General features: G+C 44.7%; 1 protein-coding gene across 1 annotated transcript; it reads left to right on the top strand.

Moving 5' to 3' along the window:
• Positions 1-25,448: 25,448 nt before the first annotated feature.
• LOC109943106 (zinc finger BED domain-containing protein RICESLEEPER 2-like) lies at positions 25,449-28,957 on the top strand. The gene is made up of 4 exons (XM_020545933.2): positions 25,449-25,778; positions 26,084-28,259; positions 28,341-28,477; positions 28,578-28,957. Exons 2-3 carry the CDS (start codon positions 26,084-26,086, stop codon positions 28,469-28,471), a joined length of 2,307 nt encoding a protein of 768 aa, XP_020401522.1. The 5' UTR covers positions 25,449-25,778; the 3' UTR covers positions 28,472-28,477; positions 28,578-28,957.
• Positions 28,958-72,089: the final 43,132 nt, after the last annotated feature.

Here is a 72,089-nt window from a genome sequence, read left to right on the forward strand (position 1 = left end):
TTGGTTCCCACCTCCGGTGAACTCACTTCCACAACCTTCGGCAAGCATTCACCTTCGTCATGCCGTCGAAGAAGGCAATAGCGTCAGGGGCTGTCCTACAGCCACTGGACACCATCCCAGAGACACTCTCGTTGAGAGAAGCTCGGAGCCAGAAAAGGAAGGCTACCAGCCCAACACCACAAGAAGAGGAGTTGGACTAGGAAATTAGAGACCTAGAAGCTATACATCAACAAGTACAGAGGAAGAGAGAGAAGATGCTTCGGCTAGCCGAACTTCAGAGGAAGATCGACGAAGCTACTGAAGAAATGTGCCACATCACCCAAGATGACCAAGGACTAAGGCTTCAACAGAGAGAGCTTCGTCAAGAAAGCCCAACCAACGATGAAGGATGGTATGATGACTTCTATCATGGTAACTTTGCTTTCGATGATGCTTCTCCTCTAGCAGCGGAGTTGTAGGCTACCCCATGGCCACAGTCTTATAAGCCACCGCAGCTTCCCATGTATGATGGGCACTCGGATCCGAAGCAGTTTCTCGTGAGCTATGAAGCAACCATATCCTCATATGGGGGCAACACGGCTGTCATCGCAATCCTTCGTCATGGCAGTCAGGAGTGCAGCTCAGACGTGGTATTCTTCCCTTTGTTTGGGAACGATCATGTCATGGAAAAAGCTGAAGAACATGCTAGTAACTAGCTTCCAGGGTTTCTAAACGAAGCCAGTGACTACCCAAGCATTGTTCTAATGTATGCAAGACCATGAAGAGTACTTGCAGGCATACGTCCGAAGATTCTTGCGACTCAGAGCCCAGGCGCCAACGATGCCTAATGAGATTGTCATCAAAGCTATGATCAAGGGGCTCTAGCTAGGACCGACAGCGCAATATTTTGCTAGGAAGCCACCAAAACTCTAGAGAAGCTCCTCCAGAAGATGGATGAATATATCTGAGCTGACAATGACTTTTGCTAGAGAAGGGAGGAAGCTTACAAGTATTCTGAGATGTATAGGGGCTTCAGAGGAAGATTCCACCCCAGGTATATCAGAACGATCCATAATCCCAACACAAATGATGATAGGGCAAACCACACCAAAGGCAGCCAGCAAAGCTCTCAATCAAAGGGAATGCAGCAAACCTCCTACAGGCCACCAGCTCCAAGAGGCAGAGGAGAAGAAGCTTTGGAGGAAGGTTTAGCACTCAACCTAAGAGATTGTTCCGCTTATTCTATGGGGAGGATAAGGGACACACAACAAAGACGTGCCAAGTCACGATCCAAAAGTAGAAGGAGATCGTCGAAGCACGGCAGAATCAGCCGAAGCAGGTCTTGCATACTGCCTCATGCTATTCACCATATATCCCTGAATATGTGGGCAACCAGCAACCCACGATATCCATTGCTTCGACAAGTCATTCTCAAGCTGCATGGGCTCAGTTACCACCACCACCATTAGCACCTACCTTGGCTCATAACCAGCAGCCAAAAGGGCCTCGCCAAGTGCAACAACAACATGACACTCGAGAGGAGTCCGAAGCTCGCACAGTCAACAGCATTGTGCCCGAATGGAGACACATTTACTAAAGCAACACAGGGGCTTGATCAGAAAGTTTCCTAGTTCAATGTATTTTTACTTCTCTACCTTTATATTTCCCTTTCAAAAGACAATATAAGGAGGTTTAACCTTCGACCTGATGTAATAAATATGTGGTTACACCATCGAATGTAACAAAAAAGGGTGAAGAAGCTCCAAAGTCGTTCCTAAGGGGATGCAGAGCTGAAATACTATCTAAGTAAAAGATGAAGAAGCTCCAAAGTCGTTCCTAAGGGGATGCAGAGCTAAAATACCACCTAAGTAAAAGGTGAAGAAGCTCCAAAGTCATTCCTAAGGGGATGCAGAGCTTAGCTCCAAAGTCGTTCCTAAGGGAATGCAGAGCTAAAATACCACCTAAGTAAAAGGTGAAGAGACTCCAAAGTCGTTCCTAAGGGAATGCAGGGTTTTATTTTTTATGTTTTGTGCATCAACATCATCTGCATCATACCATTGCATCATATTGCATAACATCACATCATACATCACTTTGCACTGATACATACATTGCAAAAACAAGGAAAATTGCCCCTTCAGCTTCGGCCAAGACTAATGAGAAGAGCGTATTACTAAGGCATGATTCATGCTTGTGACAGAGGTACTGTCATATGGACTTTATGCCTTCCACAATGGTATTCTTATGCAACGTCTACAAAAAGAACAACACAGTCGCTTCGATAAAGAAGGGGGATTTCTTTCTGAAGTGTGAAAAGAAGGGAAGGTGTTTTTTCGCCGTCGGCTCAAAAATGGTATGTATGAAGGTTCCACGCATCACAAAGAAATATATTACATCAACATACATGCAAATTGTTGATAATTGTTTCTTACAAAATCAAAAGCTACGTACAAGGACACTAAACTATCAAATATACACAACTTCAGTCTTCTTTTAGGACTTTGTCAGCAGCTTCGTTCAGCAGCTTGTTGACAGGTTCGTCAATAGCATCATTAGAAATTTTAATCATATCGAGCGCCTCCTTCACAGATAGATCAGTCTCAGGATCATATGGCTCTAGAGGGGGTGAAAGCTCAGCTGCGTTAAGACACAAATATGTGTTAGTACCGTAGCTACAAAAATTACAAAGCTAAGCTATAAAGGATATACCTATAAGTCTGGCTCGTTCAATAGCTTCTTCAACTCTTTTAGCCTCTTCTAAGGCGTCATGAGATTCTTTCTCATTTTTTCTAATGGCTCCATCAGCTATTTCTCGGCCACCCTTCAGCCATACTTCGGAATAAAATTTCCCACCTAGTGTAGTAGCTTCGACCGAAGGGTTTCTAACATCGTTGGTCGAAAAGACAAAATCTGGCTGAGCTACAGCCTTGGCATGATCACAATCAACCTTTTCCAAAATGGACACGGCCCCACGGGCACCAGCAAAAGCACAAAAATCCCATCTGTAACTAAGAATCTCCTTGGGGTAGCATCGATTCCCTCATATCCTGGCGATCCTCCTTGAACATCTACCCGACCCTGGCCGATGGCAGGGTCAGGATACAATGGTGGAGGCTCTTCACTCTACGCTCTCACTCCCCACGCCTGTCGTTGATTTCTTATCGCTGCCACATGCCGGATGAGGGATGGGGGGTTCTAATTATATAGCCTTGAGGTTAGCTGGCGGTCGAAAATCTAGGGAAATCACAACAACCGGAGAAGTTTATTGGGATTTTCCTCACAATTTGTTGCACCTGCTTTGGTGGGGAAGAAATGACTGACGATAGGGTCCCACACGACAGTGGTTCAAATGAGAGCCAAAGTGCATCGGTGGAGTCCTAGTGGAGGGGCTGACCTGGGGGCCTTATGTTAGTGACTCAGATTCATGGGAGTGGGCAACGCCCGCGAGACCGACATAGCGGCCCCACAAGGCAGCGACCCCAAAAATGGCCAGTGCGTCCCCTAGATTGTGGCCAAGAGGCCCCACGACAGCCACGGACACCAGCATAGAGGTGGGCTGAGTGCGGTAGGAGTAGCTGGCCTGGCTGAAGTGAATTGGGCCTAGGTGCGGGTATGCCTTTCTTTATTTCTTTTTTTTGTTTTCTTTTCTGTTTGTTTTCTTTTTAGTTTTCAAATTCACATAAAAATCCAAACTCCAAATTTATGTTCAAATGAAACAATCCAAAATATTGGCATGAATGGAAAGTATATATTCTTATATATTTATATTAATTATTTTATCCCTTCGTTTAAGCAAGGCTCAAAATATGCCATGCACACATTTTATTTCATTGTAGGAAAAATATTACTTTTGAGTATGTGGTCAAATTTCAAGTTTACTAATAAATAAATGAATATCCATTACCTTACTTATTTAGGGAAGTATAATCTTTACCAGGAATCATTTTAGCTAAAATACTTTTAAAGAGTGCTTGTTGGGGGCCTTCTTCTTCCGAAGGTCCTCAAAAACTTAACTAACATGTTTTCAGTATAACAGACTGTTACAGGAGGCTTCGGCTTTGAGATGAAGGTATGTGTGATATGAAGATGCGATCTGAAGGAAGGATGAGTAAGCGCCGAAGCTGTGGCTAAAGGACCTTCGGCTTAGCATGATAATGATGGTGAAAGATGAAACCGACCTAAAGGAGAAAAGACTACTTAGTCCTTGATAGTTTGCCTTATGGCTAACAGTAAATGTCAGGGACGTGAATGTAATTCTGGCCGGGCTGCGTCCCACGCCTATAAATAGATGAACAGTAACGTCGTACTCTTCACACTGCATTGTAATTGCTCCCACGTCTCTCACACTCTCACCTTCTGTCGAGCCAAAGGTATTAATGAAATATAAAGATTATGAGCATTTATTCATGTTTATAAAATGAAATGAGAATGTAAATAATCTATCTCTACATTGCCATTATTTACATTCTTATGTGTTATATGTTTCCTCGTTTATATTCATTTATCGAGATGATGAAGGTACGCCCTTGATGACCTTCGTCCGAGGATCATTATGTCTCAAGAGAGATAATGTCTCAAAGGACGAAGGTCCTTATCCATTAACAATTGTGTTGCTTTGTTCTTGGTGTATAGCATTCGAGAACAAGGACCAACATTGGCGCCCACCTCCGATGAACTCATTCGACCACCTTCGACAAGCATCGACCTTCGTCATGCTGCCGAAGAAGACAGCAGCGCTAGGGGCTGCACTGCAACCACTGGATACTAATCAGGAGACGATACGCGAAGCTAAGAGCCAGAAGAGGAAGGCTACCAGCCCAACGCCTCAGGAGGAGGAACTCGATCAAGAGATCAGGGACCTAGAAGCTATCCATCAACAGGTGCAGAAGAAGAGAAAAAAGATGCTTCGGCTCGCTGACCTCCAGAGGAAGATCGATGAAGCCACCGAAGAAATGCGTCACCTCACTCAGGATGACCAAGACCGAAGGCCCCATCACAGGGAGCTTCGCCAAGAAAATCCATACAATGATCATGAATGGTGCGGTGACTTTCACCATGGCAATTTTGCTTTTGATGATGCTTCTCCCTTGGCAGGAGAATTGCAGGCTACCCCATGGCCGCCATCATACAAGCCACCTCAGCTTCCTATGTATGATGGGCACTCAGACCCGAAGCAATTCCTGATGAGCTATGAAGCAACCATATCTTCATATGGGGGCAATACTGTAGTCATGGTGAAGTCCTTCATCATGGCAGTCAAAAGCGTAGCTCAAACTTGGTACTCTTCTCTTCGGCCAGGGACAGTTACGTCATGGCAAAAGCTAAAAGACATGCTGGTCACTAGCTTCCAGTGTTTTCAAACAAAGCCAGTCACTGCCCAAGCTCTGTTCTAGTGCACTCAGGACCAGGAAGAGTACCTCCAGGCGTATGTCCGAAGGTCCTGCAATTAAGAGCCCAGGCGCCTACAATGCCCAATGAGATTGTCATTGAGGCCATGATCAAGGGACTTAGACCAGTACTAACGGCGCAATATTTTGCAAGGAAGCTGTCGCAAACCTTGGAGATGCTTCTCCAGAAAATGGATGAATACATCAGAGCTGACAATGATTTTCGGCAAAGAAGGGAAGAAGCTTACAGATACTCTAAAATGGCTAGGGGCTCCGGAGGAAGATTCCACCCCAGGCATGTCAGGTCAATCCATAATGCCAACCCAAGTGATGACAGGGGAAGCCAAACCCAAAGGCAACAACATAGCTCATAATCATCAGGGGCGCAACAAAGTTCCTTTAGGCCACCAGCCCCAAGAGGCAGAGGGGGTAGAAGCTTCGGAGGAAGATATGGAGATTAGCCTAGGAGACTATTTTGTTTGTTCTGCGGCAAAGACAAAGGCCACACCACAAGAACGTGCCAAGTCATGATTCAGAAGCAGAAAGAGATTGCCAAAGCTAAAGCATGGTAGATTCAGCCGAAGCAGGTCCTACATACCGCTTCATGCTATTCTCCCTACGTCCCAGAGTATGTAGGCAATCAACAGCCTACAGCCTCTGTCGCTTCGGCAAGCCATTCTCAAGCTTCCTAGGCCCAGCTCCCACCACCACCACCGCTAGCACCTACCCTGGTCCGAAGCCAGTAGCCAGAAGGGCATCAGCACGCTCAGCAGCAGCGAGACTTTTAGGAGGAGTTCGAAGCTCGCACAGTCAATAGCACTGTGCCTGAGTCCAAACACATTTACTAAAGAATATACTACCCTGGCGCATCTTTGTTTTTCCGTCATTTTTATTTTCTTGTATGAAAAACAATGCACGAAGGATTAAATTCCACTTTGATGTAATAATATTGTAGTCACATCATCGAGTGGGATGCATCCCCTTAATAAGATTTCGAAGTTACAAAAGTTGTTCCTAAGGGAGCGCAGAGTAAGTTACGAAGTTACAAAAGTCGTTCCTAAGGGAGCGCAGAGTAAGTTTTGAAGCTATAAAAGTCATTCCTAAGGGAGCGCAGAGTAAGTTACGAAGCTATAAAAGTCATTCCTAAGGGAGCGCAGAGTAAGTTCCGAAGCTCAAAAGCCGTCCCTAAGGGGATGCAGAGCTTAAATGCCACCAAAATAGAAGGTGAAGAAGCTCCAAAGACGTTCCTAAGGGGATGTAGAGCTTAAATGCCACCAAAATATAAGGTGAAGAGACTCAAAAGACGTCCCTAAGGGGATGCAGAGTCCGAGTGTTTTCGTGTGGGTATGTGTCTTCGGCATAAGCATCATGCTGCATCATATCATTGCATCATTCCGCATAGCATTACATCATACATCATGTCGCATCAGCAACAAGACTGTGCAGAAGGAAAGCTGCTTCTTTCAAAATATACGATGAATGAAAGTGTGCTGGAGCACAAAGTACACCTTCGGCAATTATAATCTTACACGCCAGGAAAATTTTCGTCGAAACAGTATCATACAACAGCTGTGCTATAGAAGGGTTTTTTTCTTTACGAAGCATGAAAAGAAGGGAAGGTGTTTTTTCTCCGAAGGCTCAAAAATGGTATGTACGCAAATTTCATGCATCGCAAAGAAATACATTACATTATTACACATACAGATATACAATGTTTAACTCGTGCACGAATATTACATTTCCCAAATGTTACATTTTTCAACTACATGAAAATCTAGTCTTCCTTCAAAATTTTCTCGACAGCTGTCACACCCGGATTTAATAAACAAAGTCGGGTGCATCTCATACATGCGCTAAAGAAGACAACATATATAATAACAGAGTGTATAGAGATAAATGTCACAATAACATCAGAGTACTTATTACATAGCGGAAGTGTTGGGGACTTGTTCTCAAATGCTATGAATTAAGAACAAGGCAACACAAAAAATAGGTTAATGGTTAACGCCCTTCGTCCTTTGAAGCATTATTTCCCCAAGGATATAATGATCTTCGGACGAAGGTTATAAAGGATATACCTTCATCATTACAGTACATATCAATGATATGCGAAGCATATGGAACATGAAAAATAACATGGATAATTATATGACATTATAATATATACTTCTTATTATGTAATCATGAATGGATAAGAACTATATCGAATTACATTTGTACCTTCATCTTGACAGAAGATGAGAGTACAAACGTGACGCACAAGCAGGTACAAGTCAGTGTGTACAGTACGGGGGGTACTGTTCATCTATTTATAGGCACAGGGCACAGCCTGTGAAATATTACATTCATGCCCTTTACAAAAGATTACAACTGTGACACGGACTCTCATGGACTAATCGATCATTTCATCTTTAAGTCGGTGCAATCCTTCATCTTGAGACATGCCACTATGTCGAAGCTTCATGGATGATAGCTTCGGCGCTGCTTTTGAAAGGATCTGCCGAAGGTGTTTCTTCCTACAGAATCTTCGGCGACGAAGCATACCCCCAACAGTAGCCCCTTCGCGGTGCTAGATCGTTTTTCGTAACGAGCTTGATCTGTGAAAGAGTCTCCTAGGCTTCGGGAAGCCAAAGATTCGAAAAACACCTTCCCTGAGCTCGTTGCCGAGAAACGATTAAAATATTCCGAGCGCAAAATGGTCCCACCATGTAGTGGATACACGCGTCTTGGCGATTCACCTTCTTGGGTTCTGTGGCCCACCGTTCAGTGAGTGCGGGCTACTGTTCGTCCGGTGCGGAAGACTTGATGATTCACCTTCTTACCTATGGCACTATATAAACAGACGGGTAGGTTTGAAGTTACCACAACATTCATTGCTATTGCACTGTTTTGCTGCCAAAAATTTGACCATAGCCGAAGCTTGTTCATCGCATTCAATCGAAGCACCACTGTTGATTTTGCTTCGTCACAAGAGGAAAAGCTTCGGGAAATCAAAAAGTCAGCAATCTTCATTAAAAAATTGTAAGGAATTCATCATCAAATGGCAAGGGTACGTTCTACGGCCAGGGTTATACGTGACGGAGAGGAAGCCGAAGCTGCCAAAACCGCTTCGATTTCCGAAGTGATGAAACGGTCAGGGCTGGCAGTGCCGGAAGACGCTTCTGAAGGTACCCCTGCTACTGAAGCTGAGCAGATTGATGTTGAAGAAGGTGAAACTGAAGATGAGTACAACGCCATGCCATCTAAACCCAGCCACCTAGAGTTTGGGAAGTCTACTATTACCGAAGGTGATATGCCTAAGTTGATAAAGCTAGGTTATATCAGTGAAGCCAAGAAGAAGCTAGTTCGTTTTGGTGGAGAGGAAATTACTCCGAAGCCAGAAAAGGATGAGGTGGTAGTATTTAAAAGCTTCTTTAAAGCAGGATTGAGATTTCCTTTGCATGAGATGATTGCGGATGTGTTGGAGAAGTTTGGGATTTATCTTCATCAGTTAACTCCTAACGACATTGTTAGGCTTAGCGTTTACATTTGGGCTCTCCGAAGCCAGGGAGTGGAACCGCTTGCCGAAGGCTTCTACCGGGCGCATGAGCTTCATTATCAGACAAAAGCTAGAGAAGATGGGCTGCACGAGAATTTCGGCTGCTACAATTTTGCTTATCGCAAAGATGCGAAGTCTCCAGTTATTAGCTATCGTACCAAATGGCCCACCGGCTGGAAGACCGAGTGGTTTTATGTTAAGGTTGACGAGAAGAAGGAGAAGCTGGTTCAGAGCCCATTGGAGTTAATCTTTGGAGAAACTAGGCCCTAGTGCAACATGTTGCCGGAATCACCATGCCAAATTACCTTGGCTAAATTTCGAGTTGTTTCGGAGCACATTGGCACTAGGGATTTGGTGCAAGAATTCTTAGCTTTCAGAGTATTCACGACTTTGAAAGAATGGGACATGCCAAAGCCCAAAGGGGAGAAGAGAAGGAAAGAACTTGTTCGGCTACCCTATCATTATAAATTCAAAAAACACTTCAAAGAACCTTGCCAAGAATGGTTAGACACGATTGAAGTTATGTGCAATGAGATCCTTGGCAACTATTCTAAAAAAGAAGATCAACTAATGACTGCAGCCTTCGGCACTCGACCGAAGCGAAGGTTGAACCGGGTCTTGGATGCACTGAATTTTGAGTATCCTGACTATGAGCGATTGGACAGAGGGGCCGAAGGGCAAAAAAGAAAAAGAGTTGTTAGTGTTCTGAATAGAGAAGCTGCTAAATTGGTGAAGAAAGATGAAGAAATTTTGAAGAAAAGAAAATTGAGCCCTGAGCCAAAGATGGCTGCTCTGAAGAAAAGAAAGGCTGCTGCTCCGAAACCAAAAACGACTGATATAGAGGAAGAGGCTCCTTCAACGCCTTCTGCTGCCAACGTGGAAGAAATTTTATAGGTAATGACTGAATCTTTGCCTGTCAAGCTAAGTCCACTAGGGCCACATCTAACGAAGCTTTTTCAGAAGGAAAAGGAGCCTTCGACAGCGAAGAAGCCTACTGAGCCGAAGAAACGAAGAATCATTCATGTAGTTGAAGTTATCGAGCAGACACCGCCGGTGGCCTCGGCATCAAAGACACCAGCCGTGGAGAGCACTGCTGCTACTGAAGCCATAGCCATTAAAGCTGAAAGTGAAGCTGACACTGCCGAATCTGAGGCCGCCGAAGATACAAATCTAGAAACCACACTTGCTGATATTGATAACATGCTTCTGAATGAGCCCGCGGAAGAAGCTGTTAGAGTTGCTGAAGAAACTCTAGCAACAGCGCCTGGGAAAGGAAAAGAGAAAGCCGAAGATATCTCGGAAGAAGAGGACTTCAATTTTCAGGACATACTTGGGCAAGAATTGTCAAAGGCTGAAAAAGAAGAGTTGAAGGAATATGCCATATCTTGCGGGTACAGACCCGGGGCGCTGCTCTTCGAGGGAATTAACGAGGAAAGCTTAGGATGCCTTCGGGACCGCACTGGGGTGAAATTGTCGGCACTCTATCAAAGAGTATTGGCCTTCCGAAGGTTGAAGCAGACCTTAGCAGATACCGGCGGCAGCATATCGCTAGTAGTCTATTCTATGCTAACTTTAAGGTAAAATTCTCAACTCTCTTTTTTTATTGTTTCGTTATGAAGATGATATCTGATGAAAGTTATTTTGTCAGAGCATACTACTGAGCAAATTCCTGAGGATGCAACAAGACCTCGAGGACAAAAAGAATGAAATTATAATTGAGGGCCTGGAGAAGAAGATTAAAGACCACGAAACTGCCCTGGAGAAAAAGGACTTTGTACTCCAAACCATGGAAGGTTCACTGGCAGAGGCCCAGGCTGAAATTGCTAGATTGAATAGTGAACTTTCCATGGAAATTAAAAATTTTGAGACCAAACTCGAAGCTGAAGCCGAGAAAAATTCAAATTTGCAGAAATCACTGAAAGAGCTTCAAGAAAAATGTTTAAGCTTCCGCACCCAATGCCTGCAGCGGCTAAAGCAGATTTTCAACTTGGTTGGAGCCAATGCTGAGAAATTCAGTCCTTCGGTTGAGAACCTGCCGGAAACCTTCGAACATATTGAAGGCGAGGTTGATGTCCTTGACGAAGTTATAGCTGGTCACGCCGATTTCTGCGCTCTGCTAGCTTCTTGGGGCACGGCTGTTGCCTTCATGAAATCTGGCTGCACACATGGAAAAATTATCAACAGACCAAATTTTAATTTATCACCGGTAGATCTAATTGATATCCCCAGCCTAGCTCGGAGTATAGGAAATAGATTCATAACTCAAATTTGGGTAAAGGGCGGGCGAAAAATGGCTGGCGACGAATCTCGAAGCCACCATAAGCCGGTAAAAAATTTGTGCCTGTTACTTTACCTTCTCCTTGAACATTGCACTTCTCTCATACCACTTTAATATGTACAGGATGATGAAGCTGAGGAACAATGAGTCGAAGCTTGACAGATGACCCGAAGCTCAATAATGTCGACGCTGAAGACCTTGCTGTGAAAAATTCTTGAGAAAATTTTGTAATATCGTTGTAAAAATATTGTAATTTTAAGGATCAGATACCAACTTTGTAAATTTGTGCATACCTTGTGTTATATTTTTACCTTTCATTCATGTGTGAACTGCTTTGATGTGGACGAAACTTATATTTTTTTGTACACCTTCCCTTCTTTTCGTACACAACGAAGCATGAAACTGCTTCTTTTTCTTTTTGCTGAAGCTTTATCCTTATAGCTGAAGCATGTGCCCATGTCTGTATGGTATGATGATGATGATCCTGTGTATGTCTAAATGAATGTTTTATGAATGCAAATGTATGATGTAATGTGACGTGCAAATGAATGTCCAAACACACATACGAAGCCACAACCATAGCCTTCATTCCCTTAGGAATGACTGAAGTCTCTTTGCCGCTTATTTTTTGGCTTCACCTTTTATTTTTCGGTGTATCAGCGCTGACTTTTCACTGTAAGTTCTGCATCCCCTTAGGAACATCTTTTGAACTTCTTCGCCTTTTATTTCGGCGGTATTCGCGTTGACTTTTCGCGCTTTGCCTTATATTTCGGCGGTATTTGGCTCTGCATTCCCTTAGGAACGACTTTTGAGCAGAAAACTTACATTGCGCTCTCTTAGGAACAGCTTTTTGTAGCTTCGTCGTGCTCTGCATCCCCTTAGGGACGACTTTCGAGCTTCTCCCTGTTTTTTCTTTTTTCTCTGCACTCGATGGTGCATGCTCAGATTTTACATTTACATTTTTTGGGGATTTGCTCTCGTAGAGCTGAATAAGAAAAGAAAAATTACATGCTATGGCCCCATTAAAAACCTTTCTCCCCCTTTAGAAAGGAAAAGGGTGCCATAGGGAAAATAAAAAGATTACATCAAGTTATACATAATATCGCCGAAGCTCATCCGCATTCCAAGATCTAGGAATGTCATTGCCATCCATATCCTTCAATCTGTAAAAACCGGGTCTTGACGAAGATATTACCAGAAAAGGTCCTTCCCATTTCAGCTGTAGCTTGCCTACTGTATCTGGGTTGGCTATTCTCCGAAGTACCAAATGCCCTGGCTTAATATTCTTTAGCCCAACTTTTCTGTCACGCCATTTTATTGTTTCGGCTTGGTATTTATTGATATTTTCCACAGCATGAAGCCTGATCCCTTCTATAGCATCTTTTGCCACAGAATAATCAGCTTCGTCCTCTGCCGAAGCCATTGTTCTTATTGACCCTGCCTTAGCTTCTTCTGGGGTTATTGCTTCGTCACCAAACAATAATTTGAACGGTGTAAAGCCTGTTGACCTTGATATTGTTGTGTTGTGGCCCCAGACCACTTTGATCAATTCATCTAGCCATTTTCCTCTGGGCTGATTGAAGATTAACTTCATTATTCCCATCATTATGATGCCATTAGCTCTTTCGACAAGTCCATTTGACTCCGGATGTCTGACCGATGCAAAATGAATCTTCATGCCAATCTGTTCACAGAATTCCTTGAAAACTTCGGCATCAAATTGTGTTCCATTATCTACAGTAATAGCCTTCGACACTCCGAAGCGACAAACAATGTTCTGCCAGAAGAATTTTTGGACGGTGACTGAAGTTATTGTGGCCAGGGGCTTCGCCTCAATCCACTTAGAAAAATACTCTACCGCCACCACAACATATTTTAGATTTCCTTGTGCTGGTGGAAGTGGGCCTAGCAAATCGAGGCCCCAAGTGGGCTGTATTAATTGAGTTCCAAGGTAGGTTCCAAGGTAGGTTTTAACTGGTGGAAGTGGGCTGTATTTTAACATCACCAACCTGACCTTTGCGAATTTCTTATTCCAAGGTAGGTTCCACATCAATAGTAACTCTTTCAGTGTGAGGAACTATCCCCAGGTTAAGTCTCCTAAAATCCTCAACAATCTCATCAGGTAGCTGGGCCACAATAGTTGAATGAACGTGTTCCTTCCAACTCAAGGCATCTGCAACCAAATTTGCCTTGCCAGGGTGATAGTGAAGCTCCAAATCATAATCCTTAATAAGCTCCAACCAACGGTGTTGCCTAAGGTTGAGATCCTTCTGTGTGAATATATACTTCAAACTCTTATGATCCGTGTACACTTGGCACTTAGTTCCCATAATGTAATGTCTCCATATCTTAAGTGCGTGCACAACGGCTGCCAGTTCTAAGTCATGAGTGGGATAGTTCAACTCATGTTTCTGCAACTGACGAGACGCATATGCAATCACGTGTCCTTCTTGCATAAGTACACATCCCAAGCCTTGGCCACATGCATCATAATAAATGTCAAATCCCTTCTGTAGATCTAGCATAACCAACACTGGGGGCGACATCAACCTCTTCTTTAATTGATCAAAGCTATCTTGGCACTTCTCGTCCCACTTTGTAACACCCAGTTTGTAACGTATAATAAAAGAGGAGGAATTAATTCCTTCATCTATATGTGTGTGTTATTTCTACTTACCATCATATGTGAACACACCACTTACACAATTAAATAAATACCCCAAAGACACCTAAATAAATCCTGCATCATGCTGAGTTTTTATTTGATTGTGCATTTGTGCTTAATAAAATAAATGTATCATTAATCGCATATAATTGGATCCATAGAATTTAAAATTTAACTTGAAAATAAAACCATGAAAATAAAGGAGAGAAAGGAATATTATTCAATACAAATAAAATTATCATTAAAAGAACTTCATCACAGTTGGTATGATCAAAATAAATAATTAGCCAGTGTACAAAGTGCCACAAAGTTTGAATTTGAATTGAAGTTTGAATTTGGAAAAAAAAGGGAGAAAACAAAACAAAAAAAGAGAAGCTTGAGAACTCGACTGGGCCGAATCTGGCTCGCCCAACTCGGTTTCCCTCCCGCGCAGCCCATCTCCTTCCCTTCCCCTTTTCTTTATTCCTGGCACTTACATATGGGTCCCGCCTGTCATCATCCAGCGCCATCAGGGTAACAACCAGGCGGACCTCGCGGCGGCTTCTGTTCTTCTCCCCCAAAATCGGAACCGAAGTGGGTTGTTTGGACACGGAGTGATCCGCACGGAGATCACGCAGGTTTGGACAACTGCGTCCGCGATCTGACCTCCAACTCCCCCGGCCGAGATCCTCGTTGCCTGCCCTATTTAAACACCGGTCGAAGCGTTGCCCCGCTCCATCTTCAGCCGACCAAGATTCGTCGTCGTGCTAGGATAGCCAGCTCGTGCCGCCGCTGTAGACGTGCCCCACGGTCGACTTCCTGGTCGTGGCGGTCAACTCGGGACCTCTGGTGGTCGGCTGCTACTCGACCGGGCTGGTGGTGCGGTCGGCGCGGCGGAATTTCTCACCGGTGTGCGGTTGCCGCCGTGGAGCAGCTCCTCTCCGTGGACCGCGCGCTCCAGTACACTCATCTCCGGTAAGAGTCACTGTATTCGGCTCGCTCTGTTCCGTAGATCTCGTAGCACCCGTCAGCGTTGGGGTGGGAGCACTGGGGTGGAGCACTGATCGCGCGCCGATGAACCTCCACCGCGGGGAGCAGGGCAGCGTCGCTCTGCTCGACCGAAACGAGGAAGACAACGCTCTGCCGTAGATTACCAGATGAGCAACCGAGATTAGAGTTAAGAAAACAATTCGCCCCAATTGTTTGTGACCGTCGGATCCATATCGGACGAGTTAGATTATATCTGGACGTGTAACGCTTCGTGCCGTTGATCGCAAATCCGTCGATCACGATCGCGTACCGGTTCAGCGCATATGCACGTTTAATCTAAGCCCTCGATTGATGATCGGATGGCTCAGATCCTCCAGTACCCTTCACGATGTCTATTTTTTTCTAAAGAGCCCCTCCATTTCTGCGATAACAACCCGCAGTCCTGTCTGCAGGATTCTGAGTCTTAGAATATTATGCGCAGAAACCCCTTCTGTTCTCAGATATTGACGCCCAGTCCAGAGCCCGTTTAACAAATGTATAAATGAATTAGTAAATGTATTTTTAATACAAAAATAATTCCTAAAACTTAGTTAATTCATAGAAAACTCATATGAACTCCAAATTACTCCATTCCAGTTCCTAAAATTTTGTAATTTTATTCCCCATCATCTAGAGTCTCTGTTTGGACATGAAAACAGTAAGAAAATTAATTTATCATTTAATCCTATCTCGAGCACATAAAACCTTAGGAAATTCGTATCTCCTCCATTTTAACTCTGATTTGATCCGTTCAAGTTGTGTTAGTCTCGTAGCTTCGCGTAGATTATTTTTACGCAGTGTATTCTTATGTTTGGTGTGATGTTAATTTTATCTATACCATGTTTGTTTGCATTGCTACGACTAGCGCGAGGACACGTGTCATCTGAAAAGCAAGTTGGTACCTGGAATCTCAAGTGCCAGGCAAGTTGTGCCCTTGATCACTTCTTTTTACCCACTCATGTTCTAATTAATCATAATGATCTGCATAGGTTAATTTTGATGGGACCCAATAGGTTACCCTAGTTTGATTATCTTTATACCTTGTTACCACTGAACTTTTTTTGGGTAGTACTTGCTAGTGCTTTATGTGGTTTTGGGTATGAAGATACATTACTCATGATTATACTTTTGTTATCAGTTGTTATTTATTGTTCATGTTAAGATCATTATGTTAATTGGAACATGGAGAACCACCCGGGAAAACAGTGCTACCACAAGGGTTTAATGGGACGCCCTTGGCCGATTAATTAGGAAAGCTAGTGGAAGACTACCTTACCCGAAAGGGGCAAGGGCAGTAGGGGAGTGGTCAGTGTAGGGAGGCCCTCGGGAGGATTTTGCTGCGATGGCGGTCCTGCAAGGGATTCCTGCATTGGAGCTTCCTATAAACTGTAGCGGGTTTTCTGAAGCTAGTGGAACTTTGTAAAGGCCTCGTAGTGTTACCCTGCCTCGCCTCCTCGGTAGAGGTGTATGGGAAGTCGCGATCCCTTGGCAGATGGGTAACATGACTTGTGGGTAAAGATGTGCAACCTCTGCAGAGTGTAAAACTGGTATACTAGCCGTGCTCACGGTCATGAGCAGCTCGGACACTCACATGATTAAATTATGGAACTTAAACTCAATTTGTCATATGCATTGCATCGCAGGTGAGGTTGTTACTTTTGTTCTACTATTTAATTGGGCTGGTATTTACTTATACTTAGTAATTGCTAATAAAATTTTGACCAACTTTAAAAGCAATGCTCAGCTTCAACCATCCTCTTTGGTAAGCCTTACACTTCACATGAGCTCCCACCTTTGGCGAGTTCATGCACATTATTCCCCACAACTTGTTGAGCGATGAACGTATGTGAGCTCACTCTTGCTGTCTCACACCCCCCACAGGTCAAGAACAGGTACCACAGGATGAGGCGCATGGAGGATGCTGCGATGTGTTCGTGAGAGGTCTAGGTCGTCGTCTCCCAGTCAACTTTGGGTTGCTGGATCGTTTCCTCATATGATGTAATTATTTAATTATTTTGTATAGAACTCATGTTATATAGTAAAGATGTGACATTCGATCCTGTGCCACTATACATCATATGTGTGAGACTTGGTCCCAGCACACCTGGTGATTTTTGTTCGCGCCCGGGTCTTGGTGTCCCTAAAACCCGGGTGTGACACACTTGAACTCTCTTCCGTTCTCCAGAAGTGAGGTTATGGGCTTAGCAATCTTAGAAAATCCTTCAATAAATCTCCGATAGTATCCTGCAAGCCCCAAGAAACTCCGAATCTCCGTAACTGTAGTGGGTATGCTCCACGCCATTATCTCCTTGACTTTAGCAGGATCCACTGATATCCCTCCATTAGAAATGATATGTCCAAGGAATGGCACCTCATCAATCCAGAACTCGCATTTGCTATACTTGGCATAGAGTTGATTATCCCTTAGCTTTTGTAGCACCAATCTTAGATGTTCCTCATGATTACTATCACTCTTGGAATAAATAAGAATATCGTCGATGAATACCACGGCGAATCTGTCTAGATACTCCATAAACACCTTATTCATTAAATTCATAAAATAAGCTGGTGCATTAGTTAGTCCAAATGACATAACTGTGAACTCATATAAACCATATCGGTTTGAGAAAGCCGTCTTGGGGATATCCGATGGCCTAATCTTCATTTGATGATAACCCGATCGGAGATCAATCTTCGAGAATACCCTAGCACCTCTCATCTGATCAAATAAATCATCAATGCAGGGTAATGGATACTTGTTCTTTACAGTAACATCATCAAGGGATCTATAATCCACACACATCCGCTGTGATGCATCCTTCTTCTGTACAAACAGAACCGGCGCTCCCCAAGGTGAGGAACTCGGACGAATGTACCCAGCCTCTTGTAACTCTGTTAACTGCTTCTTAAGTTCTTTTAACTCTTCTACAGACATCCTATATGACCATTTAGAAATAGGAGCAGTCCTAGGTAAGAGATCCATAACAAACTCAACTTCCCTATCTGGTGGCATCCCTGGTAACTCCTCAGGAAAGACATCTGGAAAATCCCTAACCACACGGATGTTGTCTTGAACAAACTCCACATCTATGAAGAATGCCGCACGTCTGGTAGAGGTAGTTACTGTAATTTCAACATCAAATCTTTCTCCGTTAAGGCTAGTGAGTTCTATTGTATCCCTACCACAATGTATAATGGCCTTTGCCTTTCTTAACCATGACATACCAAGGATTAGATCTATGCTGCTTGCCTCTAATATTATAGTGGTAGCCCCAAATTCTCTTCCCATAATTGTCAATGTCAATTTATGTGTCATATGATTTGCCTCAACAGGCCCTTTGGGTGTAATTACTATCATTGGTATTTTCATAATTTTCAGTGGTAACTCATTTGTGTTGGCATATCGAGCAGACATAAATGAATGTGTAGCACCAGAATCAAATAATATTGTTGCAGGAATTGCATTAATGTAAAACATACCAAGTGCGATGTCATCCCCATCAGGAGTAGCATCAGTGTTGACTTGATTAACCCTAGCAATAGAGAATCCCTTGCCAGAGCCTAGAGTATGCTGCTTGTTCTGAACTGAGGTAGTAGCAATCCTCTGTGGGCAAACATTTGCATAATGTCCAGTCACTTGTAGCAAGTAGTGTCGGCACTCTATCTTGAAAATTTCGTCGGGTGCCAGTGGGGGTAGCCTGACGAGTCGGTGGAGTCCCCTGAGGTGAGTGCTGAGCTGGGGCTGGCCTCCTCTAGTGCGAACTGGTGTACCCTGGGGTGAACTGTAGTGAGGACGAACACTGCTGCTTCCCTGACCCTGGGATATAGCCTTCCTCTTCAAATCTCCTAGCTGAACACGCTTGTGTTCAATAGCTAGGGCCTTGTCAAGCAGCCTCTAGAATGATGGAAATGTGTGAGCCACTAGAGAATACTGCAGAGGTCCATTAAGACCTTCAATAAAGTGCTCTTGCTTCCTCTCATCTTCAGCTACTTCATCCGGAGCATATCTGGAGAGCTGAATGAACTTATCACGGTACTCGCTGACTGACATGCTCCCTTGCTTCAGTGACAGAAATTCTTTCTTCTTAATCTTCATCAGTCCAGCAGGAATATGGTAGTTTCTGAACTGAGTAGAGAATTCCGCCCATGTGATAGTATCAGCAGCATCATGGGTAGCAGTGTATGAATCCCACCAATCAGCAGCAGGACCTGTCAGACGACAAGAAGCATATAGAACCTTCTCCCGATCAAAGCATTGGGCAATATTCAACATCTTCTCTACAGATTTCAGCTAATCATCCACGTCCAGTGGATTAGGAGAGTTAGCAAATGTCGGTGGCTTATGGATCATGAACTCCCGGTGCTTGTCCCGGGGTGGAACTGGTGGTGGGGGTGGAGGCAGTGGCGCTTGCTGCTGTTGCTGTTGCTGATGTTGTTGCTGTTGCGCCCTTCTCTCCTGGCGTATCTCCTCTCGTTCTTGGCGCATCTCTTGTCGTATCTCCTCTCGCTCTTGGCGTTCCTGCTGCATCTGCGTGTGCATATCCGCCATGGTGTCTGCCATGGCGGATATGCACGCGTAGATGCAACTGCTGGGTCACTCCGGCTGGTGGAGGATTCGGAGGATTCATCTTGGCTTGCTATTGTTGTTGTCTAAGTACCCTCTGGTTGAATGGGTTGGTAGGTAAATCAATTCCTCCTCCCTTCCTGGTATTGACCATCTGAGTTAGAAACATATGGTAAGAGAGAAAGGATTGTAGACAAGGCAGGTAATTACGAGGCATGTTACTTTGGGGGATTTATTATCTAAGCAGATTAATGTTTTACCTAACAAAGCTAATTCATTACCTTATGGTGGTACATGCTAAGATGTCCATTTATAATATCTCAATCAATCAAAGAAGCAAATCTAGCATTTATCATCAGAACAATCAACCAACATTTTTAAATAGAGAAAATAGTTTTAATTTTGTCTTAGGTTCCCTATCTTTTAAGAATGTCCTAAATGTAGGATTCCAAGGTGTGAAATCCATCTTTTCTTAGAGTGGAAAAGATAAGAGTAATTAGAGTATGACAGCAAAAGGTGAGACATGATCAAGATAAGATAAGTATAGAATGAATCAGAGTAAGGTAAGTAGGTAAGGGTTTTCTCCATTTCTATCTAGGTTTCGTCCGATAGTCAACATTTCCTCTGATACCACTTCTGTCACACCCGGATTTAAGGAACAAAGCCGGGTGCATCTCATACATGCGCCAAAGAAGACAACATATATAATAATAGATTGTATAGAGATAAATGTCACAGTAACATCAGAGTACTTATTACATAGCGGAAGTCTTATAAAATAAAAGATAAATATAAAATGAACTAAGGATCATCCTTGGTGCCATTAAGTCAACTAGGATACGCCACCTAGATCAGATCAAACTCCTCGCTGTGTGGCTCCTCCTGAACCACCTGTTCTTCTCCTATGGGGGAATGTGAGACATCAAGGGTGAGCTCACACAAGATCATAGCTCAACAAGTTGTGGGGAAACCAGTGGGCATGAACTCACCAAAGGTGGGAGTTCTGTGAAGTGTAAGGCTGATCAACAATAAAGGTTAAAGTTGAGCGTTGTTTTTAATAAGTTGGTCAAGTTTTATTAGGAGTTACTAAATGTAAGTAAATACCAAACCATAATAAAAATAATAGAACAAAATTAATAAATAATCCCATGCAATGCAAATGACAAATTGAATTAAGTTCCATAAATTAATCATGCGAGAGTCCTAAGTTGCTCATGACCTTGAGCTCGGCTAGTATACCAGTTTTACACTCTACAGAGGTTGTACCCTTTAAGCACAAGTCATGTTACCCATCTGCTAAGGGATCGCGACTCCCATACACCTCTACCAAGGAAGCGAGGCAGGGCAACACTATGAAGCCTTTACAAAGTTCCACTAGCTTCCGAAAATCCGCTACAGTTTATGGGAAGAGCACTTGCAAGAATCCCCCGTCTGACCGCCAACGCAGCAAAATCAACCCGAGAACCTCCTTGCATGCAACTCCCCTACTGCCCTTGCCCCTTTTTGGTAAGGTAGTCTTCCACTAGCTTTCCTAATTAGTTAGCCAAGGGGTCCCATTCCTCCCTTGTGGTGGCACGTGTTTCTCAAGTTAAGCTCCATGTTCCTATTAACATTAATGATCTTGACATGAACATAAATAAAATAATAAAATAATTGGAACATGGATATAATGAAATGTTAACCCAAACCATGTAAAGCAATAGCATAACTACCCAAATGATTCAGGGGTAAACAAGGGAAAAATGATAAACAGACTAGGGTAACCTATTGGGTCCCATCAAAATTAAACCTATGCATGAATAAGTGACATTAAAGAACATTATTGGGTAACAAAAGTGGTCGAGGGCACAACTTGCCTTCAAAGAGCTCTTACTCAGCAACTTCTATCTGCTGGGCACCAGGATCCTCGGTCAGAGGCTCTTCTACTCGCCATAATACAAACAAGCACAGTATATAGAGAAAATTAACATCACACCAAACATGTAAACAAAATACATAATAATAATCTACACATTAAAATAAAATCCTAGGAATAGGAATCATTAATTTTGGAGTTATGGATATTAAATTATGAATTTCCAAAGGTTTTATGTGCTTGATATATGATTAAGTGGGAAATTAATTTTCTTGCTGTTTTCATGTCAAAACAAAGACTCTAGGTGATAAACAATGATACTACAAAATTTTAGAAACTAGAATGGATCAATTTGGACTAAAAATGAATTTCCTATGAATTAAATAAGTTCTAGGATTTATTTTTGTATTAAAAATCCATTTCTAAGTTATTTTCTCTTGTTTTATAATACTCTGGACTAGGCCTCAAATTCATAAAAAGCTAGGGGTCTCGGGGTAAACATCCTTAAGCCATAGGGCGCCCCACATATGGACGGCGGGTTGATACTCGATAAACTTAAGGACTCTTACGCAAAACAGATGCGGCTGAAGGTTTTCAGTGAATCTGAGCCGTCCGATCGACGATGGATGGCACAGATTAAATCCGTCGACACCTGAACCGGTACGCACATCTGACCCTCCGATCTATCTCCTACGACACCGATTTAAAATAAGTCGATTCATTCGTGGGCACCGATTTAAAATAAGCCGATATATCTCCTACTCGCAGAGCACCAGACCGAGGACGATTCGTCTACTAATTGGGGATTTACTTGTGGCGGTGCCGTGCGCTTGATTTCACTCGGTCTCCTGCGCGGTGCAACTAACGAAAACAGGGAGGAGAGGAGAGGAACGCGTCTACTTATCGTGCAGCGAGGCCAACGGCGCGACTATCTCGCCCAAGGGGTTACACCCGCGGATGTTGCGGTCAAGGCATCCATCACGCCGGGTGAAGCGGAGGCAGAGACCCAGTCGTGCGAGGGAGAACATGACGGGTGGGCCCCAAGCGCAGTGAGGTGAACGGGGTGTCGTGGGCATGACTCCACGGCTGACGACCAGGCTCCAATCGTCAGGGTGGAGTGTGCGGCGGAGAAGGAGATCCCGCGCATGCGCGCGGGGCTGGCCGGGCAGACCCACCTGGCAATCTCAGCGACGCGCAACACGTTGAAACCTAAAGATGACACGCTGACCCACGTGACAGCGACTCAAGCGAGAACGGCGGGAGTGGACTGTTGGGCTGCGCGGAGGGGTAAGTGGGCCAAAATGGCTTTCTTCGGCCCAAGTCGCCAATGCTCCCCTTTTCTTTTTCTTTTAGATTTTCTTTTCCCTTCTCTTGCAAATTAAAATTAAAATTTGAATTTATTTGTGTAAAGTTAGAACTTAGATCAACTGTACAATTTTCAAATACCAATATGAACCTAATTTAATTAATTCATATATTTATTGTATCCTATATGTATAGTACTTTCTTCTTCTTCTTGTCTTTAATTCTAGAATTTCCTTTAGGATTTAAATTCCACTTTGGACTTTAACATATTTCTTTTTATGTTATTTTTATATTGTCACAAATAATATTCTCACAATAAAAATTCCAGTATGATGCATAATTTAGTGGCATATATTTTATAATTATTTGTTTTTAAATATGGTGTTCACATGTGATGGTACAAAAAAGGTCAAACTCACACATAGATAAAGTGAAATTGTTTCTCCTTTTATATTATCTCTTACAAATTACAATTTGGATATTACAGCAGCTTCGTTCAGAAGTTTGTTGACAGCTTCGTCAACAGCTTCTTCGACAATTCTTATGGTTTCTAGCGCCGCCTTCATGGTTGGATCGGCTTCGGGATCATCGGGCTCGGGTGGCGGTGAAAGTTCAGCTACAATAAAAGTAATAAGTTGTTAATCTGAAGCCAAAAAAAATACTGAAGCTATAAAACAATTAAAATACTTATGCGCCTTGCGCGCTCAGCAGCCTCTTCGGCTCGCTTGGCTTCTTCTTGGGCCTCGTGGGATTCTTTCTCGTTCTTCTTTATAGCTTCGTTGGCTAATTCTCGACCGCATTTCGTCCAAACGTCGGAGTAGAATTTCCCGCCCATCAAAGTAGCCTCAGCCGAAGGATCCTTCATTTTTTCTACAGTGAAGGCGGCCTCCATCTAGGTTGTAGCTTTAACATGTTCACAGCCAGATTTTTCAAAAATTGCTACAACCCCTCTGGCACCGACGAAGGCGCAAAAATCGCCACGGTCGCTAAGTATTCCATTCACTTATTTCTTGTTTCGCTTTAGCCACTTCAAAATCCTCTTTCTTTTCCGCAAGTTTTTTCTTTAAGCTTTCAATCTCGGCTCTATGGGCTTCGGACTGCGCAACAAGATTGGCTTCACTAGCCCTAACTTTGTCTACCAAGGAAAGCAGGAGTTTATCCTTCTCTGTGGCTTCATTTCTCAGTTTAATAACCTCTGACCAAAGGTTACCAAGGGCTATTTGGCAGCTTTCGTCCTCAGCATTCTTCTATGCCCTTAAAGTGTTGCTCAGGATTAAGCCCTACAAAAAAAGGGGGAGGAAGAGCATCAGCACAATACTAATAGATACAAAAATAATCTGTTCACAAGTCAAAACATCTGTACCTTTAGACTATTCTAGGCGAGGCTGTCTGCGAGGTCATCCTTCGACATAGCAGAGAGGCCAACTTCGAGCTTCGGAAATTCTAAGTTTCTTGCCATTTCCCGGCAAACAGATATTTCCTTGTTGTCCGGGAGGCAATACAGAAAGTCATCTTCGTTGGTGCTGTTATACACTAAGGACCCTTTCGGGTACTTCAGTTCCCGGGCATAGTGTTTGGCTTCCGCAATTTCCTCTTCCGACAATTTTTTACCCAAAGCGTGTCGAATAATAAAGTCTAGCTCTTCAGTAGACGCTTCGGGAGTAGGAGATTCATCCTTCTCGGGCGCGTCTTCTTTCTCCAAAACCAGACCGACGTTCGAAGGTCCTTGTCCAATACTCTGTCCAGTTCTAACAGGCTCTGTTTCAATAGGCACTGATTGCCCAGCTTCGACTTCAACACGAGCTGTAGCAGCTTCGGCAGCCTCTTTTGTCGAGGCAGGAGTTGGGGCCCTTGTCGACTCCAAGACAGCGTCCAGTACGCTAGCCATCGTCCTCCTCTTGGGAGTTATTGCAGGAGCTCTGGGCACCTTCGGCAACTCGCTCTGGTGGCCGGCTCAGGATTTTTGGTAATCCTACCGATTCTCCTAGCTTTGGCTCTTCGGCCGCTTTTTCTTTGGCTTCAATAGGATGCTTCGACACTCTGGCCGACTCAGTTTTCTCCTACCCTATTACTTCCGGCACTTCAGCCGATTCCCCCTTGGAGCCGACAATAGTGAGGTACATTGGATCAGTGGTGGAAGATGTCCCCTCACCAAGCTTCGGCACCCTGGCCATTTCAATGTATCTAGGCCGGTGCGTCAAAACCTTAATTTTCTTACCCTTCGGCACAACAGAGATGGCCGAAGTAGCAGCTTTTCTTTTCTTTCTTTGCTTTCACGAGGGATAATTATAGTCTGGGTATACAAAACCAATAACATCGAAAACTCTATTTAACCTTTTCTTGCCTCATCCTCCAAAGGCTAAGGTCATGGCATCATCTTCAGCCCATGTGTAGGCCCCAAGCAACTCGTCGCTAGTTGCCTCAACACAGTTAGCCAGTCATCATTCGGCTCATCAAACTGATCTCTGTATCTGAAGGTATATTTCAGATAAACCAAGCCGCCTTGACTGGACCCGGCAGCATCTTCCTTCGACATCTCCCAGTTAAGACTGGGCATATTACCCGCTACCCGTTACCCGAACCCAAAAAACCCAGACCCGGACCCGAAATACCCGAACCCGCAGTACCCGAAGTCTAATCTGGATAGTAAATGCTATTACCCAAAATTACTTTGGGTATTTCGGGTAGTAGCACCCGGTACCCGAAGTACCCATATTAGTTTGCACAGTGTAGCTGGCTGGCTGCTGGCCTGCTACGCCTGAGGCTGCGACTGCACACCATGGACCGTGGTGGTCTGGACGTCTGTTGGAGTGGAGAAGTGGGCCTTGGACATCACGTGTAACACAAATGCCAATATGCCATGGCCCATGAGCGTGATTGTGTGAAGCGTCCAATGGTCCAAGCCAATTAGCCAAGGCGTGAGCGTGAGTGAGTGACGCTGCAACCTGCAAGACCTAGAAGAAGCCAGCGGCCAGCCGCCACCCGCCACCGCCAGGCACCTTTCTCCAATCTCCAGTATTCCAGTCCCCCTCGTCCTCGGTGGCGCGTGGTGGTGCCTGAGCCAGACGTCGGCCGCTTCTTCACCAATCATCAGGCCCCTGGCCGGTACCTCCATCATCAGATCACCTACTCACCTGTCACCAGCTGCCGGCGACTAGGAGATTGAAGGACGGCAGCCACATCGGAATCGTCGTGCAATGTATGTATTTCCTAGTCCCATGCTCGTATATTTATAGGCAGATTTTAGATATTTCTCCTGAAGAGCTTTGCGTAGCATAGGAACATCCGAGTTTCTAAAGCTTGGGTATCCCCTATTTGGCTGCTGAAAACTGATCAGAGAGGACGATGAACTCAAGCAAGCAATGACTTCTTATTTTATGATAGAACTTAATAATATGAAAAGATTGTAATTTGGCCTGTGTTCTGTATTTTATGATATGTTCTTATTGTATTTATATTAGTGAATGATTAATTGATTATAGTGTTCAATTTTGATTTATGTAGATGCCAGAACCAGAGGATAATATTGAGTCACTAGCTAACGGGGCTCAATTTGAAAGTCAGGAGACAACAATGGTGCAAGTAGAGACTCAGGTACAAGACAAAACTGACGACAATAAAAAAATGGTAATTAATGTGGAAGAGAAGGAGAAAGAGAAAGTCGAGAGGAGGGAGATGGCTTCAAGGTCTGAGATGTGGCAACATTTTATCAAGATCAAGGATGACAAAGGGTCTCTAAGGGCTGGAAGGTGCAAATATTGCCATCGTGAAATCAAGGCTGACACAAGGGGGCATGGAACATCTGCGTTGAAGAAACACTTTGGTACATGCAAACGCAATCCTCATGTTTTCAACAAGGACTCAAAGCAAGGCACCTTGCAAGCATGTCATGGGGAAGCTCCTGCCACTTGGAGGTTTGATCAAGAAGCACTTAGAGATGCCTTTGCTGAGATGGTAATAGAAGATGAGCAACCCTTTTGTTTTGGTGAGAAGCCTGGCTTTAGAAAATTTATGTCCAAAGCTTGTCCTCGTTTCCAAGTTCCATCTAGGAGAACTTGCACAAGGGATATTGTACGTCATTACTTTGAAGAGAAAGCCAAGCTCAAGAAGTTGTTCAAAGATTCTTGTCAGAGAGTGTGCCTGACAACAGATGCTTGGACTTCTCAGGTTCAAGATGGATATATGACTATTACAGCAACTTTCATTGATGAAAACTGGAACTTGCACAAGAAAGTGATAAGTTTTTTCATGGTAAAGGGTCACAAGGGGGAGGATATTGGGAAGAACTTGACAAGATGCTTAGCTGATTGGGGTTTGGATAGAGTAATGACTATAACCGTGGATAACGCAAGTGCGAATGACAGTGGTGTTGATTATTTGAGGAAGCAGTTGCAGAAAACCAACATTGCCAAGGGCAAGTACTTGCATATGAGGTGTGCAGCCCACATTGTGAATCTTATTGTAAGAGATGGATTGCAAGAAGTGGACCAATCTATTAAGCGTGTTAGGGCTGCTGTTAGATATATCAAAAATGGGACTTCAAGATTGGTCAAGTTCAAAGAAATCGCTCAGGAAGAGAATGTGGACAGCAAAGCATTTTTGAAACTTGATGTGCCAACAAGGTGGAATTACACATATTTGATGTTGAAGGCTGCAATTGTTTATGAGAAAGTGTTTTTAAAATTAGTTGAAGATGACACAAATTATGTCATTGATTTGTCTGAAGTAAGAGATGGTCCCGGGCATCCTGATGAAGATGATTGGGATAATGCAAAGAAGATGGCACAATTTCTACAACACTTCTATGACCTTACTGTTCGTATATCTTCTTCTCTCCAAGTCACCAGTAACGGTTTCTTTCATGAGATAGGAGAAATCCGTATGCTGATTCAAGAATGGCTGAGTAGTGAAGATAGTTTGCAAGTTTCAATGGGGAACAGAATGAAAGAGAAATTTGATAAGTATTGGGGACTTTGGCACACCAACAGCAAAGACAATGAGAAAGGACATCAACAAGAGCAAGAAAGGGATAAAGGGCGCAACAAATACAAGGGAAAGGAGAAGGAGAAAGAGAACATCAATTTGTTGATATTTGTGGCTGCCTTACTTGATCCAAGGTACAAGTTATCTTTGTACACAAAGATTAGTGTTGAAGAGATATTTGGTGAGGAATCAGGTAAATTGGTTTGGGAAGCAATTAATACTTCTGTGACAGAGCTTTTTGAAGAATATAAGACCATGTATGCTCCAAATGAAGAAGTTGTTCAAGTGGTTGATGTTGATAAATCTAAGAGAGTATCACGAGGAATGCTTAAAGAAAAAATTGCAAAGAAGATGAAATTAAACAATTGTTCTACTAGCACCAACAAATCTGAACTTGAGAAATATCTCTCTGAAGAAACAGAAGACCCAGAGTCAAAAATAGATATTCTTGCTTGGTGGAAAGTCAATTCAAATAGGTTTCCAGTTTTGGGTCACATGGCTCGTGACGTGCTTGCTATACCCATCACAACAGTAGCGTCGGAGTCAGCTTTTAGCACAGGTGGACGTATTTTGGATGACTTTCGTACCTCTCTTACTCCGTTCATGTTAGAGGCTTTAGTATGCACACAAGATTGGCTTCGAAGACCTACTGTTGACATAAAAGAGAGTACGGAGGAATTGGCAATAATAGAAAAGGGTATCATTTTTCCTTCCTTGATTGCATTTGTGAATCAAAGGAATGTAATATTAAGTATGTAACTATGCTATGCATTTGCAGAGTGGATAGAAGAATATGGTGGCAAAGGAAAAAAGAATGATCAGCCAACTGTGACAGTGGGCATATCCAAGTCACAAACACCAAGCAGTAATGTTCAGACCTCGACTATGGCTCCACAGTCCACACAGTAATTGAAGGTATGTGATGTCAACAAGTGTAATTGAATTTTTTAGCATGTTTTTCAATTATGCTGGTGTTGTTCTGCCCAAATTTGATCCATGAATCTTTATTGGACAGTTTAGAGTATGGCCGACTGAAGGTCTACAACTAGGTTGCTGCCAGTGTTAGCCAGTCAAAGTGCCAATGGAGCCCTGGAGAACAACTTGCGGATCTATGTTTTGTGACTGTTTCGGTCTTGTGGTTTGCATTTGCATGTCGCATGTAATGTGCTTAAGTATCTTCATTCACGTACTGTGTAATGTGCTTAAGTATCTTCATTCACGTACTGTGTAGGTTGCTGCCAGTATTTGCATGTCGCATGTAATGTGTTCACGGTCCTGTTAAGTACTCAAGTTATTATCACCTGAACTTGTAATGTGCTTTGGCGCCTTGGCGGTTTGACCTTTGGACGTCTGGAGTCTGGACTATAAATTCTAGTAGAAAAATTCAGACAACAAGAGACACATTGTGATTTTATATATTTCGGGTAAATTGGGTATACCCGAACCCGAACCCGAACTTGCGGGTACCCGAACTTGCGGGTAGCGTTTTTTCTTGGCTGCTATCGGGTAACAATTTCCATTACCCGAATTTAACAAAACCCGAACTACCCGACCCGAATTAAACGGGTAACCCGAACGCCCAGTCTTACTCCCAGTCACTTACAAGAGGCCATACTCTATAGGCAATGTGTTATTGGACCAAGTCTCTTGTGCCAATAAAAGTGCACACAGTGTTAAAAGTTCTCTGGCATGTTTCTATTTCATTCCCAAGGGCAATGGCTGGCCTTCTGATGCCGAAGCGATACCAAATAGGGCGTTGGATAATCCCCTTTGTATCTTCCTTCTCAACTAAGTTGTTCTTTACATAAAACCATTCTTCCATCCAGGCCCCTGGCCACCTCTTCCAAAACGTTGGAACTGGATAGCTTACATCAGAGCGGGGCACGAAGCCATAACAACCAAAATTATTATTATACTGCTCCTTGCCAGTAGCCTTCGTCTCATAGGACAGCTCGTGCATGTTGCAGAAGCATTTTGCACTAGGCTCTAGTCCCTGGCTCCTTACGGCCCAAATAAAAATCCCCATCCTGATTATGCCTTCGAGGGTAATCTGATGAAGAAAAATCTCAAAGGTCTTTAGCACTTCAACTAGAAATTTACTCAATGGAAACCAAAGCCTGCCTTCATGAAGCTCATGTAAACAACAACTTTGTCTACCTCGGGCACAGGGGCGGTGCTATCCCCTCCAGCTCTCACAATGGACATATCACGAAAATATCTCCCTTTCATATCATCAATCTGACTCTATTTGATGGATGACTTTCCGAAGATAGTTTGACTCGGCCACCAGGGCCGATCTTCAGCATCTTCGTTCCCCTTTCCACATCAAAGCTTTCGCTATTGTAACACCCTAATCTAGCAAATGCAAACAACCCTATTCGAATTATTAAATTTAAGTAGAAAGGAAAAATATTTATTTTTCAAATAAGGAAAACCTGGGTATATATAATCTAAAGAATTTCTTGAATAGATAAAATTTAATCAAGTGTTTGGAGCATTCATGCTGGAGTACAAATTTTGGTTGAATTGATTTGCAAATACAATCTTTGATTTAATCATATGAAGGAAATCTCGTTTTATCAAATGATAAAGAATTATTAATACATTATCGTTGTAATATGTATTTTATTTTGTTAATAACTTTTAAATAATAGTACTTGCAAAAGCTCCATTTTTATTAAACTTTATTTTCCTTTGGTGAAGATCTTTTATTTAAAAAGAGAGTTCTTTCTAAAACAATATTCTTCTACAAAACAAATATTTAATTGTGTTAATATTATTTTGGGAGATTTTTTCTCTGTAGTATATATATATATATTTATATATACATTCTGAATATTTAAAAAAAGAGAAAGTAATGAAACCCTAGAACTACCGCCAAATCGGCCCATTATGGCCCAACCGCGTGCCCACCTTCCTTCCTCCTCCCCTCCTCTCACTTGCAGGCGGGCCCTCCCTGGCCTTCTTCCCCAACCGCGCCGCCGCCTGGGCATCACGCGCGCCCCGCACCCAGGTCGCATCGCCCCGCGCCTGGCCGAACCGGCTACCCGCGCCACCCGCGCGCCTGCCCGCGCCAAGACCCTGGCCCCGTGCCCTGCCTCGCCTCCCCGACGCGCCAGGAGCCTGCGCCGAGCCGAAGCCTCATGCACCGACCGCGCGCACCGCGCCAAGGCGCAACCCCGCCGCCAACCCGACGCCCCACCGTGCGCGTCCCTGCACCCGAGCCGTCGTGCCTAGCCCAGCTGCTCGCTGCCCCGACCCGACGCCTCGAAGCCGACTTGGCCGCGCCCGGTGCCCGACCTGACGCCACCACTGCGCGACACCGAGCGCCGCGACGCCAGGAACCGCCCACGACTGTTTCATTTCTACGTTAATGGAGTTTACTGCGTCCGTTATTCACCGTTGCTACTCGCTTAGCAGTGTGCGATCGCTCGTCATTGTAGCTGTCCGACCCACCTCACCGGAGCCACACCCGTGCACAACCACGACATCACCGGTTCTCTGCCTGCTTTCGCTGCCTGTGCTAAGCCCAGCTCTTGCCGCTTGTGTACAGGCAGTGCCTCGTCGACGTCGCCAAAGCCATCGACTCCCCTTCGCCGCGTCATAGCTCGTCGTCGACATCGTTCTCAGTATCCACGTCGACCGTCGACTGTGCCGGCGTAGTTCGATCCTCAACGCCCCACTGTTTATTCACGCCGCCGAAAGCCGTGCAACCGTCGTCGTTCCTCTTGTCACGTCTGGTCTCATGGAGCAAGTTTGTCGTCGACAACCCCATTGAAGCTCGCCCAGCTCGTCACTCCAAATGATGTCATCATTCTCTATTTCGCGTCGTGACATCGCCCTGTTTCCATGCCCCGTCTTACGCCGAGCTCATTGACGTCATTCAACATCAAGCCTCCTACTTCCTTGCAATCCAAACCGCAACTCCCTGCTCTACGACGAACGTGATATTAAAGAAGGTGAAAATTACAAGCTAAAGTCTAGACATAATTTCATAAAGTTCTTACGATTATTTTATTTTGTGTACTTGAGATACAAATCAACTAGTAATTGTTTTATTAATTTCATAAATCAGTATCTGTAGCTGTTCATATGTTTTTTTGTAATTTTAATCTGAGTTGTGACTGTTATAATTGATCTATGCATAGTTTTATAAATAAGAGAGGAAAGAAATGTTAAATATTTTTAACCAAAAAAGGAGAGATTATTTATTCATAGTGTTGTTTGTACACAAAATGTAATTTCACTAGCTACCCCTGCTAGTCTACCTTTATTTACGTGTAGGTCCCTGTTACAGTTCATTATAGAGAGTATATTAGGTACCCAAATAAAATATAAATGGTCTTGTTAGTTTTATTAATTTTGCGCTAAACATTTTAATGAGTGTATATAACTGTTCACATAGTTTCATAGTTTAATTTGATTTACGATTGTTATAAAAAATATTAAAATGGCCTTTTCAATAGATATCATGTTTTTATAACTTAACAGTGTTTATTATAGATGTGTAAGTATAGCCTTCTTAAATAGAAATTTAAAAGAATAGGTAGACCATTTGTTCCTTATTAAAAATAGAAGATAAATATATGTCCAATTAATAGATTATTTCTTAATTAAAAGATAACAAGGGTCATTGCTTTTATAAACTAAAACGATAGTTTATACATAATTTCTTCCTAATGAATTAGATCATTTGTTCCTACAATAGAATTAAAGATAATTAATAGATCAATTATCTTTAATCATAATTTATTAATCAAACCGATAGTCAATTTGTTCTTAACTAGATTTATGTCATGATTAATGATTCCATAGAATTTAGTCCACATTATATACGAATCACTTAGCTTTTCCGAAAGGATAAAATAAAGTAACAAGAGTTTAAGTTCTTTTATAACTTAAAATGTTACTTATATATTGACTTCGAATATAATAATATAGGCCATGTACTTTCTAATAAAAATAAAATATAGTTGTTTGTTCATTGTCTTTTATATAAAAGTTCATTTAAGGCATATATCATAACTTTTCATAAAATAGGTGTTTAATAATAATGATCTTTTCACATAAAACCTATTTAGACTTATATCTTAATTTGTCATAAGTGATTGGTTAACAATATTTATAATATGTTCCATAATGCTTCTAAAATTAATAACGTGATTAGTAGCCCATTAACCTTAGATATGTAACATATATCTTTTCTAAAAGGTTTAATATTGTTATAACGTGTTTTAACATCCTATAAACCCTTAATCTTAGACATATCACATATGACGTTTTATAAAAGATTAAATTGGTGAACCTAATATTTGTATATTTTAATTAATATACTTTTAAGCTCATGTCTTGTTTTATAAAGTATAGATCACATATTTTTGAAAAGAATACCTTTTTTATAACCCTTGCGTGTAATGTTTTTGAAAAACGAATGCTCTTTTCGTTACGCTTTCTTTTCACTTTGCGTATGGTGAATGTTGTATGTTATTGAGTGGTGTTTGTTTCTTCTTGTTTGTTTATGTGATATTCAGTGGTTGATCTAGTAGTTAAGAATCAAGATCTATTTCTATCTGTGGAAGAACCTCAAGTTTTCAATAAGCAAGGCAAGTGGACTTCTCCCTCTGCATACTCTGTTTGATCCCAAACAATAGATTTAATAAAGTTTATTCTTGGATATATAAATGCATAATTTGATGAGTTACCTATTCAGACACACCTAACCTTTCCAACCTTATTCCTTGTTAACCTGGGTTTTGATCTAATCAAGTAGCTATGCTATTGCTACAACTTTAACTTTATGATGTTACTCCTACTGATGATATCAATGTTCCAAATGGTAAGTTACATTATTGTTGTTAATCCGATGATTAAGCAAGATCATACTGTGATAATTAGAACATGGAGTGACCACCCAGGAAAACAGTGCAACCGCGAGTGCTATCATGACTCTGGCTTTGGTAATTAGCTTTATATGCTTAGTACCTAGCAACCTTACCTAAAATATGGGCAAGAGGGGGAGCGGCAGTGGTGGCAGCTCACATTAACATGGGGAGTATTCTTGGCTAAGGTACCTCACCCAGAGGGTCACCACACCGACTTAGAAACCTTAGCGGGTTGCTTAGTATTAAGAGTATTCTATGAAAGCCTCATAGTGGATCCCTAGCCACTCACCTCGGAAGTGTTTATGGGTTTTGGCCGACCCAGGCTAGAGGGGATATACGGCTTGTGGGTAAAGTTGTACCACCTCTACAGAGTGTAATACTGATATATGAGCCGTGCTCACGGTTATGAGCAGCCTGGATCCTCACATGATAATTGAACTTGAAGATGAAAATAAATCATGGTCCTTTATGGTTCAAGTGCTTCTAAGCTTATGCTGGTGATTATTCATGTTGATGATATATATATGCTGAAGATTATCGCTTATGCTTAAATGGGTTTGGTATATACTTATACCTAATAATCAGGTGTTGATAATAAAATGTTGACCAACTAAAATGCCAATCGCATTAAACTTTAGCCTTACCTTGTTACCTTGCATTTTCCCCCACTTGCTGAGCCCCGACCATAAGTGAGCTCACCCTTGCTTAATTTTGATCAGAAGTTTGCAGATGAAGATTATGATGGTGAACTTGATGGATGCTAGTCTAGTGATACCCCCGGTCATCTTCCTTTGGAAGGATGTCCATGTTTCGCTGTACTTTGATGAATAAAGGTTAAGACATTACGTCTACTCGAAGTGTAATATGTTAATATAATCTTTATTTACGCTTTTATGCATTGTTCTTTTGATATATTACACTTGTGACGTCAACATATGTGTGGAAATAGATCCTAGCACACATATGCTATGCATCCAGCTCTGCCCCTTAGAACTGGGTGTGACAGCTATCACCAGAATCTTCAGACAACCCAGCTAACATTTCATTAGTAATCTTCTCTGTGTTTGTCTTTTCCATAGCCTTGTAAAACCCAGCTAGAGCAGGGTCAACAACCTTCTCTTTAGCCATCTAGTAGGCACTTGTGCAAATGCCGAAGCTCACAAATCAATCAAAATATAACAGAGCAGGAAAATCCAAGCTTGAGAAAATAGCGCAAGCAATTGAGATGGCACATCAAATGCTATCAATGCGAGTTCCTATTTATATGCCCAGCGCATTGCAACTTGGTGGGCCCTACATGTCATTGACTTTCGCTATTCTAGCGAAGGGAAGGTGTTTATTCGGACCTTCAGCTAAAGGCCTTCATTCACGTCGCAGTCTGAATTTGTCAAATACAAAAACAAATTAATACTATGAGGGGCTACTGTTGGGGGCCTTCTTCCAAAGGTCCTCAAAAACTTAACTAACATGTTTTTCAGTATAACAGACTGTTACAGGAGGCTTCGACTTTGAGATGAAGGTATGCGTGATATGAAGATGCGATCTGAAGCAAGGATGAGCGAGCGTCGAAGCTATGGCTAAAGAACCTTCGGCTTAGCATGATAATGATGGTGAAAGATGAAACCGACCTAAAGGAGAAAAGACTACTTAGTTCTTGATAGTTTGCCTTATGGCTAACAGTAAATGTCAGGGACATGAATGTAATTCTGCCCGGGCTGCGTCCCGCGCCTATAAATAGATGAACAGTAATGTCGTACTATTCACGCTGCATTGTAAATGCTCCCACGTCTCTCACACTCTCACCTTCTGTCGAGCCGAAGGTATCAATGAAATATAAAGATTATGAGCATTTATTCATGTTTATAAAATGAAATGAGAATGTAAATAATCTATCTCTACATTGCCATATTTATATTCTTATGTGTTATATGTTTCCTCGTTTATGTTCATTTATCAAGATGATGAAGGTACGCCCTTCATGACCTTCGTCCGAGGATCATTATGTCTCAAGGGAGATAATGTCTCAAAGGACGAAGGTCCTTATCCATTAACAATTGTGTTGCTTTGTTCTTGGTGTATAACATTCGAGAACAAGGACCAATAGTGTTATAGTTTACAAAGGAAATACTGGTTAAAATGAAAATCTTTCTTCTGCCTATTGTTTTCAACTTAAGCTTTAGTTTCTAGATATGAATCTAAGTTTTGAAATACACAACTTTTAACATTATTATTTACTTAATTTATGAAAATGTACTTTATAGAGAAAGGAATCTATCATTCAAAGCCATTTTTACTCAATCATTTGAAGAAACGTTTATAAATTCAAAAATAGAATTTTGGGTGTTACAAATCTCCAGCAAGGATCTATGTTCATGTCGTTCTTACGCAAAAATCAAAGTATTATTTTTCCCTTTCAATATGCACTCGTTAGATTGCATATAGATTTCTTCTTCACTTGGGAATTTCATTTTCGATTATTGATGTCGACTAAAATTGATATTCCGAAGTTTGATGGCAAAATCAGTTTGCTATTTGACAGATTCAGATGGAGGCTATTCTTACTCAGTTATGTGTGGGAAAGGCGTTGCAACTGTGATCTACTGATATGAATGAGGATAAATGGGAAGATCTTGATGAAAAAGCTTTGTCCGCCTTAAAACTCAGTTTATCTCCTATTGTTTTGCGTGAAGTAATGAATGCAAAATGCAACTGTGACCTACTGATATGGCTGATGATAAATGGGAAGATCTTGATAAAAAATCTTTGTCCGCCTTACAACTCAGTTTATCTCCTGATGTTCTGCGTGAAGTAATGAATGCAGAATGTAGAAGAAATTGGAGGAGCTATATATGACCAAGAGTCTTGCTAATAAGCTCTATCTCAAAGAGCGTCTTTATACTATTCATATGGCGGAAGGTACATCTATTTAATCACATCTCAATGAATTTAATTCTATTTATGTCGACTTTGAGAGTTTGGATGTGAATATAGATGATGATGAAGATAAGGCAATTTTGTTGGTAGTCTCGTTTCCCCCTCCTTTAGCATTTTGAAGAAATTATGCTTTATGGAAATCATATTTCATTGACATTTGAGAATGTTAAGTAAAATTTATTATCCAAGGTAAAATTTGATGTTGATTCTCGTTCTGAGTCTAAGGGTGAAGGTTTAATTGTTCGAGGTAGAACTCAACAAGCGGGCAGTTCTAATAAACCAAAATCAAGGTCTAAGTCAAGGGATCGTAAATCCAACACTTTTTGTCGTTATTGCAAAGCTGATAATCATGTGATCTTCCAGTGTCCTAAGTTCAAAAATAAGGAAGAAAGGCAAAAGAAAAATCTAATAAATCATCTGTTGAGGCTAGTATTGTTGAAAATGGTGATGATGGAGTAGCTCTTATGATCACTTATAATGATGATAAGTGTATGGTTTGGGTTCTTGATTCAGCTTGCTCTTTTCACATTTGCTCACATCTAGAGTGGTTTTCTGATTATTCTCATGTTCATAATGGTGATGTTATTATTGGCGATGAATCTCCACTTAAAATTTCTAGAATTGGTTCTATTCAGATTAAAGTTCATGATGGCACATTTAAGACCCTTACTAATGTTTGCTATGTTCCTAAGATGAAGAGGAAATTTATTTGTTTGGGCACCTTAGAAGCAATGGGATTCAAATTTTCTACTGATAATGGTGTTCTTAAGGTTTCTGAAGGCAACCGTGTTGTGTTAAAGGCTGAACGTATAAATAATCTCTATTATTTGCAAGGTTCCACAGTTATAGGTACTGTAGTTGTTTCTATTGCATCCAACACTTCAAATACCAAGTTTTGGCATATGCGCTTGGAACATATGAGTGAAAAAGGCATGCATCTCTTGCACAAGAGAGGTTATTTAAATGATATTGGCAAATTGAAATTTTGTGAACATTATGTATTTGGCAAACAAAAGAGAGTCAGTTTCTCTTTATTTACTCGCTACACCAAAGGTATTCTTGATTATATTCATTCTGATCTTTGGGGCCGGGCTCCTCATTCTTATATTGGAGGTTGTGATTACATGATCACTTTTATTGATGATTTCTCTAACAAAGTCTAGGTTTATTTCTGAAGGATAAAAATGGTGCTCTTACTGCATTCAAGCAATGGAAAGCTTTAATGGAAAATCAGACTGGTAGAAAAATCAAGAAATTGAGAACCGACAATGGATTGGAATTTTGCAATGGTGAGTTTGATTCTCTTTGTGCTGATCATGCTGTTGCAAGACACAAAACTATTACATGTACTCGCTAACAGAATGTTGTTGCTAAAAGGATGAATCGTACTTTTCTGAAGCGTGTTCGTTGTATGCTTTTAATGCTAGTTTGTGGGATAAGCATGGTTTATGGGTGGAAGCTGCTTTTGTCGCCTACTATGTGATTAATCTCTCTCCCAATTCAGCTATTGATTTTAAGATTCCAGAAGAGGTATCGACAGGTAAACCAGTTGATTATTCTAATCTTAGAATCTTTGGTTGTCCTGCTTATGCTCATGTTAACAATGGGAAGCTAGTGCCTAGAGCTTAAAATGCACTTTTGTTGGCTCTAGTTCTGATGTCAAAGGATATCGTTTATTGTGTGCTGATTCTGAAAGGGTGATTGTCAGTCGTGATGTTACTTTTGATGAAAGTACATTTTCTTCCTCTGGAGGTGTTTCTGATAGTGGTTCCTGGTCCACATCTATGCCTGAAACTACTGATGAGAATCTTGAGGTAGATGTACCTGTTAATATTGATTCTGTTACTCATACTACACAGTCAGTTTGAGCTTCTGTACCTCCTATTAGCAACAATCACTCTATTGCTCAAGATTCAAAGCTCGTTTGGTTGTGAAAGGTTTTGAACAAATGGAAGGTATTGATTTCAATGAGGTGTTCTCTCCTGTTGTTAATCACACTTCTATTCGAGTTATGCTTGCTATTGTTGCTTTGTTTGGTTTGGAGTTAGAGCAACTTGATGTTAAAACTGCATTTATTCATGGATATTTAGATGAGAAGATTTATATGACACAACCTCAAGGTTTTTCTGCTCCTGTTCAAGAGCATGTAGTTTGTCATTTGCAGAAATCTCTTTATGGTTTGAAACAAGCTCCTAGGTAGTGGTACAATAGGTTTGACTCGTTTATGCTTGCACATGGTTATTCTCGAAGCAACTATGGTCATTGTATTTATTTGAAGCAGTTCCCTAATGGATCTTTTGTGTATCTACTTCTTTATGTTGATGATATGTTGATTGCTTCTCATGACAAGTCATTGATTGATGAATTGAAGGCTCAACTTAGTCATGAATTTGATATGAAAGATATTGAACCAGCAAAGAAAATTCTTGGGATGGAAATTCAGTGTGATTGTCGTGCTCGTACTCTTTTTTATCTCAGAAAAGTTATATTGAGAAATTTCTTGAAAAATATAATCTTAGTAATTGCAAATATGTTGCTACACCATCAGCAATGTCCTGTTACTAAAGTGAGAAAGAACACATGTCTCACATACCGTATTCTAATGTGTAACACCCTGAATATGGGGGTATAAAATTTCTTTCTAAATATCTACCAAATTCAGGTGTTACCCTTTACCTCTCTCTAGTCTCTCTCTCTCTCTCTTTTTCTTTTGAGTAGATGTAGCTTAATTAGTGAGGGAATAATTATTTATTTTTGTCAAAACTTATGTGAGTCATGAATTGTTGCATTATGCTGAGCCCAAAATACTCTTTGAATTGATGCACATGTTTGATTTGGTTTTAATTTGAAACTTGGTTTAAATTTGAATTGAAAACCATAGAGAAAATAAAATATAAAAGACACTAGAAATTTAGATTAATAGAAAAAGGAAAATAGCCCAGCCGTCCCCTTTCCCTGGCCTTTCGTCCCACCTAGCCCGCGAGCGTGCCCGCCTCTTTCCTTTACCCCTCGCTCTCTCTGTCAGCTAGGCCCGCCTTGTCGGCACATCCGCGCCCGCGTGCGCCTCATCGCTCTCGCTGTCGAGTGGGACCCACTTGTCATTTCTCCCCCCAACCGTCCGGCCATCTTGCGGAGCTCCGCGCTTGCGCACGTCCCAGGGAAGCCAGCCTCACTCCTCCCCCCCCCACGTCCCTAGTCCGAGGCGCCTCACCCCCTTTTTTCTCCCCCTCCGCGCACCTTCTAGCCTCACTCAATCCCACCCCACTCGCTCTCTCGCCCTGTCGCGCCCGTGCCCGAGCTTCACCAAGCCAAGACGAGCTTCGTCGTGCCGCGTCATGCCTGAGCTCCACCGCATCCACGCCAGTGACCGTTTCCGCCTCGTCCGGTGTCGTCGTTGCGTCTGCGCCTGGAACCTACCGACGCCCCGAACTCCACCTCGCCTGAGCTCCGCTCGATGTGTGGATCACCGGCGCGCCTTCTTTTCCCCAATCCATGTTTCGCTCTCAGTTATTGCGCAATTCGCCGATGAGGGTCGATGGCGGTGCTTCGTCTTCGTGCCGTGGTCTCCAGCCAACCACCAACGTCCACGTGCGCCTCTCTCCTTGCACCACCGTTGATCGCGGCTAACGGCCGGTGCTTTGTTTTGCACCAGGGATGTCGCGAACCCCGACATCCGGGGCCCACTGGCAGTCTCCTGCGCCGTCTTCTCCCCTATTCCCCCCCACCTCTATGCCACTGACTGGAGGGCCCCGTCCATCAACGTGTGTTCACGGGTTCGCGCCTGCACGTGCCTTCGTCGCTGACTAGCGGGCCCGACCTCTCCGTGACCCCACCTGTTAGGCCCCCGCCGTTTTCCCCCTCCCAATTGTCTGAGTCGCCGACCCTTGGGCCCTGTCCGCTAGAGAGCGCCCGTGCTCGCGTCCCGCAAAGGGGATGCCTGGGCCGCTGACGCGTGGGGTCCGCCGATTAGCCCTCTCGTCCGATCCCGCGCGCCTAATCTCGGGCGTCCGTTCCCGATCGGATGGCCGAGAAACCCGGATACCCTTTCGCTGTGGTTGATTTGCTTAAGAGCCCCCTCGGTTTTCTTCGAATGGAACCCACAGTCCTTAGATCTCTCAGCCATGCCCCTGAGTTATTGCAGAAAGGACCCTGTGCTCATATCTAATTTCAGATTTAGTCCTAATTTTGTATTTTAAACTTCAAAACTTGTTTATTTCATATCTTTTGCATATGAACTCAAAATTTAGTGATTCAAATTGCAAAATGTTCATTTGATTATTCTCTGTCCAAATAAATTATGATCATTCACTGTTTGTATATTCTAATTTTATGCCTAGGCTATAGGTTAGTTTATGTAACAATTTATCCGTGTAATAAGATAAATAAAAAGGAAACCCTAGTGGTAAATAGATGTTTAATATTGTGAAGATAATAATATGTGATGTATGGACTTATCCCTAGTTTAACTTTGATGTCTCATTAAAATAAGTGGAATTAGATTACGTAATCATGGAGATAGACAACACTTAAAGAATAACCAACTACTAGATGGGATTAGTTCACCCTATACCCTAAACTCCCTTTTGAGTTTATACTTTTCCTTTTGAGATGTGATCCATTGTTTGTACATGATTGGTGTGCTGTTCATTTGTCATTTACCAAATGAGACTGCGGACGAGGTGGCTAAGATAGCCTCGGGGCGGACAACGGTTCCCCCGGACGTCTTCTCCCGAGACCTACATCAACCCTCAGTCAAGACCGACGACACGCCCGAGCCCGAGAAGGTCACGGCCCAGCCCGAGGCGCCCTCGGCTCAGCCCGAGGCACCCTCGGCTACCGAGGATGAGGCTCTGCACGTCGAGGAAGAGCGGAATGGGATCCCGAACTCCATCATCACCGACAACGGCACCCAGTTCACCGGCAGAAAGTTCCTGGACTTCTGCGAGGATCACCACATTCGGGTTGACTGGGCCGCCGTGGCTCACCCCATGACGAATGGGCAGGTAGAATGTGCCAACGGCATGATTCTGCAAGGACTCAAGCCGAGGATCCACAACGACCTCAACAAGTTCGGCAGGCGATGGATGAAGGAACTCCCCTCGATGGTCTGGAGTCTGAGGACAACGCCGAGCCGAGCCACGGGCTTCACACCGTTTTTTCTAGTCTATGGGGTCGAGGCCATCTTGCCCACAGACTTAGAATACGGTTCCCCGAGGACGCGGGCGTACAACGATCAAAGCAATCAGACCAATCGAGAAGGCTCACTGGACCAGCTGGAAGAGGCTCGGGACATAGCCTTACTACACTCGGCGCGGTATCAGCAGTCCCTGCGATGCTACCACGCCCGAGGGGTTCGGTCCCGAGACCTCCAGGTGGGCGACTTGGTGCTTCGGCTGCGACAAGACGCCCGAGGGCGGCACAAGCTCACGCCTCCCTGGGAAGGGCCATTCATCATCGCCAAGATTTTGAAGCCCGAAACATACAAGCTGGCCAACAGTCAAGGCGAGGTCTACAGCAACGCTTGGAACATCCGACGGCTACGTCGCTTCTACCCTTAAGATGCTTTCAAGTCGTTCGTACACCTCGTTTACATACAAAGTCTAACCATTAAGGAAGGGTCAGCCCTGCCTCGGCAAAGCCCGACCCTCCCTCGGGGGCTAGAAGGGGGGCACCCCCTCTGCGTCAAAATTTTCCTCGGAAAAAGTCTTTCTGCCAGAACGTCTTTCGTGCTTTTTGACTACTTCGAAAGTGGGATCCTGAAAACGACATAGTACACGTAAGGAGCCAAGGCCGACCGAGCCGAGGGACTCCTACGCCTCCGGGATACGGATACCTCACTCATCACCTTCTGCGATAAGTAACTCACGCTCGATTAAGCGATTCCACTGACCGAACAAGTCTTAATGCTCGGAAACCTTTCTGCCGAAACAGTTTTTCGGGTTTTCTCGGCTACATCGATAGCAGAATCCTACGGACGAGTAAAGAGTACACGTAAGCGGCAAGGCCGACCGAGCCGAGGGACTCCTACGCCTCCGGGATACGGATACCTCACTCATCACCCTCCGCGAAAAGTAACTCTCGCTCGGACAAACAATTCTGTTACCGACAAATAAGTCCTAATACTCGAAACAAGGGGAAAAGAAATGCAGCTTTACAACACAACGACGATATGTTTGGGCCTCGGCGGTCGCAGAAAACATACGCACGCTACAAGATGAACCGATCCTGCAGGCTCAGACTTTGATAGAGGGGGAGCAGCAGCACCCTCAGCGTCAACTCCACCTTCGGCGAAGTCCGACCGAGCCTCGGACGGCAACACGGGCGAAGGATCTCCGCTCCAAAGGACGACGTCAGCACCACGCCCGGTCCATCGCCGCCAGGGTCTCCTCCAAGAACCCGGCCCGAGCAGACGGCTCGGCCGGCCGCCCCGAAGCCTCAGCCAGCTGTCCCCCGAGGACACCAGCCCGGCTCATGGCCTCGGCAACCCGACTCCGGTGCTGGTCCCGCCAGTGGACGGTCCGGCCAGGCTCCGGCCGACGAAGTCTTCTTTTTGAGCCAACTCTACCTCTGTCCACGCTGGCACCGCTGCCCTCGGCTCCGGCTCACCGCAGAGCGGCCGAGGGTTCCTTTAACTAAGCAAGAGAAGCCTCGGGCGGCAAGGCCGACCGAGCCGAGGGACTCCTACGCCTCCGGGATACGGATACCTCACTCGTCACCTTCGCACGAGGCAACTCACGCTTGGTGAAGCGACACTTGCGCGAGTGGCGGTGCGGTTTCTTGAACGTAGTAACCGGCGCGCCGGTCGATACAGCCAGAAATGGGCTGGCAGTAATGGCGGTGGCAGGCGGGCGGAAGCAGAAGTCAAGTCGTCAGCAAGCTCACGCCCCCTCCTGGGACAGCGAGAGAACCCTCTCCCACGACGTGAAGACGACGCACCCGTGTTCCGTTCCTCGAACGGCTGCCCCGCGAACCACCCGTCCCGTCGCATTAACTCGGCGGCAGGACAGGCGGCACCTTTGGCAGGCGAAGCAGGCGACGCTTCACCTCCGCCATAATGATCGCGTCAAAAAAAGGTGCGCCACGTCATTCGATTTTGTATCCTTTTCCACTTCCTCTTTCTCTCTCTTGCCACAGGGACCGGGAAAGGGGATACTCCGAAAGGGATCCTTCTCCGCAAAGGAAGCGGGCCCCGAGCCCCCCTACTGATCAGAGGTTCGAAGGCTGGCCCCTCGGAAGGGTTCAACAGCCGCCTCAGAGCACTCGGGCTCTGCGCCCACTACTAGTTAGAGGTTCGAAGGCTGGCCCCTCGGAAGGGTTCAACGGCCGCCTCAGGCCACTCGGGCTCAGCGCCCACTACTGATCAGGGGTTCGTAGGCTGGCCCCCGAAGGGTTCTGACAGCCGCCTCAGAGCACGCAGAGCGAGGGATGAACCTGGGTACGTTCGATACATAACCAAGGCTCGGGCTATGCTCCCGAGGTACCCTAGGACATTTCCGAGACCCACGGGAACGATTTTGTAATGGAATCCCACCAGAGGGAGGCATCGAGCCCTCGGACCCAGTCAAAAGGGGACCGGGTCCGGCAAATCACGCAGGTACTTTTGGAGCATGCCTCCGGGCCACTAGCCGACCCCTAACGAATGGGGCACGGGCGTCCACTCGGATTACCCGTTAGCAACTCACTGGAGACACCATGTTCGGCGCCCTCCGAGGGCAACATGGCGCTTCCGCCCCCCCCCCCCCTCCTCCTTGCGGAAAGGCGACGCAGGGGCGTATGTAAAAAGCCGAGTCCGTCCTTGACCGTCCTCTCGCTCTGTGCGGAGGCTTGGGGGTTGCTCTCGCAAACCCGGCTCTGGCCGAACCGTTGACAGCGTCAACATACCAGCCCGAGAACTTGGGACTCGACTGTGCACCCGGGCTACGGCCAATTCGCATGAGGGAACAACCAGACCGGCCGAAGCATCACGAAACGCACTAAGACCTCGAAGGAGTCAAACCACTCCTCCGAGGCCTCGGGGGCTACACCCGGCGGGTGCGCTCGCGCGCACCCACCGGAACGAAACGCAACCGAGAAAGGTCGGTCCCCTTGCAAAAAAGTGCGACAAAAGCCTCCAAGCGAGTATCAACACTCCCTTCGAGGCTCGGGGGCTACTGTCGGGGACCATAATTAGGGGTACCCCCAAGACTCCTAATCTCAGCTTGTAACCCCCATCAGCACAAAGCTGCAAAGGCCTGATGGGTGCGATTAAGGTCAAGGCTCAGTCCACTCAAGGGACACGATCTCGCCTCGCCCGAGCCCAGCCTCGGGCAAAGGCAGCCAACCCCGGAGGATTCACGTCTCGCCCGAGGGCCCCCTCAAGCAACGGACACACCTTCGGCTCACCCGAGGCCCAGTCTTCGCAGAGAAGCAACCTTGGCCAGATCGCCACGCCAACCGACCATATCGCAGGAGCATTTAATGCAAGGATGGCCTGACACCTTATCCTAACGCACGCTCTTCAGTCGATAGAGCCGAAGTGACCGCAGTCACTTCGCCGCTCCACTGACCGACCTGACAAGAAAACAGCGCCGCTTGCGTCACTCCGACTGTTGTGCCACTCGACAGAGTGAGGCTGACAGCAGCCGAGTCCGGCCTCGGGCGCCATAGGAAGCTCCGCCTCGCCCGACCCCAGGGCTCGGCTCCCATCTCGGCCTCGGAAGATGGACTTCGCCTCGCCCGACCCCAGGGCTCGGACTCAACCTCGACCTCGGACGACGAACTCCGCCTCGCCCGACCCCAGGGCTCGGACTCAACCTCGGCCTCGGAGGAGCCTCCGCCTCGCCCGACCTAGGGCTCGGACCGACCACGTCACAGGAAGGGCCATCATTACCCTACCCCTAGCTAGCTCAGGCTACGGGGAACAAGACCGGCGTCCCATCTGGCTCGTCCCGGTAAACAAATAATGATGGCGCCCCGCGTGCTCCATGACGACGACGACTCTCAGCCCCTTACGGAAGCAAGGAGACGTCAGCAAGGACTCGACAGCCCCGACAGCTGTCCTTCCGCAAGGCTCTAGTGCTCCTCCGACGGCCATGACATCACATGAACAGGGTGCCAAAACCTCTCCGGCTGCCACGACGGCATGTACTTAGGGCTCTAGCTCCTCTCTGCTAGACACGTTAGCACACTGCTACACCCCCATTGTACACATGGACCCCCTCCTTACGCCTATAAAAGGAAGGTCCAGGGCTCTCTACGAGGAGGTTGGCCGCGCGGGAGAATGGGCCGACGCGTAAGTCTCGCGCTCCCTCCCACGCGGACGCTTGTAACCCCCTACTGCAAGCGCACCCAACCTGGGCGCAGGGCAACACGAAGGCCGCGGGTTTCCCCTTTGCCTGTTCTCTTCCCCCCTTCATGCTCCATCTCGCGCCGACCGATCTGGGCTGGGACACGCGGCGACAATTTACTCGTCGGTCCAGGGACCCCCCCGGGTCGAAACGCCGACAGTCATCTTGACCAATTCTATGTTATTACTCACCTTACAAAATTTTTGTCTCACTTTACTTTCTATTTACTTGCTGGTCACATAGTTCTACTCTCACTCTTGTGCTTACGATGTCTTTTGTAGATGGCTCGTATTAAATGCACTGCACGTAAGTCCAGCCATCTGGAGAGACTGCATCGTCGCCTGCACGAGGATCAGGAGCGCCAACGCCAGGAGCAAGAGCAGCAGGACTCTTCCCCCTCGCCTCAGCAGGAGGTGGAGTCTGGGAGGCAGCCTTCCTCTGCACCTCAGCCAAAGATGCCCCCTGCATCACAATAGGGCATACCGGCTGCTGGAGGAGACCCTGACGGAGACAACGACGACGACGCCGGTGGCAGTTCGAGCCACAACACGGAGCTCTCGGAGGAGCAGGAGCCGGAGGGATGGATCACTAGACCCATTACTCGCGATGCCTCTCTCGGGTGTCACTTCCATGACGCTCTCGACACCTTGCTACATCGGGCCTTCGACCGACACACTTGGTATATTGTGTACCGTTGTGTAGTCTACCAGCATCGTCGCGGGTTATACCCGGACCAGTGGGAGGCTACTTGCTTGGTGCGCCGTCTGGACGATGATCTCCGGGGTGCAGAGGCCTTCTTAGAGCACTATTCTATCACTGAGAGGGATACTGTCGAGGCAACCATGCAAGATGCTGCACGACGTGCGCTTTTGCAGTATTGCTCGTTGTTCAGCGGGGTAGCTGACGACCTTGCCCTGAAGTACTACCCTCGTCGTTCAACCGGTAGTGCTGGAGGTGTGATTGTCTCACCCATTGGTGAGGGAAATCCTAGGCTGAACAGCATGGTCAACCTGGTCACCGTTCTCAACACCAAGCTGGACCACGCCCTTGACGAGTTGGGCAAGGTTCGGGCAGAAGTTGCGGAATTGCTTGCTGAGCGCGCAGCGCGCCACTATCAGGATGATGGTTCTCCCGCTCCTGTCGGGATTCAGCACCCTTACCGTTCGCCGCCTCGTTGTCGCTTTGATTACGGCACCCCTGACTACAGGACCCAGATAGATTTGGAGCCATAGATCGACAGAGTCGGATTCCGTAATAATGCTTAATTCAGTGTCTTAGTCTTAGTTAGAGTTAGTTTGCTTATCATATGTTTTGATGCTTGCCATGATGAACTTGTAATGAAGTTGGATCTTTGTAATGAATGTCATCAAGTTGTGGGCATCCCCTGCAACTTGGTGTAGTTATTAATAAAGTTAGTTGTTTAGTTGGGCAACCTATTTATTCCAACTTTCCTCTTTATCTGAGAAGTTGTGTTGGCTGTGTTGAGAGTTAGTGAAGATGATCAATTGTTCAGTGCTATGAATATTTACATATATCTTTTCTTATGCTGAAAGACTGTAGAGTCAGATCTGATGTGTGTGTGCTTTCTACAGATGTCTAAGAACAGGCACAGAGGTGGAAGGCGTGCTCAGTAGAAGCAGCATGCACCCTAGGAGGAGGTAGCTCAGCAGCAGTTGCCACCGCTACCCCCGATGACTATTGAGCAGATGTTCCTGATGCAAACCCAAACAGTCCAAGCGATTGGTTAGACTTTAGCAGCAATGCAGCAGGTGCAGCAGCAGCAACCCCCATCTCAACCTCAGGTGCAAGTCCAAATGCCACAAGTGCCCAGAGAAAAGCGGGCATAATTCATGAGGGGCCATCCCCTGTCTTTGCCCATTCTGCAGATCCCATGGACGTCGAAGGTTGGCTCGTACAGTGGAGTGTGAGTTGCACACTGCTTAGTGCAACGATCGCGAGAAGGTTTTGTATGGTCCCCGTCAGCTATGGGGAGCAGCATAGTCCTGGTGGGAGTCTTACCTCGCCACCCATGTCGACCCTAAAGCCATCACTTGGGAGGAGTTTAGGGACAACTTCCGTCAATACCATGTGCCTAAAGGACTGATGATAGTAAGGAAGGAGGAATTCCTAGCATTGAAGCAAGGTATGTTGTCTGTCAGTGAGTACAGGGACAAGTTTCTGCAGTTGTCACGCTATGCACCAGAAGATGTCAATACAGATGCTAAGAGGCAGTACCGCTTTCTGAGAGGTTTGGTTGATCCCCTTCACTACCAGCTGATGAACCACACTTTCCCTACCTTCCAGCATTTGATCGACAGAGCTGATCGACAGAGCCATAATGATTGAAAGGAAGCGTCGGGAGATGGAGGACAGGAAACACAAGATTGGTGGATCTCATGTCGGGAGTAGCAGTCATCTCCGCTACTCAGGCAACCCACCTCAGCAATTCAAGCAGGGTCACCAGCACCTGCAGCAGCAGTATCAGAGGCAGTTTCCTCAGCCACAGCAGCAGTACCGTCAGAACAACCCACAAGAAAGAAATCCGTACCAGCGTTACAACAACTAGGCACCTTGTGAAAGGGAAATGTGCCCTTGGGCCATTTCTATAAGATTTTGGTGATTAAGTGCCCAACACACATTAAGGGAATGAGTATATGCCAAAGGGTGAACAAAGTGCAAATCAATACAAAGGTATGATTCTAGACTTAGTACATTGGTTTTTGTGTACTAACATATCTGTCTAAGTGCTAGAATCAGAGAAAAGACAATTGGAAAAGACTTGGCTCGAGCAGCCAAGACTCTGCTCAGTCTGGGTGCACCAGACTCTCCGGTCCGGTGCGCCAGGCTGGCTCTAGAGAAAAGGCCGCTCTCGGGAATTCATCGGTGGCGTACGACTAAAATTCACCGGACTGTCCGATGTGCACCAGACTGTCCGGTGAGCCAACGGTCGGCCGAGCCAACGGTCGGCCGTGCAATCCGCACGTGATGCGTGGCCGGGCCAACGGTCTGAAGGGGGCACCGGACTGTCCGGTGTGCACCGGACAGTGTCCGTTGCGCCAACGGCTCCAAATCTTCAACGGTCGGCTGCGCCAGGATAGGAAAGAAATCCGCACCGGACAGTGTCCGGTGGTGCACCGGACTGTCCAGTGCGCCAGTCGACAGAAGGCAAGAATTGCCTTCCTGGAATGCTCTCAACGGCTCCTAGCTGCCTTGGGGCTATAAAAGGTACCCCTAGGCGCATGGAGGAAGACACAAAGCACACTTTGAGCATTCTTGATCATTCACACTTCGTCTTTGCGCACTCGTTTGACATTCTTAGTGATTTGAGCTCTGTTCTAGTGAGAACTTTGAGATATTCATTTGAGCTCAAGTCTTGGTCGTGTGTGTGTGCGTATTGCTGTGGACTTGTGTGTGTTGCTCATCCCATCCTTACTTCCATGTTCATTTGTGATCATCTTTTGTAAGGGCGAGAGACTCCAAGTTGTGGAGATTCCTCGCAAACGGGATATAGTGAAAGGGAAGAAAAACACCATGGTATTCAAGTGGATCTTTGGATCACTTGAGAGGGGTTGATTGCAACCCTCGTCCGTTGGGACACCACAACGTGGAGTAGGCAAGTGTTGAACTTGGCCGAACCACGGGATAAACCACTGTGCCTCTCTGTGTTGATATCCTTATGGTTATTGTGTTTTGCAAGATCTCCTCTCTAGCCACTTGGCTTTATTGCTCTAACACTTAATCAAGTTTGTGGCTTTAAGTTTTAAGTTTTTACAGGATCACCTATTCACCCCCCCCTCTAGGTGCTCTCAATTGGTATCAGAACCGTTCTCTTCAAGAAAGGGACTAATCGCCCGAAGTGATGGATCCTAAGGGAAAGGGGATGGTGGTCAACGACAATGAGAAGGAGTCCATCTTTAACGAGCCAAGGGACGACAAAGTCAACGACTCCGGCTCGAGTCAAAAGAAGAAAGATGGAAAGAAGAAGAGGCGCATCAGGAAGGTTGTCTACTACGACAGCGACGAATCTTCCTCATCTCAAAAGGATGACGAATACGAGGAGAAAAAGAAAACGGTTAACTCGAACTTTTCTTTTGATTACTCTCGTATTCCGCATAATTCCAATGCTCATTTGCTTTCTATTCCACTTGGTAAACCTCCTCACTTTGATGGAGAGGACTACGGATTTTGGAGTCACAAAATGCGTAGTCATTTGTTCTCTCTTCATCCAAGTATATGGGAGATAGTAGAAAACGGAATGCAATTTGATAGTTCGGATAATTCTATGTTTATCAATGAACAAATCCATAAGAATGCACAAGCTACTACTGTTCTTCTAGCATCCTTGTGCAGGGAAGAATACAATAAGGTGAGCGGCTTGGACAATGCCAAGCAGATCTGGGACACCCTCAAGATCTCACATGAGGGGAACGACGTCACCATGCTCACCAAGATGGAGTTGGTGGAAGGCGAACTAGGAAGGTTCGCAATGATCAGGGGGGAGGAGCCAACCCAAACGTACAACAGGTTAAAGACCCTCGTCAACAAAATAAGGAGCTATGGAAGCACGCGATGGACGGACCACGACGTCGTCCGACTTATGCTAAGGTCCTTCACCGTCCTTGATCCTCATCTTGTTAACTCTATTCGTGAGAATCCTAGGTACACCAAGATGACACCTGAAGAAATACTTGGGAAGTTTGTAAGCGGGCAAATGATGATCAAGGAGGAAAGATACGTTGATGATGCGTTGAATGGCCCAATCCACGAGCCTCAAACCATTGCTCTCAAAGCAACAATGAGCAGGGAGGAGCTACCGAGCAAGGTGGCGCAAGTTGCGGCGGCCGGGCTTAACGAGGAAGAAATGGCCCTCATCATCAAGCGTTTCAAGACGACGCTCAAAGGTCGCAAGGAGCATCCCAACAAGAGCAAGACGAAGGGAAAGCGCTCCTGCTTCAAGTGTGGTAAGGTTGGTCATTTTATTGCTAATTGTCCCGATAATGACAGTGACCAGGATCAAGAAAAGAAGAGGGAAAAGAAAAAGACCTACAAGAAGGCTAAGGGCGAGGCACACCTTGGCAAGGAGTGGGACTCAGATTGTTCATCGTCCGACTCCGACGACGAAGGACTCGCCGCCTCGGCCTTCAACAAGTCGTCCCTCTTCCCCAACGAGCATCACACATGCCTCATGGCAAAGGAGAAGAAGGTAAGTACTCGAAATAATGCTGCGGATGCCTCTTCAAGTGATGATGAATCGAGTGATGATGAAATAGACTATGCATGTTTATTCAAAGGATTAGATAGAACTAAAATTGATAAGATCAATGAATTGATTGATGCTTTGAATGAGAAGAATAGACTTTTAGAAAAGCAAGAAGATCTTTTATATGAAGAGCATGATAAATTTGTAAGTACGCAAAATTCTCTTGCTTTAGAAGTTAAAAGGAATGAAATGCTTTCACGTGAACTATCTACATGCCATGAATCCATTTCTAGCTTAAAGAGTATCAATGATGACTTGAATGCTAAGTTAGAAATAGCAAATAAATCAACCTCTTGTGTAGAACATGTTATGATTTGCAATAGGTGTAAAGATTTTAATATTGATGCTTGTAGTGAACACCTAGTTTCCATTGCAAAATTAAATGATGAAGTGGCTAGTCTTAATGCCCAACTTAAGACTAGCAAAAGTGAATTTGATAAATTAAAATTTGCTAGGGATGCCTACACGATTGGTAGACACCCCTCAATTAAGGATGGGCTTGGCTATAAGAGAGAAGCCAAGAACTTAACAAGTCATAAGGCTCCCATTCCCGCCAAGGAGAAAGGGAAGGCTCCTATGACTAATAGTGCTCAAAAGAACCATGCTTTCATGTACCATGATAGGAGATATTCTAGAAATGTTCATCATGATAGGAGTTATAATGCTTATGATTCAAATGCCATGTTTGCATCAAGTTATTCCTATGTGCATGGTAGAGATATGCATAAGAAAAATGTCATTCATCATATGCCTAGGAGAAATGTTGCTCATGTTCCTAGGAAAGTAGTTAATGAACCTTCTACAATTTATCATGCTTGCAATGCTTCCTTTGCAATTTGTAGAAAGGATAAGAAGGTGATTGCTAGGAAATTAGGGGCAAAATGCAAGGGAGATAAAACTTGCATTTGGGTCCCTAAGACCATTGTTACTAACCTTGTAGGACCTAACAAGAGTTGGGTACCTAAGACCCAAGCCTAAATTGCCTTGCAGGTTTATGCATCCGGGGGCTCAAGCTGGATTATCGACAGCGGATGCACAAACCACATGACAGGGGAGAAGAAGGTGTTCAGCTCCTACGTCAAGAACAAGGATTCCCAAGATTCAATCATATTCGGTGATGGGAACCAAGGCAAGGTTAAAGGATTAGGAAAAATAGCAATTTCATCCGAGCATTCCATTTCTAATGTGTTTTTAGTAGAATCACTCGGATATAACTTGTTGTCTGTTAGTCAACTTTGTAGTATGGGTTATAATTGCTTATTCACAAATGTAGATGTGTCTGTCTTTAGAAGAAGTGATGGTTCATTAGCTTTTAAGGGTATACTAGACGACAAACTTTATTTAGTTGATTTTGCAAAAGAGGAGGCCGGTCTAGATGCATGCTTAATTGCTAAGACTAGCATGGGCTGGCTGTGGCATCGCCGTTTAGCACATGTGGGGATGAAGAACCTTCACAAGCTTCTAAAGGGAAACATGTGTTAGGACTAACAAATGTAAATTTTGAAAAAGATAGACCTTGTGCAGCTTGTCAAGCGAGCAAACAGGTGGGAAGCTCTCATCATATCAAAAATGTGATGACCACGTCAAGACCTTTGGAGTTACTTCATATGGACCTCTTCGGACCCGTCGCCTACCTTAGTGTTGGGGACTTGTTCTCAAATGCTATGCCTTAAGAACAAGGCAACATAAAATGTTAAATGATACTGTCCTTCGTCCGTGAAGCATTATTCCTTTGAGGATAATGTGTCTTGGACGAAGGTTAATGAGAGTATTATTACGAAGTTGAACCTTCGTAATAAACTTTCAATAAACATTGTAAAATAATGTAAAATAAAAGGTACAAAATGGATGAATGAATCATAGATGTATCATATTATATTCACTTAATATATTGAATCATTAAATACAATGATACCTATGCCTTGGCAAAGGTTGTATTCCGAGAGATGCAATTGCGAATACCAGAATGCCTGAACAGTAACGGAATACTGTTCACTATTTATAGGCACAGGACGCAGCCTGTGAGGAATTACAAGTATGCCCCTTATAAAAACTTACAACATTGACTCAGACCTTTATGGACTAAAAGGTCATTCTATCTTTAAGTCGGTTTGCAATGCCGAAGCTTTACGAAGAGGAACCGCTTTACGAAGAGGAACCTTCGGCTATCTTATACAAACAGCTTCATCCGAGGATCACTTCTTTCTATAAGACCTTCGGCGACGAAGCATAGACCCAACAGTAGCCCCTTTCGCGGTGCTAGATCGTTTTTCGTAACGAGCTTGATCCGTGAAGAAAGTTTCTTAAGCTTCGGAGCGCCGAAGGTCTCAAAAACACCTTCCCTGAGCTCGTTGTCGAGAAACGATTCAATTTCCCTGCGCGTAGCGGCCCCACCTTGCAGAGTTACTGTTCGGTCTCTGCGGTCCACCGTACAGCGAGTGTGAGCGGGTGTCCGCCTGGTGTAAAACTTCTGGCGCTTCGCCTTCTTACCTGCGGCACTATATAAACAGACGAGTAGGTGTGAAGTTACCACAGCATTTACTGCTATTTGCACTGTTTTGCTGCCAAAATTTTTAACCGTCACCGAAGCTTGTTTGTCAGAATCGAACGAAGCTCCATCTTGAAGCCTGCTTCGGAGGAGAAAAGTATTAAAGTTTCACAAGTTCATAGTTAAATGGCCAGAATCCGCTCTACTGCCAGGGTTGAACGTGAGGGGGACGAAACGGAAGCTTCGGAGACTGTCCCTATCTCCGAAGCCATGCAACGATCCGGTCTAGTGACTTCGAAAAAGATTCCTATTGATGATGCAGAACAGGCAATCGCTGAAGCAGAAGGAGAAGATGCTGAGGAAACTGACCCCGAAGATGATTATCACCTTGCCACACCAAGCAAACCCAGCCATTTGGACTTCGGGAAATCTACTGTTTCGAAGGCTGATCTGTCCAAGATGGTAAAGTCAGGCTATTTTACTGAAAATCAAAAGAAGCTATTACGCTTCGGGGGAGAAGAGACTACCCCAAAGCCGGAGAAAGATGAAATTGTTATTTTTAAAAGCTTCCTAAAGGCTGGATTAAGATTCCCCCTTCATGGGATTATTGCAGAGATACTGAAGAATTTCGGAATCTATTTTCACCAGCTAACCCCTAACGCTATCGTTAGGCTTAGTGTTTATATCTGGGCACTCCGAAGCCAGGCGGTAGAACCGTTTGCGGACAGCTTTTGCCGAGTTCACGAACTGCACTATCAGACAAAGGCTAGAAAGGATGGATTACATGACAATTTTGGTTGCTACAATTTTGCTTATCGGAAAACTACGAAGTATCCTGTGATCAGCTACCGAAGCAAATGGGCAGCCGGGTGGAAATCGGAATGGTTCTATGTTAGGGTTGATGATGATAAAGAAAAGCTTGTGCAAAGTCCACTTGAACTGACCTTCGGAGAAACCCGCCCCCAGTGTCACATGTTACCAGAAGGTCCGACTCAAAAAGCAATGTATGAATTCAAAATAATTGCAGAGAATATCAGTACAAGGGACCTGGTCCAGGAATTCTTGGCTTTCAAGGTTTTTCCCAGTGTAAAAGAGTGGGAAATGCCGAAGCTGAAGGAGGAGAAGAAAAAAGGTGAACTTGTACGTTTGCCTTACTACTTCAAATTTAAGAAATACTTTAAAACTCCTTGCCAAGAGTGGCTGGATATGATTGAAGTGATGTGCAACGAGATACTTGGCAATTATTCAAAAAAAGAGGATCAATTGATGACCGCAGCCTTCGGCACCCGACCGAAACGAAGGCTAAATCGAGTATTGGACGCCTTGGGTTTCGAGTACCCAGACTACGAAGATCTGAACAAAGGTGCCGGAGGCCAAAAAAGGAAAAGGGGAACTGAAGCCTTAGATGAAGGTGAAAAAGAGCCAATAAAGAAGAAAATTCCAAAGAAAAGGAAAGCTTCTTCTCCGAAGCAACAAATATCCGAAGCAGAAGAAACCCCCGCATCACCTTCTGCTGCTGTTGTTGAGGAAATTCTGAAGGTAATGACTGAATCCTTACCTGCGAAGCTAAGTCCACTGGGTCCACAACTGACAAAGTTTTTTCAGAAGGACAAGGAGCCCGAGAAATCAAGGAAAACAATCAAGGCAAAGAAACAAAGAATCATTACCGTGACAGAGGTAATTGACAAAACGCCGCCAAGAGCTTCGGCCCAAAAAACACGAGCGGCAGCAGAGGGGGCAGATATTGAAATTGCACCTTCGGAGGCCGTAGCCGCCGAAGTTACCTCAGCTGAAGATTTGAATTTGGAGAGCACAATTGAACATATTGACCAAATGCTACTAGACATGGCTGCAGAAGAAGCTACCACTGCTGCCGAAGAGGCCATGACCGCAGCGTCAAAGAAAGGAAAAGAAATTGCTGATGAAGCTTCAGAAAACGAAGCCTTCGCGTTCCAAAACTTAGTTGGAGAACATCTAACAAAAGCTGAAATAGAAGAGCTTAAAGAGTATGCCCAATCCTGTGGATACAAACCTGGGGCACTCCTCTTCGGAGGCGTTGATGACGAGAAATTAGAGTGTATTCGGGACCAAACAGGGGCCAAAGTTATCAGTACTCTGTCCAAGAGTATTGGATTCCCGAAGCTAGAAACAGACATCAGCCGCTACCGACGACAACATGTCGTTGGTAGTTTATTTTACTCCAACTTCAAGGTGAATGACTTGTCCGTTAACTTTTATTGCTTCTAATAAAAACATGTCTGACGAAGGTTGTGTTTATGTAGAGCATGCTATTGAGCAAAGCCTTGCAAATGCAGCAAGATCTTGAAGATAAAAAGCAGGAAGTTATAATTGGAAATTTGGAAAACAAAATAAAGGAGCAATCAGATGCTTTTGAGAAAAAGAACTTTGAGCTCCAGGCAGCCGAAGGTTTACTGGCGGAAGCTGAAGCAAAAATATCAGAACTGAACACAAAGCTTCTCCGCCAGTCTGAGCAGTTCGAACGAGAAAAACAAGATCTCAATGCAAAACTTGAAGCCGAAGCTCAGCAAAATTCGGATTTGAGAAAACTACTGACAAATCTTCAAGAAAAATGCCTGGAATTTAGCAACAAGTGCATTCAACGACTAAAAAAGATTTTTTACTCGGTTGGAGCTAGCAGCGAAAAATTTACCCCCTCAGCTGAAGATCTACCAAAAACCTTCGAACACATTGAGGGAGAGATTGACGAGCTCGACGAAGTCATAGCTGGGCATGGTGACTTCTGTGCCTGGGTGGCTTCTCGAGGGACTGCTGCAGCCTTCATGAAGGCTGGCTGTGATCATGGGAAAATTGTCAATAGGCCAAATTTTACTTTGTCACCATCAATCCTGGATGACATCCCTGATCTCGCCCGAAGCATCTCGAATCGATTTGTAAAAATGATATGGACAAAAGGTGGTCGAGAGAAAGCTGGGGACGAAGCTCGTAGCCACCTTGATCCAGTAAGAAATCATACCTTGTGCTTACCTTTTCCTGTAAACTTGATTCTGACTTCCAACAACCTTATTCATGTAGGATGACGAAGCCGAAGCTGATGATCAAAAATAACGCCGAAGCCGAAGCTCCTTGGAGATTTAGATAGTAGACTGCAGACAGTACTTAAAAAACTTTTGAGATAACTTTTGTAAATGTAAACAAAAACTTGTTTTTAATGTATGCTGTTCATACCTTGTAATATATCCTTAACCTTTCATTGATGTATGAGAAATGCTTTGATGTGGACGAAATTTCCTTTTTTGAGCCGAAGGCGAAAAAACACTTTCCCTTCTTTTCGTACGCAACGAAGCATAGAAAACAACATTTTCCTTTTTTCCGAAGCTCTCCTTCATAGAAAACAACATTTTCCTTTTCTCCGAAGCTCTTCTTCATAGAAAACAACATTTTCCTTTTTTCCGAAGCTCTCCTTCATAGAAATTTTTCCCTTTCTTTTTTCTCTTCTTGCCGAAGCAACCATTTTATGCGATGAAGATGATTATCCTACATATGCCTAGATGAATGTTTATGAATGCAAATGCTATGATGTAATGCGATGTGCAAATGAATGGCCAAACACGTATCCGAAGCCATATTCATAGCCATTATTTTCTTAAAAACAATCACACCTCAGCTCTGCATTCCCTTAGGAACGACTTTGGAGCTTCTTCGCCTTTACTTTTGGCGGAATCAGCGTTGACTTTTCGCTGTAAGCTCTGCATTCCCTTAGGAACGTCTTTGGAGCTTCTTCGCCTTTACTTTTGGCGGAATCAGCGTTGACTTTTCGCTGTAAGCTCTGCATTCCCTTAGGAACGTCTTTGGAGCTTCTTTTTTTTTTCTTTTTGGCACTCGATGGTGCATTCTCAGCTTTTACATTTACATTCTTTGGGGGATTTTGCTCTTATAGAACTAAAAAAGAAAATTACACGTGATGGCCCCATTAAAAACCTTTCTCCCCCTTCGGAAAGGAAAAGGGTGCCATGAAAGAAGAACTAAAAAATAAAAAATATGAAAAATTACATCGAATTATACATAATATCGCCGAAGCTCATCCGCATTCCAAGATCTAGGAATGTCATTGCCGTCCATATCTTTCAATCTGTATGAACCGGGTCTTGACGAAGATGCTACTAAGAAAGGCCCGTCCCATTTCAACTGCAATTTGCCCACTGTTTCCGGGTTGGCCACCCTCCGAAGCACCAAGTGCCCTGGCTCAATATTTTTTAGCCGAACCTTTCTATCCCGCCATTTAACTGTTTCAGCTTGATACTTATTGATATTCTCCACGGCTTGCAGTCTGATCCCTTCTAAAGCATCTTTTTCTATAGAATAAGCAGCTTCGGAATCTGATTCTGCCGAAGCTACTATCCTTATTGATCCGGTTTTAGCTTCCTCTGGAGTTATTGCTTCGTCACCGAATAACAACTTGAATGGAGTGAAGCCTGTAGACCTTGATGTTGTCGTGTTGTGGCTCCACACCACTTTGGTTAACTGATCTGGCCATTTTCCTCTGGGTTGATTGAAGATTAACTTCATTATTCCTGTCATTATAATGCCGTTGGCTCTTTCAACGAGTCCATTTGACTCCGGGTGCCTAACTGATGCAAAATGGATCTTCATACCAATTTGGTCACAGAAATCCCTGAAAGCTTCGGAGTCAAACTGTGTCCCATTGTCCACAGTGATGGCCTTTGGCACCCCGAAACGACAAACAATATTCTGCCAGAAAAACTTTTGGACGGTGGCCGAAGTTATTGTTGCTAAAGGCTTCGCCTCAATCCATTTAGAAAAATATTCCACAGCTACTATAACATATCTCAGGTTCCCTTGGGCCGGTGGTAACGGTCCTAACAAGTCAAGGCCCCACCTTTGCAATGGCCAAGTGGGCTGTATGAGCTGTGTTAAGGACGAAGGTTGTTTTTGATCTCTTGCACATTTCTGACAACCTTCGCACTTCTGAACCAATTCTGCTGCATCCGAAGCTGCCTTCGGCCAGTAAAACCCTTGACGGAAAACCTTTCCAAGTAACGGCCTAGATCCGATGTGAGATCCACACAGGCCTGCATGTATTTCTTTCATTAACTCTATACCTTCGGTTCTGGATAAACATTTGAGCAGCGGAGCACAAACTCCATGTTTGTACAACTCCCCTTCTATCATGACATATGGACGAGCTCTTGCCTCTATCCTCTTGTTATAAGCTTCGTCATCTGAAAGAAATTTACCCTGAAGGTAAGAGATGATCTCAGTTCTCCAATCTTCACTAAAAACAGGAGATATATTAAGAACTGCTCTTTCAAGAAGTTCCACCGAAGGTGCTTTTATTGTTTCGAAGAACACATCCGAAGGTAAAGGCAGCCCCTGTGCTGCTGACTTAGCTAGCAGATCAGCATGCTCATTTTGTCCTCGAGGGATATTCTTGACAGAAAACCCTTCGAAGGAAGCTTCGACTCTTCGAACCATATCCAGATATTTTTCAAGCTTCGGATCCTTAGCCTTACAACTTTTGTCAATATGACCCGAAACAACCTGGGAATCAGTTTTAAGTATGGCCCTTCTGATTCCCATTGCTTTTAACTTCCGAAGACCTAGAACCAATGCTTCGTACTCAGCAATGTTATTTGTGCAATTAAAATCAAGCTTTGCCGCATAACAAATTTTGACTTTGGAAGGTGAAACCAACACAGCAGCCGCTCCTGCTCCGAAGGTTCCCCAAGATCCATCACAAAACACTGTCCAGGCTTCGTTGTCTTTATTCGTTTCCTCCTCCTGAGTCCCTGGCGTCCAATCAGCAATAAAGTCTGCCAGCGCCTGTGACTGAATCGAAGATCTATGAACATATTCAATACAAAATTCATTGAGCTCTGCAGCCCATTTTCCAATCCTTCCAGTCGCTTCTCGATTCCTCATAATATCCTTCAGAGGTTGTGATGAAGGAACAATTATGTTGTAAGCTTGGAAATAGTGCCGAAGCTTCCTGGAGGCCATCAAGACAGCATACAATACCTTCTCCAGCTCTGTATAATTTTTCTTTGATAAACTAAGAACCTCGGATACAAAATATATTGGGGCCTGCCTCTTGACTTGACCATCAAGCTTCTCCTGGACAAGCGCTGCACTTACCGCTGAGTGCGAAGCTGCCACATATAATAACAAAGGAGCCCCTGGCATTGGTGGAGTCAATGTTGTTAGATTTATTAAATACTGTTTTAGCTCTTCAAAGGCCTTCTGTTGGATTGGTCCCCATTGAAAGACTTCGGCTGACTTCAGTACTTCGAAGAATGGTAAGTTTCTCTCTGCTGATCTGGATATGAATCTATTGAGAGATGCCAATCTTCCTGTCAATCTTTGAGCCCCCTTCTTTGTAGTTGATGGCTCCATCCGAAGTATAGCTTCAATTTTACTTGGATTAGCTTCAATCCCCTTTGTTGAAACCAAGCATCCAAGAAATTTCCCCTTCTTCACTCCGAAGACGCATTTTTCTGGATTCAACTTTAAACCAGCTTGTCTGAAACTGGCGAAGGTCTCCTGCAGATCAGCAATATGATTCTCCTGCTTCGTGCTTTTGACAATGATGTCATCAACATAAGTTAGCACGTTTCTGCCTATTTGAGATTGGAGAACCTTCGCAGTCATTCGGCTGAAACTTCCTCCAGCGTTTTTGAGCCCCTCAGGCATCCGAAGATAGCAATATGTGCCACTTGGAGTTATGAAGCTAGTCTTCGGCTCATCTTCCTGCTTCATCCAAATTTGGTGATAGCCTGAATAACAGTCTAACAGACTCATGAGCTCTGAAGAAGCTGCTGCATCAACTAAAGAATCTATCCTTGGTAGTGGGAATTCATCCTTCGGGCAAGCTTTGTTAAGATCTGTAAAATCGATGCACATTCGCCACTTGCCATTGGCCTTTTTTACCATAACAGTGTTAGCCAGCCATTCTGGGTACTTCACTTCTCTGATAACTCCTGCACTGAGGAGTCTTTTGACTTCGTTGCGAGCACCTTCGGCCTTATCATCTGACATTTTCCGAAGCCTTTGCTTTCTGGGTCTGAAGGATGGATCGACATTGAGTGAGTGCTCGATAACATCTCTATTAACTCCGCAGAGATCATTGGCTGACCATGCAAAAACATCCTTGTTATTGAACAAAAACCTTATCAAGGTTTTCTCCTGCTCTTCGGATAACTGAGAGCCTAACAGCACCTTCTGCTCTGCTATGTCCTCACATAAAAGCATAGGCTTCGGCTGGTCTGCTGAAGCTGCTTTCTCCCTTCTGAATTTGTACTGTTCACAAGCTTCAGCTCCATCGATGTTATGGATTGCTTTTGAGTCAGTCCAATTACCTTCGGCCCTTCTTGCAGCTTCCTGACTTCCATGGATAGCGATGGGTCCCTGATCCGAAGGTATCTTCATGCAAAGATAGGCAGGATGAAGGATTGCTTCGAAGGCATTGAGAGTACCACGACCAATAATTGCATTGTAAGGGTATTCCATGTCGACAATGTCAAACACAACTTGCTCAGTTCTAGTGTTGTTGATGAACCCGAAGGTCACTGACATGGTGATCTTGCCCAATGCTACAATCTGTCTTCCTCCGAAGCCACAGAGAGGATGTGTAGCATCATGAATCTTATCTTCTGGCTCTTGCATTTGTCTGAAGGCCTTAGCAAATACGATGTCAGCTGCACTGCCTGTGTCAACCAAGACATTGTGGACCAGAAATCCTTTGATAACACAAGAGATAACCATGGCATCATTGTGTGGGTAATCTTTGAGCTGAAGGTCCTCTTGGGAGAAGGTAATAGGAATGTGAGACCATCTAGACTTGATGAAGGGTCCTTGCACCCCAACATGCTGTACCCTTCTCTGTGCTTCCTTCTTCTGTTTCTTGTTAGCTGGCTCTGAGGACGAGCCACCTGTGATCGGGAGCACCAGCTTCGGGTCCGAAGCAGCTCCAGCTTGGTCGTTGAACGAAGCCATCAGCTCAAAAAGTGGAAGTGAGTTCACCGGAGGTGGGCGCCAATGTTGGGGACTTGTTCTCAAATGCTATGCCTTAAGAACAAGGCAACATAAAATGTTAAATGATACTGTCCTTCGTCCGTGAAGCATTATTCCTTTGAGGATAATGTGTCTTGGACGAAGGTTAATGAGAGTATTATTACGAAGTTGAACCTTCGTAATAAACTTTCAATAAACATTGTAAAATAATGTAAAATAAAAGGTACAAAATGGATGAATGAATCATAGATGTATCATATTATATTCACTTAATATATTGAATCATTAAATACAATGATACCTATGCCTTGGCAAAGGTTGTATTCCGAGAGATGCAATTGCGAATACCAGAATGCCTGAACAGTAACGGAATACTGTTCACTATTTATAGGCACAGGACGCAGCCTGTGAGGAATTACAAGTATGCCCCTTATAAAAACTTACAACATTGACTCAGACCTTTATGGACTAAAAGGTCATTCTATCTTTAAGTCAGTTTGCAATGCCGAAGCTTTACGAAGAGGAACCGCTTTACGAAGAGGAACCTTCGGCTATCTTATACAAACAGCTTCATCCGAGGATCACTTCTTTCTATAAGACCTTCGGCGACGAAGCATAGACCCAACACTTAGCATCGGGGGAAGTAAGTATGGTTTAGTAATTGTTGATGATTTTTCCCGCTTCACTTGGGTATTCTTTTTGCAGGATAAATCTGAAACCCAAGGGACCCTCAAGCGCTTCCTAAGGAGAGCTCAAAATGAATTTGAGCTCAAGGTGAAGAAGATAAGGAGCGACAACGGGTCCGAGTTCAAGAACCTTCAAGTGGAGGAGTACCTTGAGGAGGAAGGAATCAAGCACGAGTTCTCTGCTCCCTACACACCACAACAAAATGGTGTGGTAGAGAGGAAGAACAGGACGCTCATTGACATGGCAAGGACGATGCTTGGAGAGTTCAAGACCCCCGAGCGGTTTTGGTCGGAAGCCATGAACACGGCTTGCCACGCCATAAACCGGGTCTACCTTCATCGCCTCCTCAAGAAGACTTTGTACGAACTCCTAACCGGTAACAAACCCAATGTGTCATACTTTCGTGTTTTTGGGAGCAAATGTTATATTCTAGTGAAAAAAGGTAGAAATTCCAAGTTTGCTCCCAAAGTTGTAGAAGGGTTTTTGTTAGGTTATGACTCAAATACAAAGGCGTATAGGGTCTTCAACAAATCATCGGGTTTGATTGAAGTCTCTAGCGACGTTGTATTTGATGAGACTAATGGCTCTCCAAGAGAGCAAGATGTTGGTCTTGATGATATAGATGAAGAAGATGTTCCAACGGCCGCCATACGCACCATGGCAATTGGAGATGTGCGACCACAGGAACAAACGGAGCAAGATCAACCTTCTTCCTCAACAATGGTGCAACCCCCAACTCAAGATGATGAACAGGTTCATCAAGAAGAAGCGTGTGATCAAGGGGGAGCACAAGATGATCATGTTATGGAGGAAGAAGCACCTCAAGCCCCTCCAACTCAAGTTCGAGCGACGATTCAAAGGAATCATCCCGTCGACCAAATATTGGGTGATATTAGCAAGGGAGTAACTACTCGCTCTAGATTAGTTAATTTTTATGAGCATTACTCTTTTGTCTCTTCTATTGAGCCTTTCAGGGTAGAAGAGGCCTTGCTAGATCCGGACTGGGTGTTGGCCTTGCAGGAGGAGCTCAAAAATTTCAAGAGAAATGAAGTTTGGACACTAGTGCCACGTCCCAAGCAAAACATTGTGGGAACCAAGTGGGTGTTCCGCAACAAACAAGACGAGCACGGAGTGGTGACAAGGAACAAGGCTAGACTTGTGGCAAAAGGTTATACCCAAATCGCAGGTTTGGACTTTGAGGAGACTTTTGCTCCTGTGGCTAGGCTAGAGTCAATTCGCATATTGTTAGCCTATGCCGCTCACCATTCTTTCAGGTTGTTCCAAATGGACGTGAAGAGCGCTTTCCTCAACGGGCCAATCAAGGAGGAGGTATACGTAGAGCAACCCCCTGGCTTTGAGGATGAATGGTACCCCGACCACGTGTGTAAGCTCTCTAAGGCACTCTATGGACTTAAGCAAGCCCCAAGAGCATGGTATGAATGCCTTAGAGACTTTTTAATTGCTAATGCTTTCAAGGTTGGGAAAGCCGATCCGACTTTATTCACTAAGACTTGTGATGGTGACTTATTTGTGTGCCAAATTTGTGTCGATGACATAATATTTGGTTCTACTAACCAAAAGCCTTGTGAAGAATTTAGCAGGGTGATGACACAGAAATTCGAGATGTCGATGATGGGCGAGTTGAACTACTTCCTTGGGTTCCAAGTGAAGCAACTAAAGGACGGCACCTTCATCTCTCAAACGAAGTATACGCAGGACTTGCTCAAATGGTTTGGGATGAAGGACGCCAAGCCCGCAAAGACTCCAATGGGAACCGACGGACATGTCGACCTCAACAAAGGAGGTAAGTCCGTTGATCAAAAAGCATACCGGTCTATGATAGGTTCCTTGCTTTACTTATGTGCTAGTAGACCGGATATTATGCTTAGCGTATGCATGTGTGCTAGATTTCAATCCGATCCAAGGGAGTGTCACTTAGTGGCCGTGATGCGAATTCTTAGATATCTAGTCGCTACGCCTTGCTTCGGGATTTGGTATCCAAAGGGGTCTACCTTTGACTTAATTGGATATTCAGACTCCGATTATGCTGGATGTAAGGTTGATAGGAATAGTACATCAGGGACGTGCCAATTCTTAGGAAGGTCCCTGGTGTCGTGGAGCTCTAAGAAACAAACCTGTGTTGCCCTATCCACTGCTGAGGCCGAGTACGTTGCAACAGGACAGTGTTGCGCGCAACTACTTTGGATGAGGCAAACCCTCTAGGACTTTGGCTACAATCTGAGCAAAGTCTCACTCCTATGTGATAATGAGAGTGCTATCCGCATGGCGGATAATCCTGTTGAACACAGCCGCACAAAGCACATAGACATCCGGCATCACTTTTTGAGAGACCACCAGCAAAAGGGAGATATCGAAGTGTTTTATGTTAGCACCGAGAACCAGCTAGCCGATATCTTTACCAAGCCTTTAGATGAAAAGACCTTTGCAGGTTGCGTAGTGAGCTAAATGTCTTAGATTCGCTGAACTTGGATTGATTTGTTGCATACATGTGTCTTATGCCTTGATCATGTTCCTTTATGCATTTTGTTATGTATTTATGGTGTTCAAGTTGTACAAACACTCCCCGGACCTCAAAAGTCCATGTGTGAGTGATGCACATATTTAGGGGGAGATGTGCTACAACTTGACCCTTTGAGACTAACCGTGTGCTTGAGTTTACTTGATTTAGTCTCAAAGGTGGATTGAAAGGGAAAAGGTGAACTTGGACCATGCAAGACTTCCACTGCACTCCGATGAGAGGGTAACTCACTCCAAGTTCATCTCCATATTCCTATTGCCTTTTTGCTCTTAATTGACAACTTTGGTGAGGCAATGGGGTTTAAGGGCCAAAAATGATCCCGTTTTGGTGCTTGATGCCAAAGGGGGAGAAATTAAGGGCCAAAGCAACAAATGGATCAGCTACCACTTGAGAATTTTGAAAATAGTAGAGTTAGGACTTTTGATTTGTCAAAAATCTAAATGTCTCTTTTTGTCAAAAGTTGGTCTCTTGTGGGGAGAATGTGTGATTATGGGAAATAGGGGGAGTTTTTTAATCAGTGATCAATTTCTCTTGGAATACCTTTCTCTATGCCTCAACAAGTGAATTTGACTTAGAGATAGGAAATTAAGTTTGATATGCAAAAACAAACCAAGTGGTGGCAAAGAATGATCCAAATATGCCAAATTTGAATCAAAACAAATTTGTGTTCTCATTTGCATTGATGTTGCACTTCTTTTAGTTGCTTTTTGTTGTGTTGGCATAAATCACCAAAAAGGGGGAGATTGAAAGGGAAATGTGCCCTTGGGCCATCTCTATAAGATTTTGGTGATTAAGTGCCCAACACACATTAAGGGAATGACTATATGCCAAAGGGTGAACAAAGTGCAAATCAATACAAAGGTATGATTCTAGACTTAGTACAATGGTTTTTGTGTACTAACATATCCGTCTAAGTGCTAGAATCAGAGAAAAGACAATTGGAAAAGACTTGGCTCGAGCAGCCAAGACTCTGCTCAGTCTGGGTGCACCGGACTGTCCGGTGGTGCACCGGACAGTGTCCGGTGCGCCAGGCTGGCTCTGGAGAAGAGGCCGCTCTCGGGAATTCGTCGGCGGCGTACGTCTAAAATTCACCGGACTATCTGGTGAGCCAACGGTCGACAGAGCCAACGGTCGGCCGCGCAATCCACGCGTGACGCGTGGCCGGGCCAACGGTCTGAAGGGGGCACTGGACTGTTCGGTGTGCACCGGGCAGTGTCCGGTGCGCCAACGGCTCCAAATCTTCAACGGTCGGCTGCGCCAGAATAGGAAAGAAATCCGCACCGGACAGTGTCCGGTGGTGCACCGGACTGTCCGGTGCGCCAGTCGACAGAAGGCAAGAATTGCCTTCCTGGAATGCTCTCAACGGCTCCTAGCTGCCTTGGGGCTATAAAAGGGACCCCTAGGCGCATGGAGGAAGACACAAAGCACACTTTGAGCATTCTTGATCATTCACACTTCGTCTTTGCGCACTCGTTTGACATTCTTAGTGATTTGAGCTCTGTTCTAGTGAGAACTTTGAGATATTCATTTGAGCTCAAGTCTTGGCCGTGTGTGTGTGCGTATTGCTGTGGACTTGTGTGTGTTGCTCATCCCATCCTTACTTCCGTGTTCATTTGTGATCATCTTTTGTAAGGGCGAGAGACTCCAAGTTGTGGAGATTCCTCGCAAACGGGAGTGAAAGGGAAGAAAAACACCGTGGTATTCAAGTGGATCTTTGGATCACTTGAGAGGGGTTGATTGCAACCCTCGTCTGTTGGGACGCCACAACGTGGAGTAGGCAAGTGTTGAACTTGGCCGAACCACGGGATAAACCAATGTGCCTCTCTGTGTTGATATCCTTGTGGTTATTGTGTTTTGCAAGATCTCCTCTCAAGCCACTTGGCTTTATTGCTCTAACACTTAATCAAGTTTGTGGTTTTAAGTTTTAAGTTTTTACAGGATCACCTATTCACCCCCCTCTAGGTGCTCTCACCTTGCCTTCCTGCCCCAGCAACCAACCAGAACAACCAAGCAGTTCCAGCACAAGGAGGAGGCCACGCATGTTTCCACTATGGGGAACAAGGCCATTGGGCGAATCATTGCCCAAAGAAAGCAGCTCAGCAGCAGCTAGCTCCCAATGCCCTTGCCAGGTAGAATGCATTGCAACAAGGAGGCAACAACCGTGGGCAGCCTCTTGCCAGTACGGAAAGGTGAACCACCTGGAGACTGACACAGTCTAGGAGACCCCAAGAGTGGCACTAAGTATGTTCTAAGTCGAGTACCATTCTACAAATGTGTTATTTGATACTGGAACAACGCATTCTTTTGTGACTGCATCATGGGTAGAATCACACAATATACCAGTAGCACCCATGTATCCACCTATGAGGGTTAGTTGAATTGGTGGGAGAACCCAAACAGATAGATTTTGCCCCAGTGCCAGAGTTCAAATAGGGAGGATAGAGTTTCCAGCTGATCTAATAGTTATGGGTAACCAGGATGCGACTATAGATGTCATCCTAGGGATGAATTGGCTAACCAAATATCAAGCAAGTCTTAGCTGTGACAAGAGGACGGTGAGGTTAGTGTCCTTATCAGGAGAGGACATGTTAGTGGAGTTGGTCTTGTCTGGACCAAGGAAAGGAAGCTGTCACCAGATCACCGCCCATATTGAAGAAATCGAGCCATTAGAAGCTATCAATGTAGTATCAGAATTCCCAGATGTGTTTCCTGAGGAGTTACCAGGCATGCCACCTGAAAGGAAAGTTGAATTTTCCATAGAGCTTATCCCTGGCACCGCCCCTATTTCCAAGAGAGCCTATCGAGTGTCCGGACCAGAATTAGTGGAACTCAAGAAGCAGATTGATGAATTGTTAGAGAAAGGCTACATCAGACCAAGTACCTCGCCTTAGGCTGCTCCAGTTTTGTTCATAGAGAAGAAGGATGGGACAAAGAGGATGTGCATTGATTACAGATCCTTGAATGAAGTCACTGTAAAGAACAAGTACCCCCTACCCTGAATTGAAGATCTATTCAATCAGTTGAGAGGAGCCAGTGTGTTCTCGAAGATAGATCTGAGGTCAGGTTACCATCAACTCAGAATACGACCTTCGGATATACCGAAGACACCATTTATCACCAAGTATGGACTATATGAGTTCACTGTCATGTCATTCGGTCTGATGAATGCGCCAGCTTATTTCATGTACTTGATGAACAGTGTGTTCATGGACTACCTCGACAAGTTCATAGTGGTGTTCATTAATGATATCCTCATATATTCCCAGAATGAGCAAGAACATGAAGAGTACTTGAGGAAAGTACTACAGAGGCTACGAGATTGTTAGTTGTATGCCAAGCTTAGCAAGTGCAAGTTCTGGATCAGCGAAGTCCTGTTCTTGGGTCATATTATAAACCAAAAGGGATTAGTTGTGAATCCAAAGAAGGTAGCAGCAATTTTGGATTGGAAAGCACCAAAAGATGTCCGAGGAATCAAGAGTTTCATTGGAATGGCTGGTTACTATCGGCGTTTCATTGAAGGTTTCTCCAAGATTGTCAGGCCAATGACAACCTTGTTGGCAAAGAAAGTTGAGTTCAAGTGGACCCCAGCGTGCCAGGAGTCCTTCGAGACGTTGAAGAAGAAGTTGACAACAGCACCAGTATTTGTTCTTCTAGATGTTCATAATCCATTCTCAGTGTATTGTGACGCTTCATACACCGGTCTGGGATGTGTGTTAATGCAGGAAGGGAAAGTAGTGGCATACTCATCCCACTAGCTGAAGATTCATGAGAAGAATTATCCCACTCATGATCTAGAGTTAGCAGCAGTGGTTCATGCACTGAAGACCTAGAGGCACTATTTGTATGGGCAGAAGTGTGATATCTACACGGACCACAAGAGTCTCAAGTACATATTCACCCAGTCGGAATTCAACATGAGGCAGCGAAGATGGCTAGAGTTGATCAAAGATTATGAGCCAGAAATACATTATCATCCCGGCAAAGAGAATGTGGTTGCATATGCTTTGAGCAAAAAGAGTCAAGTCAATATGTTGGCCGCTCACCTGATGTCGTATGAGCTAGCAAAGGAATTCGACAGGCTGAGTCTCGGATTTCTGAACAACACTCAAGGAGTGACAGTCGAGCTAGAACCCACTCTAGAGCAAGATGTTAGGAAGGGCTAGAAAGATGATGAGAGGATCAATGAGATCTGGCAGCTGAACATAGATGGGAAAGGCCCAGATTTCCGTGAAGACACAGAAGGAGTGGTGTGGTTTAAGGATAGGCTGTGTGTTCCCGACATTGAATCGATCTCGGAGCCGATTCTCAAGGAAGCTCATGAGATAACATCTTCCATACACCCTGGTAGCGAAAAGATGTACCAAGACCCGAAGAAAAGATTTTGGTGGTATGAGATGAAAAGGGAGATAGCAGAGTATGTGGCTGTATGCGATAGTTGTCAAAGGATCAAGGCAGAGCATCAGAGACCCGTAGGTTTGTTGTAGCCGTTGCAGATTCCTCAGTGGAAATGGGATGAGATTGGGATGGACTTTATAGTTGGTCTGCCCCGCACTCGTGCTGGTTATGACTCTATCTGGGTAGTAGAGGACTATTTAATAAAGGCGGCTCATTTCATACCGGTCAAGACCACCTATAACAGTGCAGTGTTGGCAGAACTGTATATGTCTCGGATTGTATGCTTGCATGGCGTTCCAAAGAAGATAGTATCAGACAGAGGCACCCAGTTCACTTCTCATTTCTTGCAGCAACTACATGAAGCTTTGGGCACACACTTGAAGTTTAGTTCAGCTTATCACCCACAGATAGATGGTCAGACTGAGAGAACCAACCAAATTCTTGAAGATATGTTGAGAGCTTGTGCATTGCAAGACAAGTTATGTTGGGACAAGAGGCTACCGTATGCATAATTCTCCTACAACAACAGCTACCAAGCTAGTCTAAAGATGTCACCATTCCAAGCACTCTATGGGAGGAATTGTAGAACTCTGTTGCATTGGGACCAACCCGGCGAAAAGCAGGTGTTCGGTCTAGATATTCTTCTTGAGGCTGAAGAGAACATCAGAATGGTTCGAGAGAATCTGAAGACAGCGCAGTCCAGACAGCAAAGCTATGCTGACACCCGAAGAAGAGAATTGAGCTTTTAGGTGGGAGATTATGTCTACCTAAAGGTGTCACCCATCAGAGGAATCAAAAGGTTCGGAGTCAAGGGCAAGCTAGCACCTCGATACATCAGGTCGTACTAGATCCAAGCAAGGTGTGGAGAAGTAGCATATCAACTCTGCTTACTAGAAAGTCTGTCAGCTATGCATGATGTGTTCCATGTGTTTCAGCTGAAGAAATGCTTGAGAGTGCCAGAAGAGCAGTTGCCAACAGAAGATCTTGAAGTTCAAGAAGATCTGACTTACATTGAGAAGCCAACTCAGATTTTGGAGACAGCATACTGGGTCACTCGAAGAAGCACCATCAGAATTTGTAAAGTCAAATGGGGCCATCACTCAGAAGAAGAAGCAACCTGGGAAAGAGAAGATGATCTAAAAGCCAAGTACCCTAAACTCTTTGCTAGCCAACCCTAAATCTTGAGGGCGAGATTCTTTTTAAGGGGGTAGGTTTGTAACACCCTGAATTTGGGGGTATAAAATTTCTTTCTAAATATCTACCAAATTTAGGTGTTACCCCTTACCTCTCTCTAGCCTCTCTCTCTCTTTTTCTTATGAGTAGATGTAGCTTAATTAGTGAGGGAATAATTATTTATTTTTGTCAAAACTTATGTGAGTCATTAATTGTTGCATCATGTTGAGCCCAAAATACTCTTTGAATTGATGCACATGTTTGATTTGGTTTGAATTTGAAACTTGGTTTGAATTTGAATTGAAAACCCTAGAGAAAATAAAATAGAAAAGACACTAGAAATTCAGATTAATAGAAAAAGGAAAACAACCCAGCTATCCCCTTTCCATGGCCTTTTGGCCCACCTAGCCCGCGAGCGTGCTCGCCTCTCTCCTTTTCCCTCGCTCTCGCTATCAGCTGGGCCTGCCTTGTCGGTGCGTCCGCGCCCGCGTGCACCTCCCTGTTCTCGCTGCCGAGTGGGACCCGCTTGTCATCTCTACCCCCAACCGTTCGGCCATCTCGCGGAGCTCCACGCTTTCCCACGTCCTATGGAAGCCGTCCTCATCTCCCCCATGTCCCTAGTCCGAGGTGCCTCACCCCCCCTTTTTCTCCCCCTCTACGCACCTTCTGGCCTCACTCAACTACCACCCCGCTCGCTCTCTCGCCCTATCGTGCCCGTGCCCGAGCTCCGCCGCGCCACTCTAAGACAAGCTCCGTCGTGCCGCGCCATGCATAAGCTCCGCCGCATCCGTGCCAATGACCGTTTCCACCTCGTCCAGTGTCGTTGTTGCGTCCACGCCCGGAACCTACTGATGCCCCGAACTCCACCTCGCCTGAGCTCCGCCCGAGGTGAGGATCGTCGGCACCCCTTCTTTCCCCTTATCCCTATTTCTCTCTCAATTATTGCGCAAATCGCCGGTGAGGGTCGATGGCGGTGCTTCGCCGTCGTGCCATGGTCTCCAGCCAACCGCCGATGTCCATGCGCGTGCTTCCCTCCCTGCGTCGTCGTTGATTGCGGCCAACGGTCGGTGCTTTGTTTTGTGCCGGGGATGTCGCGGACCCCAACATCCGGGGCCCACTGGCAGTCTTTCGCGTCGACTTCTCCCCTCTTCCCCCCCTGTGCCACTGACTAGAGGGCCCCGTCCGTCAGCGCTTGTCCGCGGGTTTGTGCCTATGCGTGCCCTCCGTCGTTGACTAGCGGGCCCGACCTCTCCATGACCCTGCCTGTCAGGCCCCCGCTGTTTCCCCCCTCCCGATTGTCTGAGTCGCCGGCCCATGGGCCCCACTTACCAGAGGGAGCCTGCGCTCGCGTCCCGCACCGGGGATGCTCGGACCGCTGAAGCGTGGGACCTGCCGGTCAGCCCTCGCGTCCGATCCTAAGCGCCCGCTTCTAATCTCGGGCGTCCATTCCTGATCGGATGGCCGAGAAGCCCAGATACCCTATCGCTGTGGTCGATTTGCTTAAGACATCCTCGGTTATCTACGAATGAAACACGCAGTCCTTAGATCTCTCAACCATGCCCCTGAGTTATTGCAGAAAGGACCCTGCGCTCATATCTAAATTTACATTTAGTCCTAATTTTGTATTTTAAACTTCAAAACTTGTTTATTTCATACCTTTTGCATATGAACTCCAAATTTAGTGATTCAAATTACAAAATGTTCATATGATTATTCTCTGTCCAAATAAATTATGATCATTCACTATCTGTATATTCTAATTTTATGCCTAGGCTATAGGTTAGTTTATGTAACAATTTATTTGTGTAATAAGATAAATAAAAAGGAAATCCT

The sequence above is a fragment of the Zea mays genome, chromosome 10, assembly GCF_902167145.1.
Source record: "Zea mays cultivar B73 chromosome 10, Zm-B73-REFERENCE-NAM-5.0, whole genome shotgun sequence".
In the NCBI taxonomy this organism is placed as follows: domain Eukaryota; kingdom Viridiplantae; phylum Streptophyta; class Magnoliopsida; order Poales; family Poaceae; genus Zea; species Zea mays.

Bases quoted from the DNA above. Each gene is read 5' to 3' on its own strand.
- LOC109943106 (XM_020545933.2), top strand. From the start codon at position 26,084: ATGCCAGAACCAGAGGATAATATTGAGTCACTAGCTAACGGGGCTCAA. The intron at 28,260-28,340 runs GTATCATTTTTC...ATGCATTTGCAG, and splicing joins ATTGGCAATAATAGAAAAGG to AGTGGATAGAAGAATATGGT.